This window comes from Carassius carassius, chromosome 48 (assembly GCF_963082965.1).
Source record: "Carassius carassius chromosome 48, fCarCar2.1, whole genome shotgun sequence".
NCBI lineage: Eukaryota > Metazoa > Chordata > Actinopteri > Cypriniformes > Cyprinidae > Carassius > Carassius carassius.
The window spans coordinates 23,603,458-23,675,546 of NC_081802.1; the positions used below are offsets into that span (position 1 = coordinate 23,603,458).

Consider the following 72,089-nt stretch of genomic DNA (forward strand, 5'->3'; position numbering starts at 1 on the left):
ATAGCATGGAGAAATAATCGAAAAAGGTTTCAGCGGCCATCTTGGGCATTGGCGCTGGGCTGGCAGCCAGTGACCTGACTTCTGACATCTTGCATCGTGGCGCTGGGCTGGTGACCACTTTGTGCTGTGGCGCTGTGCTGGCGTCAATCTTGCCTCGCGGCGCTGGGCTGACGGCCATCTTGTGCAGTGTCGCTGGACCTGCGGCCATCATGGGCAGTGGTGCTGGGCCGGTGGCCATTCTGCGCCGTGGCTCTGGGCTGGTGGCCATCTTGTGCTGTGGCGCTGGTCTGGCTTCCATCTTGCCTCGTGGTGCTGGGTTGGCAGCCATCCTGTGCAATGGCGCTGGCTCGGCAGACTTGTGCCTCCTCTCCCCTCTCCGTCCACAATGGTGAGACGGCGGCTCCCATCCGAACCCAGGGTCGACGGGGGGCCATAGTGGAGAGTGATGCCGGACCTCCTCTCGACCACTCACTCCTGAGCGACCTCCCCTGGTCCCACGAAACACGACCAGGCGGGTACCCTCAAAACCATTTCCTCTATCCCACTCAGTGGCTGGGGAGGAAGTATCAAAAAACATACTGTTGGATCTTAAAGATGGAGTACTTCTGTGACGATCGTGTTCAGTGAGACACAGGAGAGAGTAGATCCAATCGCAGATGTTCTTTATTAGGGGTAATCCAAATCGTTGTCAAACACAAGGTCAAAACCAAAAAGACTGTCCAAAACAAACAAACAAAGAAAAGGGACAGGAAAGGGAACTCGGAAAACGAGGGGTCTCAGAGGACGAGAAGGCGATCAAGAATCTCGGAGGACGAGAAGACTGGAAACACGAAAGGTAAGGACTCCATACTGACAACATGGAAAGACAGGTATTATAGGGAGGCTAATGACAATTAAGTGAATGCACCTGGTGCAATTAGCAGGAGAGCAATTACTGTGATGAACGGACAAGACTAGTGGAATTCTAGTGCCTATGGTGAAGTGCCTAAGGGGAAGTGAGCCCACTAGTGGACACCCAGGGAAACAGAGACTAGACTGCGTGACAGGAACACACACACGGATAAGAACATTTAAGATTTTTATTCTGGTTTGTTTATATATATATATATTTAATTAAATTAACTCTTACTTTAAATTTTATAACGGTTTTTAAGGCTGTTAAAATGTTTTAATATAATGCTATTGATGTTTTACTTGTCCTTTCATCTTCGTTTACAAACCGTCATTTTATTATTAGTCAGTTCAAAATTCGTCACTTTTTGGGCGGTATGCGCGGCGGTAATGACCATTTAGCTTGTCCTCCTACTGTATATGTATATTTATAAGTTGCTCCTTTTTCACTTCTGTTAAATGGATAGTTCACCCAAAAATGAAAATTGTCATAATTTATCCAAGATTTTCCAAATGTATTCCTTGATTCAAATTTCTCATAATCTTAATTGATTTGGTCTAAAGAGAGAAGAATTAATGATTATTTTAATTTGAAAACTACATATAAATTAGCTACCACTGTGTTAATGACTTAGCATCATTCCAGGGAGTCATAAGTGTTTTTTGTTATAACTTGATGAACCACTGAAACGATTTTGGAAACATTATTTTAAGGTAAAAAAATTTACATAGTGTTGCTTTAAGGACATTTTTATGGTGGCTTTTAATCTTGCATCAAATAGTGAACTGCATACTGTATGCAGATTTGCATTTACAAATCACCAGCAGTAAATATCGTGCTAGTACTAGTACTGAACTACAAGCAGCAAGACAGTTGCAAGCCTTTGATTAGAGTTATGTAAAGCTTTTGATGGGACAGTTAGGTCCTAGAGATGTGGTGACAACAGCTGCGCAGAGGGGGCCCAATTAGATTTTTTTGTCATGGGTCCCAGAAGTCCTGGCAGCGCCCCTGATTTCATCCATGGGTTGACTGCTTCGAAGTGAATCAACAAAGTTGCTAAAAACTGCCAGAAGATCGGCCTCCCCCTGAAGGGGAGTCACGAGGTCTCCAAGGTGATGGGTGTCTCCATGGAACCGCAAGTTAAGAGAAACACACTTTTTGGGTGTGGAAGAGGTTTTATCTGGTTTCCCGGTAACACCCCTTTTGGTTGGATTGACCAATAACAAGGCATATAGTTTCAGCGGGAAAGTGTTTCTTTGTCTCAGTGACACCTGATTTGCATATTATGAATGGTGTGATGAACTGGTTATCTGGTAACCCAAACTATGGTACAAATAGTATGAAGCATTTTAGGCTCACATAGAAGAGATATTTAGCTAAGGCAAACTGAGAGGTTTAATTAGGTACCAAGAAAGATAGAATCATAAGGTCAACTAACATGACTAATCACAACTATGCTAATATGAGCTGGGAAACATACAAACACACAGGAATATATTGTATACATTTGTAATGGCTTACATTCCAAGTTAAATGCAAGAAGGTCTGAGTGTGTGTGGGTGTGTGTGGGTGTGTGAGTGGCATGGTGAGGTCTTTTCCTCTGCATGCTTGGGCCATTGACTGATTAAGATCTCTTTGAAGCTTATGAGTCCGAGCTAGGAATGTAGAGGTGTTCCTGGTGATGCTCAGACAGGCTCTTAAAGGTGTCAGTGGCACAGTTGGATGCAGACTCATTGGCTCTAAGCTGTGATTTACATGAGGTCAGTCAGTAGATTAAAAATCTTTCTGAATATTAGAATGAATGTGTTATCAAAATTTATTTTAAAAAAATGTCAACAGGTATGAAATATGATCAGTAAGAGAAAAACATTGTTAATGAGAACAAAAACTTGACTGCAGCAGGTAAGTTGGGAAATTTATTTTTCTGAATGCACATTTGGAAGGGAAATTTATTAAAAAGGTGGTTTACTAGGATTTTTCTAGGCTTGATTGTGTTTATGGGGTGCAGTCTAACATGTTCATGCTTCATTTTTTAATGACATATTATTTTGCATATAATTTACCTTTATTCCACACAATCTGTCCCTTCTCTGACAGACGTCTCAATTTATTTCCTGTTATTATGAAGCCCCTCCCTCAGAAATATGTGATAGGCTGAGATTGGTCAGCTGGCTCAGTGCGTTGTGATTGGCTAAACCACTTTGAGCGCATCTGAACACCCTGCCTCTCTCAAACTCAGAATGTGCTCCTGTTGTATATTTTAAACAATGATGTCCTCTATATTGCTTATCAATCTGAGCCCAACTGAGATCCAGAGAATATTAATGAACAGGATTGTGCAGAACCTGTGCAAGCACAGCTTTTAATGGTATGTTTGTTTGATGTTGTCTCATACTTTTAGATACGCTGTTGTTTATAAATGCTACTGCTTCTGTTAGCTTTTAATATATAGTTTTATTCTGATTAAAGCTTTAAAGGGGTCATATGATGCGATTTCAAGGTTTCCTTTCTCTTTGGAGTGTTACAAGCTCTTGGTGCATAAAGAAGATCTGTATAGTTGCAAAGACTAAAGTCTCAAATCCAAAGAGATATTCTTTATCGAAGTTAAGACTCTGCCATGTTCCCCTAAAATTGCTCATTCTAAAACGCCCCACGTGTCTACGTCACTATGTGGGAAGATTTGCAAAACGGCGCTCAAATGTTCATGAAAAGAAAGAAGGCATAACTTCTCTCTCACCGCAGGCACCATTTCGCGGAGAAGCTGTGTGTTTCATTGTGAAAGTGAAACTACTTTGTTTGGTCTTCCAAAAGAGCACAATATCTGCTTCGTCATGCCTAGCGCTGATCCGTGCTCGTCGCTGAGGAAATACGTGGAGTCCAGCCCTGGGTCGTCACATTTGGTTGCCGCAACCCCGGCCGCTCCTTCGTCGAATCCCCCGGCCGTTAAAACACAGTATAAGTCATTATAATTAGTAATTATGTTCCCACTGGATGCAACAACTGCCTTGTTTGTAATGGGTTTATTTTTTTTGTCCTATCATGACAGTGTTCTGACTGGGACACACCATAACAGTACATGTTTAGGGGCGTAACATTTCCCTCAGATGCTTGAAACATTTGGCCAATCACAATGCACTGGATAGCTGGCCAATCAGAGCACCAAGAAGGCTTGTAAACATCTATGCATTTCAGAAGCTGGAGAAACAATAATGTATATGTGGAAAATAATGTGTTTTTTGAACCTTAAACCACATAAACGCATTTCATTACAACAAATACACAAAATAATAGTATTTTTAGCATCATATGACCCATTTAATACAGCACAATAACCATATGCATATCCATGTATAACGCTTCTCATTGCTTTGTGAAAATACGTGTATAAATGGAACAGTTTGTTGAGCTGATCTGATGATCTGAATGAGTGAGAGAAAGAGAGAGAGATGAAGAGCAGGGCGAGGCTAGGAACAGGATTGAGAACCGCTGCTTTATTTTTGTTTTTGAAACTTATGAATCCATTAGAATCATCAGGAGACAGAATAGCAATAGATATATAAACAGATTTTTAGGTGCATCCCAGTTTTCTCTTCCTCTTCTCTAAAACATGGCCTCAGCCCTTTTGTTGCCTGTTTCTGGGGGCGGGGTTTATCTGGGTTTGTGACGTTACGGACCTGGGAAGAAGTTTGCTGTAGTCCCTTACCCGATGTTGTTGTAGGCATTAAACTCCCAGTATTTTAAAAGATGATATCTCCGTATGCATTTAACTTCCTGCAACTTTGCAGATATTATTTATGCTCAAACAGCAACATTAGACACTAATATTAAAAAAGTGGAATCGCAATCAACCACCTCTTTAATGGGCACATTTCAACTTCTCTGTTTCTGCCACAGGGCCTGCATCCCAAGGTAACAAGGATATGCACAAGCTTCAGTCTGAATCCAACCCTTGTGAAGATCTGAGATGAACACCTGAGAAGAGATGATGCCAACGGTGGAAGACTTCAAATGATTCTTAATCTGGAACAACATAACTACTAAATTTTGCTTAATCGTAAAGAAGAATCCCAATTGGAAAGTTTAATCACTAAACATATTCATTGCATTTAACCCTTTAGGTGCCAAGGATTTTTGGAAAGATGCTGTATTTTGACATCAAGATTTCAAAAGCTTGTGACTAAGGGCTTAAAGATAGAGATCTACTTTAAATTAGAAAAATGTTGGGCATGACCGAAAGTTTATGTGGGGTGTAAATATATTCATCTAATTTGCAAATGATGACGCCATCGGGGCAGCTAACTTGAATTTCATCATATTAAGGAAATAATAGATATTGAATTGATGTTTGAATTTGGAAGTTTTTTTTTATTTTATTTTTATCCTCATTCCAATTGATCAGAAAAGAGAAACCCAACAATAAAACAGGAGAAAGTACTAAATTATTTACTAGTTGTTTGGTCCAGTCCTGATACATTTCTTAATTTCTCAAATAAATTAAGCCACCACTGTCATCGCTATTTCCAGCCCTATTTAGATCCAGATCACCCCTTCTGCCTCTACCACGTCAACATTTCAACACCAATGGCTGTAAGTCTCAGGTCCAGACTTTAACACTGTCTACATGCTGCTGATGGTTCATAGACTTCTATCCATCACTGATGGCCTCCACAAATCCCTGTAGAGGGAGACCGTAGATCTGGGACATGAAGTTCAATACAAAAAAGCAGTCCACTACAGTCACACTCTCTTGAACAACAACGCACAGCTCAGCGTGCTACAGAGTTATATTCAAAGACAAAGGCCTTGTGTGAGGCAAATAACATTCCTTCCAGAACCTTCTGAAGGTTTTAGAGGGAAACGGAACAGTTTGTCACATGACTTCATATGTGCACTGTACAACCCTTGCTTGAATGCCTGCTATCCTGACATGGTATAGGAGTTATGCAAATGAATAACACATTTGCATAAAGTGGGATTCAAATTCCTTGTTTTTCTGTCTTTAGGAGACGACTTTATTTATTGCACACTTTGCAGATTTAAAGATGACATATTTAAAAATGGAAAAATTGGAGCACTTCTAAAAAAATAAATAATGTGATGTCCTCAAAAAAAGACTGGAAATGACTACTGTAACCAGTAGATGGCAGCAGAGGAGCACTTATTGGCTCATTAGTTATTTCCACCACGCCCTAACATTCTTCTTTCTATTGATTTATTTTATGTATGGCTTACTATTTATTATTTATTTGCTTTTTATGCTTCATTATATTCAAGCATAAAGAATATTTCCCTTCTTGACTATAAAGTGCAACGTTCCCTCAAATGCCTGCATAACCCACAAGGTGACCTTATTCCAGTCTAACCGGAGCCGAAGCCTGACGATTTGCTGAAAGCACACACATCCTGTTTGAGCAGTACGTGAGTTCAAACTAATTAAAGGGACTTTCCATAGGCATAATAGTTCTTATACTGTTCTATCCGCCTATACTAACCCTACCCCTTACACAAAACTTAATGCATTTTTAGATATTTAAAAAATAACTACATTTGGTACGTGTTCAAGCCATTTAAAATAGAGGGACACAGGAAATGTCCTCATAAACCACCTTCACATTGTCGCGCCTGACATACCCATGTCATCATACAGGTTTGTGTCCACATAAACCAAATCAATCATTGTGACATATATAGACGTCCGTTGATGTTCTACCAGGTTAATGATATTTTCTGTAAGCTAACCAACCCCTAAACCTACCGATCATACAAACGTGCAGAACACTGGATTCACATCAACAACATTTTTTGGCTGATTTATGAGCCTTTCTAACTAGTGAGGATCAGTCAAATGTTTCACTAATGGATTGAAAATGTATTTGCAGGCACTCACACCACAGAAAACCTCCACATTTTTAGTTTCACTTAATTTGACCACATGGGAATATGGTTATCCCACAGATGGCAAAATTTATATGAGAAGCAAACTCTTACAGAAAAACATGTTGTAGTTAGAATACATACTGCATTTCTTTGAAAGCTGACACCTTTACTACTCTATAAACCTCTTTTAAATATATCAGAACCTCTCTGATGTGTTTCTATAATTGATCTGCAGGTAGAACATGAACGTTTTAACCTGCACAAGTTATGTGGTCTTCCATCTGCTCGCCACCAGAGCTCGCCTTCCTATTATATTGACGCTCACGCTACACAGACTGTTTCACATCATCCTGGACTACATTTCCCATGTTCCATTGCACTGATTACACCCTCACCTGCAGCCAGTCACACACACCTTTAATACCAGGCTCTAACCACGGTTCAGGGATGAGTATTGTTTGCGTGTATCACTGTGTCAGTGATAGCAATGTTATGGAGTCATTCCGAGTTTTGCCTAGTTCCTAGTCTTGTTCTTTGCCTTGCCTTTATCTAGCCTGTTTACCCTGGCTTTGTATTTTAGTCTCCTCGTTTTGTCTGTTTACTACCTGCCCCAGATTACCCTTTGTATTGCCTTCTCAGACTTAGTTTGTACCTCGCCTGGACTATTGTCTGTGGATTATCTGTTTGGCTTGCCCTTTGTATCGACACATGCCTGTTTACCTGACTACTCTTTGGTCTTGCCCTCAATGTACCTGTTTTCCATTGTCTGACCCTTGCCTGTGTTGACCATGTCTTTGAATAAAGCTTTTCAGATGGATCCCCATGCCTCTCATCTCGTTCCCTCCATATCAATGACAATGCACCCCAAAGACAAATAATCCCTCAGGATAACAAGAAGCATTGTTTCTGAAACATGATCTGACACTGAAATGAGTCTGAGAAACAGTGTTGAACAAATAACAGTGCTTCAGTCTCTGTAAGGCACACAAAGAAAAACAGTGCACACTTACACACACTCGTTCAAGTTACAGTAACATTATCTCTTTCTCTTTGTGACACTGTTGTAAGATACTTCTACATAGCCAAGAACAAACACATAAAATGAAACAGACATTTTTGACCTTTAATATCTTTTCTTTATGAATACAGTACAAAACAGAGTCATGTATTGTGAACGTATCCAACATTATTAAAACCCTGTTTCATCTGAGTTTACATTCCAGCAATAAACATTACACAGTCAAAATACACATTTATAAATGCATAAATTAAACTGCCACTCAAACATTACAAAAAACTCAAACGAGGTACAAAAAAACGACTTTTAGTGTTGTTGAAGATAAGAGTAGTTCAATCTACTAAAACTGATTGGGGTTTGTGTCTTATGCTTTAAACATAAACTCCTGAGTTTGTCATTTTCAACAAGCGTGAACTACTAAGCAAACTACTGAGTTCAGCTTGTCAAAGGCCCTGCTTATAAACCGAGCGGCAACCTCCCACTCTCTCTCGTGAGGCCAATAAGGAAGTGACTAAAACTGCAATTCATTGACTGGCCGCTTGAGGCCCGGCTGCAAAAGAGAGTCAATCCCATGGACTCCCCATGTTAAAATGCCCAACTTTACAGCAGAAAAAAAACATGTTTTCAGCCTGGTGCAAAAAATGATTTTGGTCTATATAGCTAATTTTGCCCTTCATGACAATTGTGAGGGGGGTGAATGTTTTTATAACTCATCCGTTTAAATTATATTAAGCCTTAAAGTTCTGCATAATTAAGGGCGTGGCCACTTGAGTGACAGGTGAATTGCAACTGCTTTCACAGCCGTTGCGCTAGGTGGGTGTGGCTTCAGCAACCAACTCCCGCCCTTTTGCCCATTTTCGATTGTCCGGGAGAGTCGCGCGGCAACGCGCTGCCAAGATTTGAGGATCAGAGTGTGACTTAAGCAGTGACCCTTTCTCTCTCTATTCTTCCATCTATCCATTAAAGAAATATTTTCCTCTTTTTAGTCATTTCTAGTCAGACCTTAGATTTTGTTCTGTCCATCAAATCTGTGATCTGATCCTCTCTACACGAAAATCTCTCTCACACATCATTAATTGCCTGTAAAATCTTAAAATTTGGTAGCTAAATAATTTACTTAACTTTCTATAATTCATATCAAATCTATAATTTTTTCCAAACTAAACTCAATGAATTAGATTAAAATCATGTTAATTTAGTCCATATTATTGCGTTGTCACTTTACTCGAGCAGGAGCAGCACTGCGAAAGACGTAACGCTAAAACACGCGCAGCACTGCTGCTAATGCGCTGCTTGTGTGTGTGTTATTAGATGCTTCTACGGCTCCTATTTGATGAATGAGGTTATGAAGGCATGCCAGCATTGCTCGGGTTTGACTCTATCGTGCTCAACAGCGCCTCCTTCTGCTTCTCCAGTAGCGCTGGCAGCTGGCTCTTCTTTTCTGCTTCGTCGTCTGCTCTCTGGTTGAGCGGCAGGTAGGGCACCAGATGCAGAGCGCCGGAGGGCGTCACACCGTTCACACACGTGTAGAAGTCCTGAGTGGGCGGCGTTGTGGGGGCGGGGCTTAGGATCATGCTGTAGTTCATGCCTGGGACAGACGTGAGCTCTGGGTGGGCAGGCCCAGGGTATGGAGGGGGCGTGTCTTCCTCACAGTAGGGGGTGGGACTGCGGCAGTAAGGTGCAGGAGTGCAGTTGGTCTGAACAGACTGTTGTCCGTCAGGGCAGGTGACGTACTGCTTGATTGGCCCAATCAACACACACGGTGTGATTGTCCTGATCAGCACATCCTCCTGTATACCGTCAGACTGGATGCTGCTGGGTGTCACAGCCGGACTCGTGTCCACGCTCACATGGGAACATGTCTCCATGCAGTACTGTGGAGACCTATAGCCGTGAAAAATTGAGAAATGCTGATCGATCTCATCAATCTTCCCCTTCTGTTGTGACAAGAAAGAGCAGAAGCTGAAGCTTCAAATTAAGTTCAAAGTAAATCATTCAACATTGTTGTGCTAGTTGTCATAACGTTGCTATGCAGTCGCTAAGCTATGTTCTGATCTGAACACTAATAATAACTCAAACAGTGTAACTCTGAGCTGGTGTGTGATGTGTGACGGTACTCTTTGACCTTCAGCAGAGCGGGTTCAAGTCCTGGGATGCGCGGTTTGGGAATCGCTGGCAGGAAGAATGATTTAATCCTGCTGGAAGAACACAACCAGTAAAAAAAATCCATGAGACAGTGATACAAAACCCACAGAACTTAGCTAAACAAGGACCTTCCATAGACTTCACTGACCTCTTGCCTCGTGGGATGTTCCCCAAAGTGAAGATGATGAAGATCATGATGGCGATGCTGGTCACAAGGATCAAGGCCAACATTTGATCTGAGAGACAGACAGAGACACACTTAGAGCAGCAGCTATCAGTCATGACAGATGGGTTGATATATGTGTAAGTGTTTGTGAGTACCGGACAGAGCTCTGCCGTTGATGGTGACGATGATGGACTCACTCCATACACTCCAGTGTTTGTTGCTGGTGGTGCGGCAGCGCACACTGAACTCATACCTTCCCACCGGCAGATCCAAAAACTCCACATGTGGCTCGCGCAAACGCTCCATTCCCTACAGACCAATAGAAGACAAGTTGTTTGTCTCCATTCCTGTTTCTTCTACAGTTATCATGAAAATAGAGACATGATAAGCAGTCTCTGTGTGTATGTACCCTCCAGTTGTCTGGCTGAGCGAGGTTTCTGTAGCGCAGCTCGTAGACCAGCATCATCAGTTGCTCATGCACCAGAGACTCAATCGGATGCAGCCAGGACACTAAAACACTGCGGCCGACTTCACCGATGCTCTCGTTCAGCATGATGTATGTCAAGTTAAAGGGTGGGTCGGTCTCCACTGGGGACAAAGAACACGAGACTCATTAACAAACATGATGATGAGCAAACCTCAGGAGAAACCTAGAACAGAAGAGTTCACAAAGACACACTAAGCTGTGAAAGCCTGAACGTTTACAACCATGTAGAGGCCTAATGTAGGGTCAGTATTTGGACAGTATGAACAGAGAGCAGTAGTTTGATGAAAACTCTCATAGTGCTTGTTATATGCTATGAAGTATCCTTCACATCAATGCCAATAAAAAAAAAACTTTATTTTACAGAATAATCAATGTATATAACCGTATATTAAACTGTATGTGTGAATGGTTGAATAAGAAAAATCGAGCTGAGTGCGAACAGTCTGCAGGTCTGAGCTGAGCTCAGTGGATGAAGCTAGAGAAGCTTTTTCAAGAGCTGATGCCAGCTTCATCATATCCTGATGTTTTAGAGCATGTGTAATATTTAGTGTAAAGCATCACCTATCTCGACCACGTCCAGGCAGTGTTTCTTAGAGGTGATGGGCCCCGTGTGCGTGTGTGCCGTCACGTTCATGCAGTACATCTCCCAGACCTGAGTGTGTTTGGCATCGAAGAAGCAGCTGTTGATGCCGCCGCTCACGTAATCAGGACACTCCTGACGAGCACGCTCACTGCGAGGAGACATGACGTCTGTTCACTATTCACAGCTACATGCTACATAACAAACACTAATCTGGTGAAAATGATGATAAATCAGAGCGAATGAATGTTACACAGATGTATTAAAGGCACAGTGTGAAATCTCACCCCATGGTGTACAGGAGCGTGTAGGTGACGTTGTCCTGATTAGCGATCGGATGCCACCAGCAGGTGAAGATCTCCATGTTGGGCGAGCGGCAGCAGTAAATATACGGCCTTTTGCCATCTGCGATGGAACAAACAAAGACTGAAGATCTCAGAGAAGACATCTATTGCAGCATAGCAGAGACAAATTACATGAAGCAACTACGGTGGAGTCAGAATGAACGCAGAATGTATAGGTTTTACTGTATGTTAGCTTGCTTATTGTGCCCAAGAGCATAATTTATTTAAGCCCATATGCCCTTATTAATAAGAAACTGTGCTTCTAACCTCAGGTCCAGAGCTGTAGTAGCTATGTAAGGTTGTGACACTGTTTGCTAATGTTCATTTAAGCAATATTTTTGGGAAACACAGAATCGTTGAACCATGATGGTAACAACGGTACTTGTGACCATAGTTGGCTAACGATGCTTTTGGGAATCGCTCCCCAGAATTAGGGCTGTCACTTTTAGTTTCGAAAATCGATTGCACTATTAATTTTAAAAGAACTAACCAATTAAAAAATATAGATGATACCAGCAATTTTACGCGCCTGTAAGACCCAGTGATGTTGAAAGCGACCTCTTATGCTGTGTTCACACCAAACGCGAATAGAGCGTCTGGCGCAAATGATTTCAATGTTAAGTCAATGTAAAGACGCGTTTACACGCGTCTGGAGGTCTCGCGGCGCGGTAGACACGAATTCGCCTCATTCGCACCTCTAGAGAGAGATTCTGAGTTATGAAAAGGACCATTGCAAGCTGACAGCGGCCGGCTTTTGTGGTGGAAAATTGGCAGTAATACCCCCACCTTGAGCAGCTGTACCTGAGTGTCCCTGGGACGTCAGTGCGATCGGAGCACGTCTTCTTTTTGAACAGTTGTTTGAAATGGATTGAATCATTATTTAAAATAATCTTGGAGATTTATGAATTGCCTAACTCATAAATGCAGCCGGGTTGAAGCCTGCAGTGATGTTTTTCTTTTGTTATGGCAGCCGTCCCCTCTGCAGATATATTTTTCGAGCATGTTGCACTCCTGTTGCTGTTTGTTATTCTGCACGAAACTTCATGCCAATAAATAAGAAATATGGCTGACTTGTGTGTTTCCAGCGCTCTCTTTACGTTCGTCCGTTATTTGATGTTAAAAAAGGAAACTCGATTTTACAATCGATTCAATGAACTCTTATGTCTTAAAAATCGAAAATGATTTTTTTCACAAAAGTGACAGCCCTACCCAGAATGGTGCCGAAACATCTCAAGTGTTGATGTAGATGTTGTCAATGATATTTCCAGCTCTTTGAGTTGATGTGGTAATTTCTTACCGCAATATCAAGCGTGAAGATAATAAAACGTTATGAAGAAGAACATCTTATTGTGCTCAATTACAGTTTTTTACAACAGCTTGGACGCATTAATACTTAAGTCACTTATTTACAACAGCAGTCTATGTGAGCTAAGCTGTGAAACATTGCTTTTGGCACAAAATACATCCCTTGAATGACTACAGCTTTGAAAGGACATCAATTAATTTGTCACACAAACAATGCCAAAATGATATGTACCTACAGCCAGTTAACATGTTTACATACTCTTTAAACAACAGTTAAACCTAAAGGGATAGTTCACCCAAAAATGAAGATAAGCCCATGATTTACTCACCCTTTAGCCATCCTAGATGTATATGACTTTCTTCTTTCAGACAAATACAATCAGAGTTAAAATAAAGTCCTGGCTCTTCCAAGCTTTATAATGGCAGTGTATGGTGGTTGAAAGTTTGAATCCCATAAAGTGCAGAAGTCCATCATAAAAAGTGTAATGGATGCCTTGTGAAGAGAAGCGATGCACTTGTGTAAGAAATGGGTCGAGCGGATGACATATTCTGGCACATCACTTTTTATAATGGATGGATACACTTTATTAGATTTCTACTGGACTACTGAACATCAACAGCCATCGTTTCAGATCACTAAGGCTTTCCAGTCTGTGTTGGCATGGACCTCACTGCTGAGAGACACTCATCTTCATAACCAGTCTACAGGATAGACGTCCCACTGCCACATCTACACCATTACCACTGTTTGCTTTAAAAACATTAGTAAGTGTCTTAATTATCATGTATTTCCAAGCTAATGGTTACTGGGGATTAATGTTTAAGCTCTTGTATGTTCAATTAATTTGGGAGCAGGAACCCCAATATGGAACCATACCGCCAAAGATAAATTGATTAATAAACTCAATTAACTTGCCAAAGTGGTCCTGTCTGAACTCTGACTGGATTCATCTGAAAGAAGTCAGCTTGAGGATGAGTAAATCATGGGCTAATTTTCATGTTTGGGTGAACTATCCCTTTAAGTTCGAAACCTAGCAAAACTGAATATGACAGCAATTTTGCTACATTTCTACATTAATACCGCAATGACATACTGTAAATTGTAAATCATATATTGAAATACCATCAGAATAGTTAGCTTAGTCACATTCAAGAATCCTGATAGATTTACACTACTATGTTCATTTGATTCACAGTTATACTGTTCTGACCTGCTGAATTAAATGTGCTAATCAGATCATACTGACTTATTTAGCTACAAGTTTAGTTGCTGACAGCAAAACATTAAACACAAAACGCTCCATTAGTGTCTTCAGTGTGAGATTATGACATGTGCGCTCATGCTAGCAGCTACACACTCCTACAAACACAGACACAGAGAGAGCGCTGTGACAGAGGAATCAACACAGCAATGAGCAGCTAAAAATCATCTGAGAAGCTCAAACCGGCGATTTGAGATCTCAGATATACTCACGGTCCGTTTTCACATTAAAAAGTCAATATAAAAACATTTAATACATGATGCAAAGACAAGCTGCATACTAAGAGTTAGTAAGATAGTAGTTATGTTTAGATATGGGGTAGGTTTAAGGGATGTAGAATATGGACATGCAGAATGAGGCATTAATATGAGCTTTACAAGAACTAATAAACAGAAAATATGCTAGTAATAGGCATACTCTCACTATTAACTAATACATTTACATTTAGAGCCATTTTATCTTGTGGTATATTCAATTTATTCCTCAAACGCCCATTACTTGGTCTTCAAAAAGTCTTCAAATTAAAATGTCTTAACTTTTCCTTCATAAAATCTGCACAAACCCTGTATTTACTTATTTACATCTCTCAACACACACACACACTCTCTCAATGTGCTATAGACATGCTTTAGCGGGTGAGTTAAGGACTCTGATCTGATGGTTTAGTGTTTACTAAGTGCTTTATTTACTTACATCAGTCTGTCATCATATGTTGACGTCACTCATGAAAGATAAACCTGAGGAAAGCTGAAAACCAGAGCGGATCAGGCCTGATGAAATATGATCAGAACTACTAGCCCTTTCTTTCACACAAAGGCACAAACAGATCGTTTTGAACAGTGTGGGGAAGGTTACTTTGGAAATTTAACAGATATACAATATAGTCAATAGTGTATTTATGTAAATAATTTAATTTGATTGCTTTTGATTTACTTTTCTAAATTAAAATTTCTAACTAATTGTGAATAAAATAAATAACTGTGAATTACCCTGAAACATTTAAAGCAGGCAGGGTTCATCTCTTGAATTAAGATTAAATTAATTCATTTAAAGCACAGCCGCCACAAAATCAGACTTTAGCGACACTTTAATTTGAGATCGTTCTGAGGTTAAATACAGATTTAAAATAAAAAGATAAGCTTTAATAGCTATGATACTGTTTTAGAAATCAATTCTTTAGATAGCTATGACGGGAAAAATAAAGCATATACATAAACCCAAATATGGAATAAAAGTGTGCTACTCTGTGTCCTAAACTCCTGAAAAACTTTAGAGCAATCAATCAGATTTATGAAAGGAATCAATCATATCTGTATGTGTGTGTGAAAATATTCAGATGTAATCCTATAACCATTAACATTTCACAAGTCACTTTAATTACACATTTTTTCTCAGTGCCTGTAGCAGATTACAGTTACATTTATATTATAATTAAATTACATAATTCAGTTACATTTAACTAGGTACTCTATATTTTTTGAAAGTTTCAAAGGCCAGTTTCACTAACAGATGTTTTTGGTGTTAAAATCGTACAGTCAGGATTTACAAACGCAATACCAGCTCTATAGTAATTACAATAACTATGTAATAACTAGGTACTAACCCTGAACCTACCCCTTAACCTAACCCTACCCCATGTAGTTACCTTGTATTACCAGAATTTTCTTAGCTAAATACACTGTAAGTACACTATAAGTACATGTTAGTACATGTACTGTAAAATAAAGTGCAACCAAAACTTCTAGCAAACCTTCAGGCCTCCAGTTCTTTTCAACGTACTCTGGCTTCTTTATTCCTTTATTTGCAACTACACTAATTTGCATTGCACTTGATATATTTCGTTGGTCGGTATGTAAATATGATGTTGGAATTGAAATCAGGAGTTTCTAATAAGCAGCAAATTAGGAGTTTATTGAGGAAAAGCTCGTAGTTAATGGTTTGTTAATAGCGTGAATTAGATTTTAAAAGAAAGAGTGACCAGATTTTTCCCTTGTGTCCCCACATAAGATGCACTTTTCTAACTCGTCTGTTTTTATATTAAACGTGATTAATAATAAAAGAGATTCGGACATAAAGCAGGTCTTGATGTTTCTCTCACTCTTAGGATGTGTTGTCCATGGATGGCAGAAGCCTCATATAAGCTCATATGTATTCATGATTCAGAGTCAAAAGATCATGATCTCGATTCAAACACACGCGATCTTATTCCTAAATGATGATAATTCTGATATATAAACATTTCAAATCACATTTGAATATTTAACAGCTTCACAAACAGTATATTTATAAGTTGTAAACATTAAATTTTTGAAACAATTGACAGCAAAATTCTGAAAGACATAGTGCAGCACCTAAAATCATCAACCTGCTATCTTGACACACAACCGCATCACAGCACAGAGACAGCACTCATTAAGATAATAAATGATGTTCGCTTAAATTGTGACTCTGGCAAAATATCGGTGCTGGTATTGCTAGATCTCAGTGCTGTGTTTGACACTGTCGATCATAACATACTACTAGAGAGACTGGGAAACTGGGTCGGGCTTTCTGGGATGATACTCAAATGGTTCAGGTCATACTTAGAAGGGAGAGGCTATTATGTGAGTCTAGGAGAGCATAAGTCTAAGTGGACGTCCATGACATGTGGTGTCCCACAAGGGTCAATTCTTGCACCGCTCTTGTTTAACCTGTATATGCTTCCACTAAGTCAAATAATGAGAAAGAACCAAATTGCCTTTCACAGCTATGCTGATGATACCCAGATTTACCTAGCCTTATCTCCAAATGACTACAGCCCAATTGACTCCCTCTGCCAATGCATTAATGAAATTAATAGTTGGATGTGCCAGAACTTTCTTCAGTTAAACAAGGAAAAAACTGAAGTCATTGCATTTGGAAACAAAGATGAAGTGTTCAAGGTGAATGCATACCTTAACTCTAGGGGTCAAACAACTAAAAATCAAGTCAGGAATCTTGGTGTGATTCTGGAGACAGACCTTAGTTTCAGTAGTCATGTCAAAGCAGTAACTAAATCAGCATACTATCATTTAAAAAACATTGCAAGAATTAGATCTTTTGTTTCCAGCCAAGACTTGGAGAAACTTGTTCATGCCTTCATCACCAGCAGGGTGGACTATTGTAATGGGCTCCTCACCGGCCTTCCCAAAAACACCATAAGACAGTTGCAGCTCATCCAGAACGCTGCTGCCAGGATTCTGACTAGAACCAGAAAATCTGAGCATATCACACCAGTCCTCAGGTCCTTACACTGGCTTCCAGTTACATTTAGGATTGATTTTAAAGTACTTTTACTCGTATATAAGTCACTAAATGACCTAGGACGAAATATATTTCAGATATGTTCACTGAATATAAACCTAACAGAGCACTCAGATCATTAGGATCGAGTCAGTTAGAAATACCAAGGGTTCACACAAAACAAGGGGAGTCCTCCTTTAGTTACTATGCCGCCCGCAGCTGGAATCAGCTTCCAGAAGAGATCAGATGTGCTAAAACACTAGTCGCATTTAAATCTAGACTTAAAACTCATCTGTTTAGCTGTGCATTTACTGAATGAGCACTGTGCAATGTCCGAACTGATTGCACTATATTTTCACTGTTTTTTTATGTAAAATCATTTTCTAACTGTTTTTTAATTCATTTTAAGTAAAAGTTTTAAAATTGCTTGTTTTATTTTTGTTATTTTTTTTCTTCATGATTATTTTACTTTCTTTTATGTAAAGCACTTTGAATTACCATTGTGTACGAAATGTGCTATATAAATAAACTTGCCTTGCCTAAATAATAATGAAAGTACTGGAATAAAAGTCCGGATATAGACTCTGATGTTGTGATAAAGAGTAGCAGACCTTTAGAACAAATGTTATGTTTCAAATAAAGAGATGTGTATGGTACATTATGCCAGTGATGTCTTCGTTTAAAAACACTGGACGAAACAATCTTCATTCTCTTATTTCAAGTGACTCTTTTCCATAATTAATTCTTTTAAAATAATAAATATTTTCAAATAGACTCATTTGTTAAAATGTAGACATCAAGTAAATTAGACAAGATTATTTTGTTTGGTTGTCTGATGTTTTGTTTTCACAATCGTCAGATCTCTATTGTAAAAATCAATTATTCAAAGCCATCTAATCAATGCTATCAGTTCTGTTTCTAATATTCAGATGTAGACTAGTGTGTAAAATGTACAATCTATCAGACGTTTTGTAGTGCATCAATAAGGATTTGGTCCAATTATTCTGTGTTATAATGCTTCTCATCCAGTGTGAAGAGTTCTGCAAACCACAGCCCAATCACCAATGACTCCTCCTCCTCCAGCACACACCTCCCTTTCGTTTGGTTTGTTCTGTGATCCGTGACGAGGTCTTCACTCACCTTCCTTGGACGACTGCAGCGCTTCAGTGACGGTCATCCAGTGAAGCTCCAGGAGCAGAAAGCACAGCATCACGCGTCTGCAACACAAAACAGCACTGCTACACTTCACTGCATGAGCTGACAGTACACACACACACAGGTGTAACAATAAATCCCACATCATGCAGAACTTCAGAGCTACACATCTTTAAAAACACTGAGATCTGTTGACAAAGGCTGATAGGAACTGGAAATACTTGAACCCTCATTATGTCACACGGACTCGAATGCACAGCTTTCAGTCACGTGACCGTCTCCAAGACCTGGAGGGTAAAACATCCACAGAAATGCAGGACAAGCCTGGCAACACCCCAGCTGCATCACCACCTTCATTTTTCTAATAACTCAGAGTCTGTTATTCCTTACTTCAACGACTGGTTTGATCTCAGAAAACCTACAACAGCCTAGAATCACTGAACCGATATATGACTATTAGTTAACTCTAAACACAAATAACACACAGTTGACATTAGAAGTGAAGCGAGTTATTACATAATGATGATGAAAGACAAACATGATGAACATTAAAGCCTCTCTCCATCACATCAGATCATGTCGACTGGAGAAACCCAGGAAATGATTCACAGTGACTGTAGCTTCCACATCGTTTCCTCGAAGCACCAATCTTTGATCTAACTGTGTTACACAAAAGCAGAGTGATGACATGCATGAGTTACAAAAGCATCTTTAATGCTGTTGTGACTGCGGCTCTGGCGTGATATGTGTTGTTGTGAGGTATGATGGGATTGCTAATGCTAGTCAGGATCTGTTTCCTCTAAGAACGCTGTTCATTGAACTCGGCCCAACACTGCGCTCGCAGTGACATTCATAACAGAACGAAAATGATTATAGTTATTATAATTATTATAGTTAATTATTAGCCGTTCATTACAAACAACATTTATTTTAAAGGGGTGCAGTCTAACATCTGTTAATGCTTTGTTTTCTGGTAGTTAAGTGACCTGAGGTTGACTTTTGACATGTGAGAACACTTCCAGTGAAAAAAACAGTGATAAAACACTGATGGTACGAAGCTTAAGAGTCTCAACAGCGGGAATCTCACAAACACACACACACACACACACACACACACACACACACACACACACACACACACACACACACACACACACAATGAATTCATTTACAAAATATATGTAGTATAATTACAATGAAGCCTGATAGTTATGATAGTTACACACTTTTTACATCACATTCTCATTGCTGTAATCTGTCTGAATAACTTCCTAAATACATAATGAATACCTTTAACACAAACACAAGAATCAATTCTAAAACACACATCAGTTAATAAAACTGTGCAGTCCAGTAAAATGTGTTCAATAGCAATATAAAAAAGCTTTGTAGAATATTCCAATAATTACTGTTTTACTTAAAGAGCAGTCTTAGTCAATATCTGTTGTCTCTCTATGATTCAGGTCTTATTGAAACAGTCTTATCTTATTCTCTTATATGTGTTATATATGTCACAAAAAACCTCCAACTGGATGACATCCTTCAGCCATATTAACACATGATATGAAAGATCTGTCATCTCAAAGATAGATGGGGTGTTTTATGTCCAAATGGGATCCATGACAGTTACAGACATGTTAATTTTAACATACTTCAGCACATTTATAATGAAAGAGCACAAGCTATCTGTCACAGAGCCAGCTATATTTGCCAGGTTTATTAAAACACTAGATTAGAAAGCAAGCCAGAGCAGGAGAAATGCAGAAAAGAAGCTGAACGGACCTGTTAGATCAGCAGGATTGAGTCCGATAGAAAGCGCTTCAGACAGAGTCCATGTTCAGTTCTCATACCTCTCGCCACTTTAACAGCTGAACGCCTCTACCTTGATGAACCCAACACTTCTCTCTCCACACTCACAAAGGTACACACCTGCTCTTGTGTTCATGAAGATGAGCTTACAGGGGAGATAATGGAGTAATCCTGATACAGCAGATCATATGACAACAACTTACAAACACACAGCGGAGAGATCTAGAAACTCAGCAGGTCCCTGGGAACGAGACTAAAACCTGTCAGACCAGATTCACTCCCACACGACACAGTGCAGGAAGCTCAAATCAATAACTGCATACTACACAAACTCACTGCACATCTGTATGTATTGGGTTTGTTTTAGTCGCATGATGATGTTCATACAATTAAAGCTTATTTATGCTGGAATGTTTGTCCTGACAGAAGCTGAATAGAGAGAAAAACAGCAACCATCACTGCAAACGCAGCAGGATTTATCTGAAAAATCTCACAGAACAGAGCCATTTTTATGTGAAATCAGACCAGTGTTCACTTGTGTGTTTATTATTAATCAACATGAATGATTAAATACACAGGAGTGCAATGTTTACACCAATGACTACAATAGGGGCATATGTACCTTAGGAGCTTGGCCACTAATAATAGCATTAATACATTTTATAGAGTGTCTATTTAAACTAAGCTCAAAAAACCCACCTTGATGGCAAAGGCTATTAACACTAACTCAGCCCACCTGTGTGTGCTCGGACCAGCTAAAGACCAGCGTAAACCAGCTAAAGACCAGCTTAAACCAGCTAAAGACCAGCTTAAACCAGCTAAAGATCAGCTTAAACCAGCTAAAGATCAGTTTAAACCAGCTAAAGACCAGCTTAAACCAGCTAAAGATCAGCTTAAACCAGCTAAAGACCAGCTAAAGACTAGCTTAAACCAGCTAAAGACCAGCTTAAACCAGCTAAAGATCAGTTTAAACCAGCTAAAGACCAGCTAAAGACCAGCTAAAGACCAGCTTAAACCAGCTAAAGACCAGCTAAAGACCAGCTAAAGACCAGCTCATGACCAGCTTAAACCAGCTAAAGACCAGCGTAAACCAGCTAAAGACCAGCTAAAGACCAACTTAAACCAGCTAAAGACCTGTTTAAACCAGCTAAAGACCAGCTAAAGACCAGCGTAAACCAGCTAAAGACCAGCTAAAGACCAACTTAAACCAGCTAAAGACCAGTTTAAACCAGCTAAAGACCAGCTTAAACCAGCTAAAGACCAGCTCATGACCAGCTTAAACCAGCTAAAGACCAGCTAAAGACCAGCTAAAGACCAGCTCATGACCAGCTTAAACCAGCTAAAGACCAGCGTAAACCAGCTAAAGACCAGCTAAAGACCAACTTAAACCAGCTAAAGACCTGTTTAAACCAGCTAAAGACCAGCTAAAGACCAGCGTAAACCAGCTAAAGACCAGCTAAAGACCAGCTTAAACCAGCTAAAGACCAGCTAAAGACCAGCGTAAACCAGCTAAAGACCAGCTAAAGACCAACTTAAACCAGCTAAAGACCAGTTTAAACCAGCTAAAGACCAGCTAAAGACCAGCTTAAACCAGCTAAAGACCAGCTTAAACCAGCTAAAGACCAGCTAAAGACCAGCGTAAACCAGCTAAAGACCAGCTAAAGACCAACTTAAACCAGCTAAAGACCAGTTTAAACCAGCTAAAGACCAGCTAAAGACTAGCTTAAACCAGCTAAAGACCAGCTCATGACCAGCTTAAACCAGCTAAAGACCAGCTTATGACCAGCTAAAGACCATCTTAAACAAGCTAAAGACCAGCTCATGACCAGCTTAAACCAGCTAAAGACCAGCTTATGACCAGCTAAAGACCATCTTAAACCAGCTAAAGACCAGCTAAAGACCAGCTAAAGACCAGCTCATGACCAGCTTAAACCAGCTAAAGACCAGCGTAAACCAGCTAAAGACCAGCTAAAGACCAACTTAAACCAGCTAAAGACCTGTTTAAACCAGCTAAAGACCAGCTAAAGACCAGCGTAAACCAGCTAAAGACCAGCTAAAGACCAGCTTAAACCAGCTAAAGACCAGCTAAAGACCAGCGTAAACCAGCTAAAGACCAGCTAAAGACCAACTTAAACCAGCTAAAGACCAGTTTAAACCAGCTAAAGACCAGCTAAAGACCAGCTTAAACCAGCTAAAGACCAGCTTAAACCAGCTAAAGACCAGCTCATGACCAGCTTAAACCAGCTAAAGACCAGCTCATGACCAGCTAAAGACCAGCTAATGACCAGCTTATGACCAGCTAAAGACCAGCTCATGACCAGCTAAAGACCAACTTAAACCAGCTAAAGACCAGCTCATGACCAGCTTAAACCAGCTAAAGACCAGCTCATGACCAGCTAAAGACCAACTTAAACCAGCTAAAGACCAGTTTAAACCAGCTAAAGACCAGCTAAAGACCAGCTTAAACCAGCTAAAGACCAGCTCATGACCAGCTTAAACCAGCTAAAGTCCAGCTCATGACCAGATAAAGACCATCTAAAACTAGCTAAAGACCAGCTTAAACCAGCTAAAGACCAGCTCATGACCAGCTAAAGACCATCTAAAACTAGCTAAAGACCATCTTAAATCAGCTTAAGACTAGCTTAAACCAGCTAAAGAACAGCTTAAACCAGCTAAAGACCAGCTCATGACCAGCTTAAACCAGCTAAAGACCAGCTCATGACCAGCTTAAACCAGCTAAAGACCAGCTAAAGACCAGCTAAAGACCAGCTCATGACCAGCTTAAACCAGCTAAAGACCAGCGTAAACCAGCTAAAGACCAGCTAAAGACCAACTTAAACCAGCTAAAGACCTGTTTAAACCAGCTAAAGACCAGCTAAAGACCAGCGTAAACCAGCTAAAGACCAGCTAAAGACCAGCTTAAACCAGCTAAAGACCAGCTAAAGACCAGCGTAAACCAGCTAAAGACCAGCTAAAGACCAACTTAAACCAGCTAAAGACCAGTTTAAACCAGCTAAAGACCAGCTAAAGACCAGCTTAAACCAGCTAAAGACCAGCTTAAACCAGCTAAAGACCAGCTAAAGACCAGCGTAAACCAGCTAAAGACCAGCTAAAGACCAACTTAAACCAGCTAAAGACCAGTTTAAACCAGCTAAAGACCAGCTAAAGACTAGCTTAAACCAGCTAAAGACCAGCTCATGACCAGCTTAAACCAGCTAAAGACCAGCTTATGACCAGCTAAAGACCATCTTAAACAAGCTAAAGACCAGCTCATGACCAGCTTAAACCAGCTAAAGACCAGCTTATGACCAGCTAAAGACCATCTTAAACCAGCTAAAGACCAGCTAAAGACCAGCTAAAGACCAGCTCATGACCAGCTTAAACCAGCTAAAGACCAGCGTAAACCAGCTAAAGACCAGCTAAAGACCAACTTAAACCAGCTAAAGACCTGTTTAAACCAGCTAAAGACCAGCTAAAGACCAGCGTAAACCAGCTAAAGACCAGCTAAAGACCAGCTTAAACCAGCTAAAGACCAGCTAAAGACCAGCGTAAACCAGCTAAAGACCAGCTAAAGACCAACTTAAACCAGCTAAAGACCAGTTTAAACCAGCTAAAGACCAGCTAAAGACCAGCTTAAACCAGCTAAAGACCAGCTTAAACCAGCTAAAGACCAGCTCATGACCAGCTTAAACCAGCTAAAGACCAGCTCATGACCAGCTAAAGACCAGCTAATGACCAGCTTATGACCAGCTAAAGACCAGCTCATGACCAGCTAAAGACCAACTTAAACCAGCTAAAGACCAGCTCATGACCAGCTTAAACCAGCTAAAGACCAGCTCATGACCAGCTAAAGACCAACTTAAACCAGCTAAAGACCAGTTTAAACCAGCTAAAGACCAGCTAAAGACCAGCTTAAACCAGCTAAAGACCAGCTCATGACCAGCTTAAACCAGCTAAAGTCCAGCTCATGACCAGATAAAGACCATCTAAAACTAGCTAAAGACCAGCTTAAACCAGCTAAAGACCAGCTCATGACCAGCTAAAGACCATCTAAAACTAGCTAAAGACCATCTTAAATCAGCTTAAGACTAGCTTAAACCAGCTAAAGAACAGCTTAAACCAGCTAAAGACCAGCTCATGACCAGCTTAAACCAGCTAAAGACCAGCTCATGACCAGCTTAAACCAGCTAAACACCATCTTAAACCAGCTAAAGACCAGCTAATGACCAGCTTATGACCAGCTAAAGACCACCTGAAACCAGCTCAAATCAGCTATAGACCAGTTCAAACCAACATACTAGCTTCAAGTCCTGCTTAACCAGCATCTGCTGTTTTGTTCAACAGGGAATTGATGGGAGGTAGAGTGATTTTCCAGCTCTGCACAGTAGAAAACTAACTGACCTTTACTGTCCCAGTGGACACATGAACAACACAGATGATGCTGTAACTGGACACACATTAATGAAGACATCAGATACACTGAGATGATGAAAAGTTCAGCGGCTCCAATGGGACAAACAAGCCTTTTCATCTCAACACCAATCAGCAGGCTGTGTCTCATTAATTTGCTCAACTGACCTCGTCACCCGCTTAACTTTGAGCAGTAAATATCTCACTCATGTTCTCCAGTGAACCCCTGATTTCGGTCAGTTGATGGAAGGTGTCATGTGTAAAGCTCTCTACAAGCTCTGAGGATGTTCAGAGATCATGTCATCTTTGGTTCTGTAGTAGAGTCAATTAATCAACAGGATCGGTTCTGGAAACAGATTGACCAAAGTCTCTTTATTCAGCTCATGTCAGCTCAGTTTAGGGGTGTGTGATCTTGACAAAGAAAGATTATTATAAAAAAACAAATTCTCGATAACGCTAATTAAATAAAAAGGTGTTTTGTGCTGGCCTGACATGGATAAATACAATACACTACAATATAGCCTATTTCGGAGCTGTATGACAAATTAAAAAAGAGGAGTTTCACAAAATGGATGTTTTTCAGCCAAGAAGAGAACAATGCTTGTACAAGCAAACAAAATGCTGTAGGCATCATTTACTCCAGCAGATCTCTAGTGCTCTGTGTCTGACAGAAGCTTCTGTTTGTGCTTGCTGCTGTGTCCATCTCTCTTAATTCATCATCTGTATATTCTGGTTCCAATAAGGAAGGCTGGGCAAAAAAAATTAAACTCATTATTTTCGGTTTCTTTGTGCAAAAAAAAAGGTATTTAGCACAGTTCAGTTCACTGTGTTTGTATAAATGCAACAACTACAAACAAACCAAAACTAAGAAGAGTGCCCTCTGGTGGCTATACGTGGGCACACCAACTATACACATGACAATGTCAAGTTTTGTGTGTGTGTGTGTGTGTGTGTCTTTTATCAGATTTACCAACTGTTATATCTTTAGTACTTTCCTTAATTTAAGTAGCCAAATCTTCTGCTAGCAATACAGTTGGAGAGTTTTTGACTGCATCAATAATTTGGCTATATTCCACAACATCACTTGCCTGTGATCAAAGATAGTGAGAGCTGATTTCGTACAGGAATTGTAAAATCAAGAGGGGTTACCCACATTCATATTGCTCCATGTGTGTGTCCACCTATGTTGCTTAGTAAGGAATGTGCTTGTAGAGGGATCACGTAAATCACATGGAAACAACATTATAATATCTGATTGGCTGGTAGGTGGCAATGTTCTGCAAATCTGTTCTTCCGAGTCCAAATACATATCTATTGTCATGATTTAAATACAGTATATATATCACTTATCTGGTGGGCATTACAGCCCTTACGGAAATTAACCATGGTTTTACTACAAATGAAACCAAAAAAACATGGTTACTATAGTTAATCTATGGTAACCACAAATTAACCATGGTTTTGCTAAATTAACCATAGTTTAACCATGGTATTTGAAGTAAATCTGTGGTTATACAAATGGTAGTCAATACGCCAAAAAACCATGGGTTACTACAGTTTTACTATAATAAAACCATGGTTATTGCTACTTTTAAAAGGGTCTTACTTTTAAATGCATCCAATTCTAAACCCCCCTGGAGTCAAGCCTGCTCTTCTGGTCTGGCCAGTTTAAAATGCTAACAAATGACCCCCTCTCATTAACAACTGTGAGGTTAGTTCTTGTGATTTCAAGGGTTGTAAAACCTGAGTCGTAGGGGGTTGGGGCCCAAAGTAGGCAAGGCAAGGCAAGTTTATTTATATAGCACATTTCATACACAATGGTAATTCAAAGTGCTTTACATAAAAGAAAGTAAAATAATAATGAAGAAAAATAATAAAACAAGCCATTTTAAAACTTTTAAAATGATTAAAAAAATTGACTTAATTAAAATGAATTTAAAAACATTTAGAAAATGATTTTACATAAAAAAAAACAGTGAAAATATAGTGCAATCAGTTCGGACATTGCACAGTGCTCATTCAATAAATGCACAGCTAAACAGATGAGTTTTAAGTCTAGATTTAAATGCGACTAGTGTTTTAGCACATCTGATCTCTTCTGGAAGCTGATTCCAGCTGCGGGCGGCATAGTAACTAAAGGAGGACTCCCCTTGTTTTGTGTGAACCCTTGGTATTTCTAACTGACTCGATCCTAATGATCTGAGTGCTCTGTTAGGTTTATATTCAGTGAACATATCTGCTATATATTTCAGTCCTAGGTCATTTAGTGACTTATATACGAGTAAAAGTACTTTAAAATCAATCCTAAATGTAACTGGAAGCCAGTGTAAGGACCTGAGGACTGGTGTGATATGCTAAGATTTTCTGGTTCTAGTCAGAATCCTGGCAGCAGTGTTCTGGATGAGCTGCAGCTGTCTAATGGTCTTTTTGGGAAGGCCGGTGAGGAGCCCATTACAATAGTCCACCCTGCTGGTGATGAAGGCATGAACAAGTTTCTCCAAGTCTTGGCTGGAAACAAAACATCTAATTCTTGCAATGTTTTTTAAATGATAGTATGCTGATTTAGTTACTGCTTTGACATGACTACTGAAACTAAGGTCTGTCTCCAGAATCACACCAAGATTCCTGACTTGATTTTTAGTTGTTTGACCCCTAGTGTCAAGGTATGCATTCACCTTGAACACTTCATCTTTGTAGGGATGCACTGAAACAGTGTGTGACACCACAACAACACAATATTTAATTTGTTGTGATTAAATAATTTAGGTGATATTACATTATTTATTCAGGTAGATTCCATTAAAAAAGCAAGCCTCCTTTTTTTATAATGTAAAAGGAGCTCATTCAAATACTGAGGTGCTAAACCATTCAGGGCTTTATAAGTAATAAGCAATATTTTAAAATCTATACGATGCTTGATAGGGAGCCAGTGCAGTGTTGACAGGACCGGGCTAATATGGTCATACTTCCTGGTTCTAGTAAGAACTCTTGCTGCTGCATTTTGGACTAGCTGTAGTTTGTTTACTAAGCGTGCAGAACAACCACCCAATAAAGCATTACAATAATCTAACCTTGAGGTCATAAATGCATGGATTAACATTTCTGAATTTGACATCGAGAGCATTGGCCGTAATTAGTTAGTTTTATTAGTTTTGTTATTTACTTTCATTAGTTTTTCAAATTGGTGTATTTCACCGGGCCGCGAAGAAATATAGAGCTGAGTATCATCAGCATAACAGTGAAAGCTAACACCATGTTTCTTGATGATATCTCTCAAGGGTAACATATAAAGCATGAAGAGTAGCGGCCCTAGTACTGAGCCTTGAGGTACTCCATACTGCACTTGTGATCGATAGGATACATCTTCATTCACTGCTACGAACTGATGGCGGTCATATAAGTACGATTTAAACCATGCTAATGCACTTCCACTGATGCCAACAAAGTGTTCAAGTCTATGCAAAAGAATGTTGTGGTCAATTGTGTCAAACGCAGCACTAAGATCCAATAAAACTAATAGAGAGATACACCCACGATCAGATGATAAGAGCAGATCATTTGTAACTCTAAGGAGAGCAGTCTCAGTACTATGATACGGTCTAAATCCTGACTGGAAATCCTCACATATACCATTTTTCTCTAAGAAGCAGTGTTAATTTCGTTGACTAAATATTTTCGTCATTATTTTCGTCACAAATATATTTTTGCGGAGAAAAATGAAATGAAAACTAAAAAAGAAGTCACTGATGGAGGCTAAAACTATGACTTAATTGATTGACATTATCGTCAACGAATAAAGGAAGAGACGAAAATAGACTGTGACGAAAATCCAATCAGCAGACGGGAGAAATGCGAGGAATGAACAAAAGAACCAATCTGCAAAACAGAACAGTCGAGACTGCATGAGAAGAGAACCAATCAGAGCCTGACTTATTGAGACATGAAGCGAAGGTATTCAGTCTTTGACAAAGCTCCTGGGAAGACGGCATTCGAAGAGATGATGTCTAAAAGAGCGACAAAATGTCCACAGCCGGGAGAAAAAGACTTGTGGGCTCACTTCACGTTTGACGACGAACAAAAAACAAAACAAAGTGTAAAGCATGCGGAGCGATCATTCGTGGCAAGAACACAACCAATTTGAAAAGACAGATGAGGCACCCGGACATACATTTGATTAATACTAATGTTTAGTATATTTCATAATGTTTTACTTGTTGACAATATCACAAATATTTCTAGATTAGTCATGTGAAATGTGACTGTTCACATCCTATCATTATACATACTCATCTAGCAATATTGTGGTATTTAAAACATACAATATTGCTAGACAAATGAATACCTTATAAAATCTTGTTACTTTTTTTATCCACCTAGCTGCCAACTTATTAAATATTTACTTGTTTCACTCTTTTATTTGCGTTTAGTGCTTTAATATTTACTGCTTGCGCAAATAAAGTGATTGCAATGAATAAATAATATAAACATAATTTATAATTTAAACTATTTTCTTTTTTTATGTCACAGCTGCAGAAGTCTCCTGATGAACGCGGAACCATGCGCAAAAAAGGCAAAAATGTCCAATCAAAACCTTGCAGAAGCACTGTTAGGTACTACAAAGTACAAAAGCAATGCCAGAGAACAGCAAGTAAAAGAGGAGGCTATAGCAAAATGGATTGGACGTTCAGGGTTACCACTGACTACAGCAGAAGATGAGGACTTTATTCTCATGATAGAAACATTTGATAAGAAGTTATTGTTTACATTACCATGACAATGTTTGTTGCTGCATAAAAGCTTTTGAATTGAAATAAAGACACAGTTGTGTTGAAATAAAGTTGAATTTGTGTTTTACATATTTTGGTTAAGTTTGTTTCCTATACCAGCGGGAAAAATTGTCTAGTAAATCTGTTATTGAATTTAGTATTATTTTAGTCGACTAAAATACCAAGCAATTTTAGTTGACTAAAATAAGACTAAAATAAAAAAAAATCAGATGACTAAAACTTGACTAAAACTAAAAAGAATTATAGTCAAAAGACTAAGACAAAAACTAAATTAAAATTTCTTGTCAAAATTAACACTGCTAAGAAGGAATATAATTGTGTGGATACCACCTTTTCTAGTATCTTGGACAGAAAAGGGAGATTCGAGATTGGTCTATAATTAACTAGTTCTTTGGGGTCAAGTTGTGGTTTTTTGATGAGAGGCTTAATAACAGCCAGTTTGAAGGTTTTGGGGACATGTCCTAATGACAATGAGGAATTAATAATAGTCAGAAGAGGATCTATGACTTCTGGAAGCACCTCTTTTAGGAGCTTAGATGGTATAGGGTCTAACATACATGTTGTTGGTTTAGATGATTTAACAAGTTTATACAATTCTTCCTCTCCTATAGTAGAGAATGAGTGGAACTGTTCCTCAGCCACCCCAGGAGGGATGAAGACCATCTCTTTTCACCAGGTCAGGTCTGCCCCAAAAGCTCGTCCAATTGTTTATGAAACCTATCTATGTTATTCTGTGGGCACCACTTAGACATCCAGCCATTGAGTTATGACAGAAGCACAAAGATTATTGCTATTATTGGGGGGCAGGTGCATTACAAATAGTAAATGCAAACGAAGACGTGAAATTTTCAAGCATACTGAAACGATGGAGTCATCACAGGACATGGAATCCATTTGCAAGCTTTTAATACGAAACATCTTGGTCGTACAGGCAGGGGTCAATGACAGCGAACACAGCAGAGAAGGACAGGCAGATCGTAGTCGGTGCACAGGAGGAATGTCAGGGTATCAAGCAGAGAAACACAGTCCAATAAACAAGCAATAATCCAGGAGGCTGGCAGCAGTAATCATAAACGGGAGACAGAACAAATAAGCAACAGGCAGACATCGGAAATAGTAAACGCTCAGAAATGCAAACTGTAGTAAGACAAGACCTCGCAATGAACACAAGAAAACTGCCAGCTTAAATACTAAAATCCAATGAGCTGCAGCTGGAGAGTAATCAGAGTGCAGGGATGGGGCTTGTGGGAAATGTAGTGCAATAGTCACTGTGTGTGTGTGTGTGTGTGTGTGTGTGTGTGTGTGTGTGTGTGTATGTGGTTGTAGGAAGAGTGGCAGGTGCAGGGTGAATGGGAAATGGAGTTAAATGTATATGTGAAGTCCAGTTTGCAGTGCCCTCTGCTGGCCATGATGGACACTCTCACTTGGGATCATGACACATGCTATGATTTCTGCTAATAATCCAACATATATTAAAAACAGTCAATTTATTTAAGCCCATGTGTCTTACTAACAAGAAACTATGCTTCTAACCACAGGTCCAGAGGTGTAGTTCTAACTATGTCAATTTGCACTGTCCAATGAACATCTCAGATTTTCTTCATCATATCTGCCCTCTTCTTCAGTCTTACAGTAACTAAAAGCAGTAACTAAATCAGCATACTATCATTTAAAAAACATTGCAAGAATTAGATCTTTTGTTTCCCGCCAAGACTTGGAGAAACTTGTTCATGCCTTCATCACCAGCAGGGTGGACTATTGTAATGGGCTCCTCACCGTTCTTCCCAAAAAGACCATTAGACAGCTGCAGCTCATCCAGAACACTGCTGCCAGGATTCTGACTAGAACCAGAAAATCTGAGCATATCACACCAGTCCTCAGGTCCTTACACTGGCTTCCAGTTACATTTAGGATTGATTTTAAAGTACTTTTACTCGTATATAAGTCACTAAATGACCTAGGACCGAAATATATTTCAGATATGTTCACTGAATATAAACCTAACAGAGCACTCAGATCATTAGGATCGAGTCAGTTAGAAATACCAAGGGTTCACACAAAACAAGGGGAGTCCTCCTTTAGTTACTATGCCGCCCGCAGCTGGAATCAGCTTCCAGAAGAGATCAGATGTGCTAAAACACTAGTCGCATTTAAATCTAGACTTAAAACTCATCTGTTTAGCTGTGCATTTATTGAATGAGCACTGTACAATGTCTGAACTGATTGCACTATATTTTCACTGTTTTTTTATTTGACCATAGACAGTAACAGAAATGGACACAGCGACCCCATTGGATTCAACGGAGACAAGTGAAGTCTATCAGAAGCACTTACTTCCTGGAGGTGGAGCGTACTGCGCAGACTCAAACTGAGCTTGATGACATAGATGTCACGTGAGCAACCTGTAAGTCTTCTAATCGCTGTGCCAAGAGAAATCTGAATCACCCCCCGAATCTTGCAGAGGTTGTTGAACAATTTTGTTCCGTTGCTTTTATGGACTCTCTAAGGGCTTCTCCCTTTACTTCATGCCTCCACGTCCCCCCGATTGCCTCATAGACAGTAAAAGATTGCCTGCGAGCTTCTCCTCCTGTCCATACAGTAATTTCTGTTTTTACAAAAACTGCTCCTACGGGAACATAACGTAAGATACAAGGTAATGGAGCCTTTTATACATTGTCGTGTATCTTTAGAAATAATGAATGGACAAATAGAGTCTTTAAACACCTCAGATGTAAAGTTATTCACTGTCAAAGTGACGGCAAAATGAATGGGAGTCAATGGAATGCTAACAGCAGGTGGGGGTCCGCTAGCCAATGGTGGCGCACAGGAGTGCTTCAATAAAATATGAAACCCTGCCCCCTGGTTTTTAGGGAGTACCAGTGTGTTTGCAGGGGCGTAACATACTCAAGTCATTTTACTTGATTACATTTCTGAAGACAAAACAGTACTTCTTACTCCTTACTCTTTTATTTCATCTTGAAAAGTACATTGTAGTTTTATTTTGTCTTCTGCACCAGTGATCAATGTTTTCACACATCAAGCACACACACGTTTATACTTCAGTTATATCTTTCATCTGGTACTTGTCTGGCTTCAAAAGTGATTTATCAGTCTTTCTGCTGATAGAGCCATTCTTTCTGTTTTGATAATTGAGTGCAAACAAAATCAGAGATGAGAATTGAAGTACTAGAAATATTTTTTTGTGGGCATTTTTGTTTTTTATCTCAAATTAAATATTACAAATTAAATTAACATTGTATGTTAAAGGGGTCATTGGATGCAAAATTAACGTTTACCTGTTGTTTGAACATGAATGTGTGTTGGTAGCGTATGTCCACAACCACCCTAAAATGATAAAGATCCACCCAGTGGTTTCTATAATCTACTAAAACCATTACGCCTTTCTCAAATCAAGTCTTTCTCAGATTGTTGATTGACAGTGGTGTCTTACTTTAGCTCCGCCCCCTGAGTGACTGTCATTATTGTAAACCAGAGTGATTGAGGTGTTTTGTTGTTGGATGTAATGAACATAGCAGTAGTCATTTACTCCTGACATCTGAACACGCAGTGGACTAGCTCTGTTTCTGAAGGGAATGTGCCCTGATCTACATAAATGTGTTTGTGTTCGCACAAATCATTCATGATCCAGCTTCACCTCCAGAGGAACTGAGTGCAAAATTCATAGAAAAAAAGAAAACTACAAATCGCCTTTCCTAACAACACACTACTTAGCAAGTTTCTTAATGAATGCACCTAAAGTTTACACCAAAACGGCTCGCTGTGACGCTGTTTGTGACAAGGTTAAAGGGTGTTAATTTACACTATCATTGAGAAATTATAATAAAGTGTGTTACAGATTTTCATTAAGACCTTGAAGAATCAAATTAACTTTTGGAAAATGGGCATCCGACTGTCAATTCATATTGTTTTAAATATTAATAATTACATGATTTGCAGATTAAATAATCCAATTAGTCGCAAATAATTATTTATCAATATTTGATGAGAAAAACTGTAAATGCCCCAAATAAACAATGAAAAGATTAATAATCCTTTGAGACAGTGACATTAAATAGACAAAACAAAGAAGTGGCATAATTATTCATTGTATGTTTGTATTGCATCACATTAAGTGACGGGTCTCTCTACGGCTGGAAGAATCAAGTCACTTAGAGTCAATGGTTGATAAAGATGGTTAATAACAATATTAACCCTAATAACAGGTGGATAAACAATATCAATATATGAAGGGATGTGGCTGAGAGAGACAAAAGCTGAACTGATTGTGCTGTCCCAAATATCTCTGAAAACAGATTGGTAAGATCCACACAAATGAAGGTAAAAAGATGATCAGTATGTAGATTTGGTCATAAGGCTGTATTAAGTGTTATATCTAATGCACTCTTTCCATGCCTCAACTTTACTCTCTGTCCGAGCCGATCTTTCATTTTCATTTATGATATTATTAAAAATGTTCTCAAACATAGTATGTTTGGGTAAAAAAGATTAACTAAACTAATGACACCTAGTGGCGTGAAGGCATAATGAAAAAGCTGATAAAGACACACAAATGCAGACACATGCTGGAGGACTCTTTCATAATGTTTGGTGGAGATGATGCAGCTCAGTACGGTTCCACCAGCAGCTGTCGGGAACACATTAAATCTCTGATACTCTGGAGGAGAAAGCTCCTGGGGATTTCCATTCAATGTCATCAGAAACCAGGTTTATCAGACAATCTACTGTACTCTTCATATTTCTGGAATATCACTGATCAGCTTTTGTTGTTCACAGCTCAGGGATACAAGATGTCATTCCAATCTGTGTGATACTGTACCACAAACAGGAAAGCATCTGATCTTTTCATGTGTCTGCACATTCTGGAAACAGTCCAAGCTCCTTGTGTCTGCTGTCACGTGTTTTCCAGTCTGCAGTTGCTGGTTGTGAAACTGAAACCAAGAGAGAAAGTGCAGATTGTTGTTTGCTCAGAGCTCAAATCAGAGACCAGGGACCGCCCCTAACTCACTCTCCACCAATCAGCACCCAGAGTCTGGAGCGGAGGGTGTGTCTAAGAGACACTGCTAGAATATCAGGAAGCTAGGACATGAACACAACTCAGACTGAAGTAAGACTGGAGGGAAGTAAATCAGGTAAGAGGCGTTCCTTCATTCAGATCATTCTAGCACTTGTGCTGCAAACAATCAATGTTCAGTGTTTCACAGTCAGCAGCAGCACATTCTTCATGTTTGGGTTTGATCCTGCAGTTGATCATGTGTGACCCTGTGTCTCTGAGATTGTGCTGGTGATTTAATTTAGCACTCAGTGTGTGTGTGAACTCTACAATCTGACTTATCTTGATAGATGTTCTGGGGGCTGTTTCAGAGAAGACCCTGAGAAAAGCAGGGATTAAAGTCCAAAACCTGGCTTGAAATAACCGAACAAATCACTCGGGACTAAAGTGGTTCATGAACGAGAGTTTGAGTTCACACAATCTCACTAATTCAATCCAGGCTGAATGAGTCAGGATAATTTGATGTGCATCTTATTCTTAGGCAGTCCTGGATCACATCGATTCACCATCACAAATAGAGAATATAATCTGTGCCGTTTAATGCATTTGAGACCTTGTGTTTTCATCAGTCTATAACTGACACGTCACAGGTGTATTTCTCATCTGACACATGTACAATCTTAATTCTACATATAAGTGTGTTTTTATGATAGCAGGAACTGTGAATCACATGTAAGCTGGTGCAGTACAGCCCTAATGACTAGCTCAAATGAGGTCATGTGTATCATATAATGCTGCGTTCCAGGAGGTTTTTGAGCCCGTAAGTCACGATTTCAAACCACGACACAACTTTATAGCGTTCCAGGCAAGTCACGCCAAACTTCCTGAGCACAAGCAACTGTAGCTAGATTATTAATTTTATTGCAATGTTATTGTAATGAATTAAACTTCCTAATCGTCGGGAAGAAGGAGGCGGGAACCGGCGGACAATCAAAATGAAACTTTAATTACAAAACAAACACAAAACAGCGCACCAGCCCCTCACGGACGACTGGTGCGCGCAAATAAAAACCAAAACACAACTAAAAGACCAGGCCTGGTCCTCTCTTGTCCTTCACTGTCGTCGCTCCAGTTTTATATCCTTCCATCTCCTCCGTGGGCCTCGAGACCGGTGGGTCGAACAGGTGTAGCTCATCTCCAATCACTCCACCGGCCTCGCTCCCATGTCCCTCGGCCCCGCCCCACTCGTCCCAGTTATATTGTCCTAAAATCGTTTTTTTAACGTGCACCACTTGCGTAAACACTGCATCCATAGGCAATATTATCCATAGAGGCTGCCATTGTTGTTTCGCAGGCTATGTGACGTCAGAGTTCGTAACTCGGAGTACATCTATCTAGTACGAGTTCACGGGTGGGAAGTCACGGGTTTGACTGCTGTTCCAGTGCACTTTCACGGGTAGAAGGTTGGAAAAACACGGGTTACGGGTAGCCTGGAATGCAGCATAAGATCTAGTCTGTTTTAATGTTTTTAAAGCTTTAAAGAGCAGTTTTACATCGTTATGTTCTACTAATAACCATAAAGTCTAGCTGACATAAAACCAGAGAGAAAGGCTGCGTAGCACATGTAGCAGCATGATAAAATGGTTTAATATATCTTTAAACAAAGTCATTAAATCTTGGGCACAATACATTAAATACAGTCGGTTGTAGCCTATGTTTTTGTTTGATTATTTAAGGTCTATTTTCTGTATGCTCGTATTTTTGAACTGATAAGGTCCAATAACAGTATGTGAGAGAGTCAGTGGTGATATGGATGTGTTCCTGTTGCTCAGTGTTGGAGGAGCTCATCTGAACCTGATAGTTAGCCTGCTCCTGATTAGGTTAGTTTCCCAGCATAAGATACCACACTCACTGAGCTTGAGCTATAGTCATTTTGACTTATGAAGCCAAATCAAGTCATATTTGGTGAACTTGTTTTATGAAACAGCCCCTGACCTTCAACAGTCCTTGTTTATGTGACATGATGGACTTGTGTAGTACCTCTCTAGTCAACCAGTATCAGCTGAACCCAGTCTGGTTCTAGTCTGTAGCTGGACACACACAATCTGACAGTGTCTCTTTCTTTTTTTTTTTTTTTTTTGTAATTTTTCAAGGAGAAATACAGAAAGCAAGCCTTCAAGATATTGCTAAATCAAAGACACTTGAAAGTTTATGCAATTACATGTATATCAAAACAGTATTAATAATAATGAAAAATAAACATATACATAAACACATAAAAACAATTATCAATACAGAATATATTCTCTCAGGCCTGGAAAGAAGTTTTTACAAGTGTCACCAATGCTTTGTTTCCTCCTCTTAACAGTAACTATATACAATAAAACATGGGGAGCTATTACTTACAGAAGATTCCAAAAATTGCCATATTCCAATAGTTAAAAAAAAAAAATTAACCTTTCAAAAGAGGTTTGGGCGTACTGGTTTAATGTAATCAATCCATTTACTCCATATTTGGAGGAAGTCTTCCCTTAATGCTCTTAAGGAGAAAGATAATTTTTCCATTACATGTATATTATGTGTTATATCAATCCACTCCTTCACCGTGGGTGACTCTGGTTTTAACCATTTTCTGGTAATTGCTTTTTTACTAGCTGCTAAGAGAATTAACAATAACTTATTATCATTTCTGTTCCACCTCTCTGAGGGGATATTACCCAAATATAAAAATTCACAGGTAAAGTCAATCTCTACCCCAAAGACAGCCGTCAGAGCTCCTTTAATCTCATGCCAGTATTGATTCAATTTCTGACACCCCCAAAAAATGTGATAATGGTTCGCTTCCATTTCCCCACATGATCTTCAGCAGCTAGTACCCTTCCCTTGATGTTTTTTCTGTGATGGTGTAGTAAAAAACCTGATAACGTTTTTCCAACAGAATTCTCTACATGTGGCTGAACTTGTGGATTGCCACTGTGCTCTACAAATTCTGCCCCAGTCTTCATTTGAAATAAAAAAAGTCTCCTTCCCTTATCCACTTGTCCCTTATATACAGAGTATTTTCAGGTAAATTTTGGAAAAAACCCTTATACAACTTTGAAATGATCTTATTACATGGCTGAGCCTTGGATACTGCTAGGAAAACCTGTATTATTCCTGACTCAGCCCTTGACAGTACTCCTGGTTTAATTTTACTTTCTAAATAATCCCTCACTTGAAGACATCTATAAAAGTCACTTTGGTTAAGCCCAAATTTTTCCTTTAGTGAATCAAAGCTTTGGATTTTACCCTTGTCGAAAAGAGTGTAATAATTTGAGATTCCTAATTTCTGACAGTGTTTCTATGTGTCTTACTCCGCCTGCTTGTGTAGTTTGTTGTGAAAGTGTGTTGTATTTGACCCAAACCGAGGAAAGGCTGCTCGTGCGGGGAGTTCGTGCACTGTGTAAAGCAGGATTATTGGAGTAATGGTTGAAGTGAATGTGTTTGGGTGTCCCAGGGGCCATGGACAAACCAGTGTGCTTGATTGACACGGCGTCCGATGGGAAGCTGTGTGTCCAGCACTCAGCGTTGCAGGTTCTGGAGCAGATCCAGCAGCCCGTGGTGGTGGTGGCCGTGGTGGGTCTCTACCGAACTGGGAAGTCCTACCTGATGAATCGACTGGCAGGGAAGCAAACAGGTCAGCAGCACTGATGTCATGCAAACGCTTGTACCCCTTCAGATAAGTGCATGCAAGTCATTGTGGGGTTTCTGGTGTGTGGTTATCAGGGTTTGCACTGGGCAGCACAATCGAGTCCAAGACGAAGGGCATCTGGATGTGGTGTGTGCCTCACCCCACTAAAGCAGGAACCACTCTGGTGCTGCTGGACACCGAGGGACTCGGAGACGTGGACAAGGTGACAAACTAAAGTACTTCTGTCATATATTATCTATATGGCTTTCTGTCTGATGGCTGGTCAGTTGTCCAGGCCTAGTGGCCTGTTTGTAGTGACCGACCCAATCCAAAGAGATATCACAGTGTACAACAATCTCATAATCACAGATGATTCAATATCAGGAACTGTGTGTCTGTTATGGGCTGTGGTCTCATGTCTTCATGTCCTGTTTGTCTCAGGGCAACTCAGTGCATGACACCAGGATCTTCTCTTTGGCTGTCCTTCTGAGCAGCACTCTAGTCCTGAACAGCCGAGGAACTATTGACAACAGGGCTATAGAGGAACTGCAGTATCCTTCTGATCAACAACAAGTTTGTTTGATATGAGAGCTTGCCAAGTATTTAGGTTAATAGTTTAGTAATATGTAAATAAGAAAGACTCCAAGTAAAGCTATCCCCAAATTATAGTTGTCTTTTGTAAATTGGCCATTAGCTGGGATTGCTCTTGTACAGATCTCCGTGGTTTACAATATTGCAGTGAATGTTCAGCAGTCCTTTGACTCACACTGAACAGATACGTCACTGAGCTAACGGAGTACATCAAGATCAAGTCACCTGATGAAGTTGTAGATGACGGAGAGTTTGTCAAGTTCTTCCCCAGTTTTATCTGGGCTGTGAGGGACTTCACTCTGCAGCTTAAAATCAATGAGAAAGATGCAACAGAGGATGAATACCTAGAGTTTGCTCTGAAGCTAAAACTAGGTAATATTTAACCCTGAATTTTTTTTTTTTTTTTTTTTTTTTTTTTAAAGAAATGGACAGTGAACAATAAACATTAACCTCAAAGGGAGAGATGCATAGTGCCAGGTTTTAGCTCAAGAGCTCATTTTCACCCTTAGTCCCTGGGCAGGCTGATGTTAAGCTACAATATATAAAACATACATGAGTAATAAGATTTACACTTGCCTGATAGTTTTATTACCAGCTTTGTCAGAACATGTGCTTTGTCATTCTGTTAGCAAACAAAACCTTTGTAGCCACTTCCAGTCAATGATTTTGGCTCTCTGTGTTTATCTCCAGTGATAGCCAAGATCATTGACCATTAACATGTTGAAAAGCTAGCAGTTTCTTTGATGTTACAGTTTTCACTGTGTATTTTGACTGAAGGACTGCTTTGTGTTTTTTTTTGAAGGTACCTCGATGCAAGTGAACAATTACAACCTTCCAAGAGAGTGCATTCGTAAATACTTCCCATCTCGGAAATGTTTCACCTTCCCATTCCCAACCAATCCAGACAATGTCTCTTATCTGGAGACACTGGACCCAGAGGAGATTTCAGAACGATTCTTGGAGGTCACGAATCGTTTCTGCCAGTTTATCTTTGACCAGAGCCAAGTGAAAAATCTGAAAGATGGACACACGGTCACCGGCAGAGGTAACTCGTAGATTCATGTATGAGTGACTAACCCAAGAGATCAAACCATTTCTATAGCGCTTCTTGCATTTCACAAGACTGGGATGACATGTTTAACAGTCATCATCATCGTAAATCCTTGAAAGTTTTTTATATTTGTAAAAAAAAAATGTATGTACATTGTTCTTTGTATTATTATCGCCTTTACATCAAATTACGAAAAAGCAGTTCAGACTAAAGCGAGGGTGTATCTAATACAGCGTCTATGGGAGGGACGGTAAATTTGACATCGTTCTCTCTTCTAACTGACGTTATCAGTCGCTCTCAATTTTTTTTCCTTTTATTGAAAGTCATGAAAACATTATTGAGTTTTTCTTTTGATATTTGAGGAAATGGGAATGCAAAAAACTTTTTTGTGGTACTCTCCCATTCACTGCGCTTCAAGTTAACCCAACTATGACGACTTCGCTGCGGAGAAACCAGGAAATGTGGAAAAGGTCCATACACGTAATGTACTTGTTTCAAAGCAGCTTTATAGAAAATAATACTGGCATGTCTGTAATGCTTTAACTTTAAGCAGTTTTAGATCTGGGCGATATGACTTATGTTAATGATATAAATGGTATGGCATGAAATGCAGTGTTGTGCTGTGTTTAGAGAGTTATATATGGTATTAAAAGTAACGTCTTGGTAGAGAAAGAATACATACTTGGTTACTAACGTAACCTCGGTTCCCTGAGATATGGGAACGAGTACTGTGTCTTGCTAAGACGCTTTAGGAAAAGACTTTTTGGAGCCTGCCAGAATGGGCAGGGCATGTGGTTATATAAACAGGTGTTCTCCACAGGATTTGTGAATGCGAAATTTGATTATTCATCAAATTCTGGCTTTACTTTTTTAGGTATAGGTACAATAATTGAGCTTTTCCACAAATCAGGTACCAACCCTAGATCTATAGAAGTTTGAAAATGTAAGTGGAGAACTCCACTAAGCTGTTGAGCACAGTGACTCAGTGTTCAACCACATATACCATCTGGGCCTGGGGCCAGCGGTGTAGCCTTCAACTGTTACAAAATATCAGATAGATTCAATTTAATATTAGTTCTTCTAATAATTTTATCTTTAAAAAGTCCCATCTTGCTAACATTATCTATAAGAAGTGCCATCTCATCACGTATAGCAGAAGTACTTACTTCAGCCATACTCTTAATTCCTTTTCAGGCAGCTTTAAGATTACCTTGCAAAAACACACCCTCAATCTTATTTTTATAATTATTTTTAGCTATTTTTACTGGCCTTTCAACTTCCCTGCTTATCTGTTTTTTCTCCTCATAAGTTCCTGAGTTAAATGGTCTCTTCTTCATATTCAGCAAACCTGAAAACTCCTTCGTAACCCAAGGTTTATTATTGGGATACAAAATTATCTTTTTGTAGGTATGACAGTATCAGCACAGAAAGTAATATACTTAGAAATGGTAAACACCTGTTCATTAAGATCACAACATGTGTTCAAAAACATATTCCAGTCTGTGCAATAGAAACAACCCTTTACAACTTCAATATTATGATCAGATGATCCAAGAGGTGGTAGTGACAGAGACCTAAAAGCTCCTAGATTCGGTCCATAACATCGATCTAAAACTTAATCAGCACAGGAAGCACATGTAACCTATCCAGGGCCGTGCACAAAGGGGTATCCCAGTGGCTAGAGCCATTGGCCTTTTATCTTCATCAGCTGCAAAAAGCCAGTTCTACATTAAATGTGAATTCAAAGCTCCAGCAAGCCAGCAGGCAAATCATCATATAGAATATTTAGCACAGTCGTTCCCAACGTTTTTCAACTCGTGGCCCACACAACCAAACAAATAACTGACCCAGTTATTGTTGGGTTAATAACTTAGCACTCAGAAGCTAGATTGTTAACTGTCTTTATTGAATGAACTTGCAATGGTCAGAAAATAACTCGAGCTTGCACCGCTCAGCAAAACTACTGTTGTTCTGTAGCATATGCAGCAAAATATCTAAGATAAATTGGCAGTTTATTCTTAAACCAATCAACGAGCTCGAATAGTGGAAGCATAGTTACAGTTTAATATTAATTTTGTTATTTAATTATATATATGAAATTGTTATTATGTTATGACTTAGACATTTTTACATATATGAACAATATTAATATTTCTTTTAATAGTAATTGGTGGCCCACCTGCAAAACCTACAGGTTGAAAACCACTGATTTAGCAGTTTGACTAAACAGAGAGTTTGTTGGCCATTAGTGACTACAGGTGAAAAGATATATCTGTAACGATGAGCCAGAAACGTTCGGATCCATATGCAGAACTTTTATTAAGAATGGTCAGACAGGCAATAATCAGTAACAGCGTCAGGTATGTCAGGGATAACCAGTATCAGTAACAGAAACGAGCAGAATGTCGGGGCAGGCAGCAGAGAATCAGAGTCGGTAAAACAATCCAAAGGTCAGGTACGGCAGGAACAAACACAAGGAAAAACGCTCGGAAACGTCAGGCTAAACAAGACTTCGCAATGTGGCTGTGTGTGAGTGCTGCTTTATATACGTGTATGTGTGTGTGTCTGTGTGTGTGTAAATGAGGTGCAGGTGTGGCAAGGAGATTAGCTAATGAATGAGGTGCGGCAAGGTAATAGTGATGCAGAGGCTCATGGGAGATGTAGTTTGGGTGTGGTGCAACAGATGAGAGGGGCTAGTGTCCAAGTGATATGGTGACATCTGGTGGTTGATGGGTGGAATGATCCTGAGTGGAGTGCCCTCTACTGAAGTTCATGGGCACTCCAGCTAATGATCGTGACAATATCTGATTATAATGTGATGAAAAGCATTTTCTGGTTCTCATCAGAGAAAGATTTGGTGCACTTGTACACTGTCCCTATCAAATAAACTACTAATAATATCTATATGATAAATTAAACTAGTAATATCACATTAAATACCAGTTTATAATTCAGAGATTTAACTTAACTACAGTGCCTTATGGTGGGGTAAATTAAAATGCTCAATTTGGCTCACTTTTACCCATAGCTGCCATTTTGGAAAAAAAATAGCTACTGTAGCTTACCAGTTCAGGCTAATATTTAATTATTCTAAATGATTGACATGGTTTTATTGCTAAATGATCTATATGTATCATGTATATTTTTAGACCTGGATAAATTTGCTTTGATGTAACAACCATTACATCTGTTATTACTTTAAGAAACCAAAAACTGTTTAAGTAATAGGTGCCTTCCACTCCTCCCGTGTTTTTCTCCTTATCACAATCTGGCAGAAATGATGGGTGGTTCCAAAATAAATGGTCACAACAGTAAAAGTGTATAGTGGCCAAGAAACAGCGGGGGGGGGTCAACTTACCCCACTCTCCACTACTTCCATTGATGATGAGGCAAAAGCATGCTCAGAGAGTGAGGGATAGCCCACTCTAATCAATACATCTACAATAAAGTCTGAAAATATTACAGAGCTGTCTTTTCTTTTAATTGTATATTTGTAACAACTGTATTACTTGTATTAACAAGCACCCATTCTCTATTGCCCCTTTTTCTTGGGCCTCCACGTCTTTCCCCAGTAGTATCTTTATCTCTGTCCAGCAAAAGGTGTCCCTAGATCCATAAAGTGCTATTAGCAACTGAGTCTTCCAACCAACTTTCAATAAATGCCATTATATGCGCGTTTCTGTATTTGTGCATAAAACTCAAATTGGCTTGTTATTTATCCAGTTTATGTTGATTTGAGCTTACATTGCCTAAAAGTATTCCAGGCAATGGAGTTAATCTTTGAGCCCTCTTTAATCTGCATCAAACTCCCCCTTGGTTCCCGCATTTCATCCTAACTCTTCTTTTTGGGCCTCGAGAATTCGCAGCAGGCTTAATTAATTCTCCAGGAATATTCCAAGTGTAATCGACAGGAACGGCATTAGAACGCAAGCCCAACAGGAACTCTCTGGTCATCACTGGCACGCTCCACCAAGACTCTACCATGAACCAAAACTGAGATTGCACTATTTCCCCAGTTGATCAGCAGCAGCAAAAGCACAATCTTTCACAATCAATTTAACAAACTCATTAATTTACAAACATTGAAGCACGCACGCAGCTCTGCCAGTCGCCACATGAGCAGCACCCAAGCAAATAGGACAGAGAGGGGAGATCCCATCTCAGCGGAATGGTATATGAGCTGCTCCCAGCGAGCGCAGGTTGAGTTGAGCCCTTTCCAGGAAGTGCTCTACCAGAGTGAAGAGACACTTTGAGGAGATGCCTCCCTGGCAATTTATGTAGAACACCACAGACATGGTGTCCGATTGGATTAGCACATGGTGCGATTGTAGCCATGATTGGCAAGAAGAACTGACTGGCTCAACAAACTGCTAGCATATCTAGGCAGTTGATGTGAAAGCCTTTTTCTGTCATTGACCAGTGGCCAAAAGTTAGTATGTCCTCGCACAGCGCCCCCAACCTGAATTGCGGGCATCTTTTGTGACAACTGTCCGTCTGCAAACCACACCTATGGTCACACTCTGTTCCTTCTAGCTGGAGTTTTTCCAGGGGGCCAGGGCTGTCACACAGGCCTGATTCACCCTGATCTACAGGCGTCCATGATGTCGCGTATGGGATGGAACCTGTGGTGCCACTGTAGTGCTGGCAATGCTGCCGTCTTGAGGCCCAGCATCCTTTGAAATGCTTTGAGAGGGTGAGTGGAACCAATCTTGAAGGAGGTCGCCAGCCTCCGTATGGCCAGAGCCCATTCCGGCATGACTTCTGCTCTCATTTGGATTATCTCATGATATTCACTGGTTGAGTAACAACAAGCTTTTGGCAAAATTGACCCTGACACCCAGGCACTCCAGGTGGCTGAGGAGAAGGGTCCTGTGTGATATTAATTCTGCCTCTAAATGGGCCAGAACAAGCCAGTCATTGAGGTAGTAGAACCGCGCCTAGCACTTCATAAAAGTGCAGGGGCCCAAAGGGAAGGACTAAGTGACTCCTTCGAATGCGAATCTCAAGAAAATCCTGTGATGGGGGCTATCTGAATGTGAAAGTATTCATCCTTCAGGTTCAGAGAAAAGAACCAGTCTCTTGAACGAATTTACACAAGGATCTGTTTCACCTTTTATCACCTCTGACGTGAGTGTCTTGCTTTCCACTAAGTTGGGGACCATGCCACTGAAGCGCAGGGGTCTTAGAGTGAATTGGAGTTAGCTCAATAGGAATTGAGCCTTACGAATTGTAAAATAGCCTTATCGGGCTGAACGGCGCATAGCTGAAATGTTGCATAGCTTGGGACGATTTTTGTACCTTTGTAAAGCGCTCGACGAATCCTTCAACCACTGGCCCAAAGAGACCCTTTGGAGAGACTAGAGCATTGAGGAAGAGGATCTTATCTTCCTAGAGGATCCGCCTCCTTGATCTGTTAACGTCAGCTACAAATGGCGCTCGAGCACCATAAGGCTGGCCATCGATCGCCTAAGTGGTGGTCTTGGTGGCATGCAGAGCCAGGTCGGTTGCACTCCTCAGGTCCCTGAGGGTCACAGAATCCAGGCCAGATTCATCAGAGGATGCAAGGATCTTGGCCTGAAAAACCTGAAGGACCGCCATTGAATGAAGCACTGAAGCCACCTGTCCAGCTGAAGTGTAGGCATGTCCAAGGAGAGCTGAAGTGGTCCTACACGGCTTGGATGGGTGAGCGGTCTTTTCTCTCCAGCTGATGGCCGTGGGCGGGTAGAGGTGCGCGGTTACTGACTACTCTAGGGGTGGTGGCTTATCGTACCCTTTTTCTTCAGCGCCATTGATGGAAGTGAGGGCAGATGAAGAAGCAGTACGGAGGCAGGCAGGGTAGGAAGTGCACCATGATCTGGTGAGCTCATCATGGACCTCCGGTAGGAATGGAGAGGAACGCTGATGAGGGGCCAGGCGGTGCGCCAGCAGGAACCATTCATCCAGACGGCTGTGGGATAGCTCCTCTGGCTGATACTACTCTAAATCCAGCTCTTCGACCACTTTGGAAAGGATACAGAGAAGCTCAGCATCCATCCTGTCTTTGGTGGCACTGGGCGTGGACTATGGCGAGGGGTCAGTCACTGAGCCAACAGCTCCTCTGCATCCGATGCTGCTAATGACATGCTGTTGTCAAGTAACTCATCCTCACTTCCCCCAAATGAGATTAGGTCGTTCACACCACATAATGCTTTATGGGGTGTGTTGGCAGTCAAACATACTGCATGGCTGGCTACTGCATTCAATATTGATAGTAACCACAGTTCAAGTACCACAAGCTTTTCAACAAATACTTTATTGGTGTATTTGTGTCATCTGTCACTTACATGCCCTCATTTCATTCCAAACCTATGTTATTTTGTGTGTAATATAGAAGAATTTAATCTGAGAACTGTCTGTAATTTTTTGTACATACAAATGGAAGTCATTAGTAACCAAAATGGTTTAACCCAAAACAAAAAATAAAATATTTGTTTTTTTAGTGAATTATGCTTTTAATGCTCTGGAATTAATGTTTTCCATCTTTGCATATTTATTCATCAACAACTTAATGACATAAAGCTTGAAAAACTCTGTTTCAAAACTAAACTAATAGAATTGCGTCCATTTATTTTTGACCTTACTTGTGTTTGACTCTTCTGCTTTCTTACAGTTCTGGGTCATCTTGTAAAAACCTACGTAGACACCATCGCCAGTGGAGCTGTGCCATGTCTGGAGAATGCTGTGATCGCAATGGCACTGATTGAGAATGAGGCTGCTTTTCAGGAGGGGCTTGAGGTGTACCAGAGTGGAATGGAGAAGCTGAAGAAGTCCTTCCCTCTGGAACTGAATGAAATCACCTGTGAACACCAATGCTTCAGTCTCATGGCAACACAGACCTTCATGAAACGCTCCTTCAGGGACAGTGATGGGAAGTTCTTGACATCTTTAGAGGTAGGTGGGAGTGGACATGCCACATTACAACACTAGATGGCTTTAAGTCACCTTATGGAAAATGACATGAGCTAAGACTCCAATAACAACATGGGTAACAGTTAACTCAAATTTCTAAAAAATGGGCAACTTTTGTTGCACAGATAAATGCACTTTGGTATTCTTGTAGAGAAATAGTCTGAGAGTCAGAAGATTCACAGTTCAAACCTGGTGTATTCTGGCTATGTGTCAAAGTGACCTTGAGCAAGACACTGAATGTTCCCAATGGTTAGGATATGATGAATAATACCATTTTGTAAGTTGCTTTTGAAAAAAGCATTGGGTAAATAACTAGATGGATAGAAATGTACAGAAAGTGTACAGAAAACTCAAATGATGAGCATTAAGGAACCTTCCTGTTTTGTTGTGCTGTTTTAGGAAGCCATCAATCATCAGTTTGACAGGTATCTCCAGGACAATGAGAAGGCCTCTGAGGCTAAATGTGAATGTCTTCTATCAGTTCTCTCTGAAGCAATGACAGAGAGGATCAATCAAGGGTTTTATGCCACAGCTGGTGGGTACAATCTCTTCTGTCAGGACCTGGAGGACATTGTGAATCAGTACAATACACTGGCCTATCAAGAAGTCAAGGTGATAAATGTTACGTTAAAGCAATAGCACTAAGCATCTTCAGATATTAATATTTTTACCAACAGGTTTACTCTTTCTGTGTTTCTTCACAGATTGCCGAGGTGTTGGAGAAATTTCTACAGCAAAAGGTTGCAGTCACCACAGCCATTCTGCAGGCTGATGATAAACTAACCGAAAACGAAAGAAGGATTTGCGGTGAGAGCTTTGTGTTTTCAACAGTAAGCCCTGCACATGAGAATATGAATAGAATCAACCCAGTAGCACAGTTAGCATTAAGGTAAATGAAAGGATGGTGCAAGGGAATTAAGAGTAAGGGGATGGATGGATGAATGCTTGTTTTGAACGCTCATCTTCTCAGTGTGTCAAACAAGAGGGATGATGCTGCTAGCATGTCTACTTCGCTGAACTTACAGCATGCATGTCTGTTTCTTGAACCACTTGTGTTTTGGCTGACCAGAGGAGAGAGAGCGGGCAGTCCTTCTGGAACAGGAGATCAAGGCCCAGGAAGAGAGGCAGCGTCAGCTGGAGGAGAAGATGGTGACTGAAGAACAGAATAATGAGGAGAGGGTGAGACAGGTCATACAGAAGATGGAAGAGGAGATGTCCTTCCAACAGCAGGAGACGCAGCGCGCCATGGACAGTAAGCTGAGGGAACAGGCTGCCCTGATGGAGAAGGGCTTTCAAGAGAAAGCCGACAAAATGGCCAGCGAGATCGAGCAGTTGAAGAGGAATAATAACGAGGTAGAGGACAGGAAGTCCAGGGAGTTTGCACAGAAGATAGCAGATCAGGAGCGAAGAAACGCACAGAACTTGGAAGTGATGAGGCAACAGCACAGACAGCAGATGGAGGCGATCAACAGCAGACCGAGACCTTCATCTCCAGGCTGTTCTATACAGTGAAATCTGCTTTTACACAATAATCTCCCTGAATGCAATATCCTTTTTGACTTTATAGTTACAAAGCTTTTTATTTGATGTCATAGCTGTTTCAACTTCTGAATGGTAATGTGTGAGCGCTGATCATCCGTTTTTCTGAATGTAATGCTGACATGGTAACCAACCTTATTCAAGGAGAACAGTGTTAGCTATATGGACTATGAATATGTATGTATAGAGATTAACATTGTAAAATAAACTGCTGGACATGCACCAAGCAACACAGAGCTAAAATGTGTTTTGAAAAGAACCAGAATAGCATTGTTTTACTGAATGGCCTTTAAATGGCAGGAGGCGTCATGCAGATCACACAACAGGCAAAGTAACTCATTTCATCAACATAGCCTAACTTTTACAGAAAATACTCACATGTAACCCCCCTTTGCAATCATTTTCACAATAAGGTGGGAATGATTCCTAAGGCACCTAGTGAACATCACATAATGATTAATAGATCATTAATTAACATAAAATACTTACAAATGCTAATAAACTTTCAATTGCGATCAAGTGCATATGATCATGCACATTATATACAAATGATTTTTAAATGATCTTATACACTGACTGACAGCTTATTTATTAGTGTGCATTTGAATGCTTGCAAATGTGATTAAACTGGTTGCTTAAACTGATTAAAATATAATCGAACACACTTTTTTCATTTACAAATATTGTATAAAGGTCAGTACATTTAAGCACTTTTAGACACTTTAATCCATGTTGACATGATTAATTAACTCATAACCACAGTCTGTTGACACATTTGCATGCACACTTCTGCTACTTAAACATATTTGCACATAGTTTAATTATTTGCTCAGCTTTTTGCTGTTTCAACATTTAAACCGTTCATTATTTTGAAATGTTGATGAACATTTACTATGAATCATTTAGTATCAAGTATTCTTTATAGTGCTCAATTTTTATGCTTTTAAGCTCTATTCCTTTTTGAATACTGTAAAGTAACTGTTCAAACATTACATGATTTTAATAAATGAACAAGTATTTTCTTTCTCTCTTGGAAATTGTTCTTTGTTGATGTGTGATGAAAGGAATATTTTCTGTTTAAGGATATTGTCTACTGAGTCAATAAAACAAGTTTTGCAACAAAATGCGGGCTTAGTTGTTGCTGTTGTTTTGATGTAGTTGTTTTCAGTCAGTCTGAAACTTTCATGTTACTGTACTGAACTAAATAAAATCATTTTTGGGTAAGACATTTTCCAAGAATTTTAAGAACACTTGACATAAATTAAATGTAACAAGACCCTTATCTGACTGAGGTAATAATGATTTGTCATAAAATTAATCACACAAATGTTATAGGCCTTTATTTCAGATGGGCTACCTGTTATTTTAATTGTATATCTAAAAGTGCTTGTTGGTACATTTTACCAGTACTTACCATAACTTTCAAAACAAAAATGAAAATGGACAATATATATATATATTTCTTTTTCTTAAATTATTGCATATTTTTCTAAGTAAAACGCAAGATTTGGTTTTCAAAAAGGCTTTTTCCAAAAGGTACATCTCGAAAAAGAGGGGTCATCATATAATCAGGATGTCATATTGGGGTCAATGAGGTCATTGTTAATTAAATTGTACAAGATGTAAACTTTTTGCTTTTAAATTTTCCACTTTGCTGACACAGATTCTGTGAAGTCATGACTTTTAGCTGTTTGCTCCTATTCCCATCTTTTTGTTGCTGTGTTCACTTTATTTATTCATTGTCTTCAATAAAGCTTATTTGGGAAAACATCTTCACCCTCAAATCTATATTTCCATTACAGCAATCAGACATTTATTTCCTATGTTTATGGATAAAAAACATTAAAAACTATAAACACAATAAAGACACACCATGTTGAAAGTTTTTGTCAATAATTGAGTTAAGTCACCTTTATTTATATAGCACTTTATACAGTACAGCTTGTGTCAAAGCAGCTTTACAGTGTCAAATGGGAAAATAGTATGCCAATAATGAAAGAAGATGATGGTAAAGAGTCAAATGTTTCTTTAAAGTCACTGATCATCACTGATGTCATCATCCGGCTCAGTTCAGTTCTCTGACAGCAACAAGTCAAGCAACGTTGTGACATCATATAACGGAGATGGAGAAGTCCAAATTGTTTTTAATCATTTTTTTTTCTTTCTGATGCAACTGTCCTAAAAAATTTCTCACAATATCCACCTCACCTTTTATTTAAGGTGTTGGAAAAATAGTGCCTTTCTAACTCATAATGAGATATTTGAAGAATTTCAATCTAGGCTTTAGTCATGACATAGAACTGGCCTTACAAGAGTTCCTAATTATGTTTTAATTGACACAGATCCTGGTAACTCAGATATTTTAGTTGTCTAAGACCTGTCCTCTGCCTTTGACACAATCGATCACACAATTCTTATCTCCAGATATTTTTTTTTATGCTGTACTGTATTAAAATGGTTTAAGTCTTTCTTAGCTAACAGAAAATTCTCAGTTACAACAGGAAATTTTACCTGTTCTACAGAAAATCTCGCTTGTGGAGTTCCTCAGGGCTCTGTCCCATCACCAGCTCTGTTTTCACTATATATGCTTATCCTGGGTTCTGTCTTTAGGAAACATGGGGCTTCTTTTTATTGCTAAGCTGATAATATGCAAATTTAACTATCTAAGGAATAATCAAACAGCTTTAAACTCTCTGTTTGCCTGTTTGTAAGTCGGCTTTTTAAAAACTTTTTTTTGAATATAGATTAAAAAGAGGTTTTTGTTTTTGGCCTCTCTGTTTCTTCGGGAATTAACATGATTGATCTTGAATATCTACAAACTTTTTTTGTCTTGTGAGGAATTTAGGCATGGAGCTTGGTAACTCTCTGAAGTTTTATTGAAACATGTTAGTTCTATGATTGGATCTAGTTTCTTTCACTTCCTTTTAATTAAGACGTTTCTATATGAGAAGACCTTGAAAGTTGCTTTGTCTTTATTGTATTATTTATTATTTGTGTTGTACAGCCTTGTTACAGTTTTAAATGTTCTTCAGAAAATAAACATCTGAATTTAATTTGCTGAAGTGGATTGGCTACATTACTGTGCATTTTAAAAGCACTTTGAGAAATGAGAAGTGAGTCAGCATCTCCTGTGCTGCATTAAAGCTGTCCTTCATTCCCTCATGAACACATCTCTCAGTGTCTATTATTACACAATGATGCAGTGGGATCCAGTCAGACAAAGAAGTGATAATGGAAACCAAACTTTCAAAATAATTTATGAAAAATGTAACAATAATATTTTAAATGATTTAAAGAAAAATGAGAATCAAACAACAAGTCAAAAGAAAAGAAACTATACTGAAAAAGATGTTCACAATATAAATATATGTACACTGTTGTTGTTCTCTTGTTGACCTGACTGCTTCTATTGTTCTCATTTGTAAGTCGCTTTGGATAAAAGCGTCTGCTAAATGATTAAATGTAAATGTAAATATAAAAAATAAAAACAATAAAAATAATAAAATGCAATAAATTTGTTAAAAAAATGCAAAAGCAAAAACAAATGTTGACAGCCAAGCATAATCAAGCAGAAGTACTATTCAAACCTAAGAAAGATTAGATAAATCAAGGGCTATTGAGGGATGTGAGCAGGGATAGATATATGGTTGAGCAAAGGTAAGACTTCGATGATTATATAAGAAGAAACCAGTTCACTTTTGGATTCAGATTTTAATTATTAGACAAACTCCTTGTGTGTGTAAACATACTTGACAATTATTTTAAAAGGCCAATAGAATCCAAACTAGTGATCAGAGCTACCGATAAATGTTGCTATCAAGATGCATTGCAGTGGGAAAAACACATAAAGAGGAATATAGTCAGTGGAATCAGGCAGATCAATAGACTTTCAAGAAAGCGTTATAAGAGTGAATTTAATTTTTAAAGGATGGCATGATGGTCAGAAAGAAAGAAAAACTGAGATACGAAAGACAAATTAGCAATAGCAAGGTGTAAGATGTGACCTTTGTAATGTGCAGATCAGTCAGTATGTTGTAACAAATCAGAAAACTCACTAGAGACAGAGCAACCTTTGACCTTAACTGAGTTTATCATTAATCAAGTCTTCCAAAAGAACTCCACGGATAATAAAAACAGTAATTAAATGAAGACATGATCCCACATTCATACAGCTCCAAAGCTTGAATACTTTATAGCCATTAAAGTTAATCAGTAAACACTAAACAGCCCAGTAGTATAACAATCATATACTTTTAGCTGATGCTTTACCCATCCACTGATTTAGCACATTCAGTTTATGAGTGAAGGAGTTCCCTGGACTCTTGTGTTGTTAGTGTCATGTGGAACTGATGGAGTCATGAGAACACATTAAAGTTTCCCAATTCTTCTCATAGTCTCTGATACTCTGGAGGAGAAAGCTCCTGGGGATTTCCATTCAATGTCATCAGAAACCAGGTTTATCAGACAATCTACTGTACTCTTCTTATTTCTGGAATATCATTGATCAGCTTTTGTTGTTCACAGCTCAGGGATACAAGATGTCATTCCAATCTGTGTGATACTGTACCACAAACAGGAAAGCATCTGATCTTTTCATGTGTCTGCACATTCTGGAAACAGTCCAAGCTCCTTGTGTCTGCTGTCACGTGTTTTCCAGTCTGCAGTTGCTGGTTGTGAAACTGAAACCAAGAGAGAAAGTGCAGATTGTTGTTTGCTCAGAGCTCAAATCAGAGACCAGGGACCGCCCCTAACTCACTCTCCACCAATCAGCACCCAGAGTCTGGAGCGGAGGGTGTGTCTAAGAGACACTGCTAGAATATCAGGAAGCTAGGACATGAACACAACTCAGACTGAAGTAAGACTGGAGGGAAGTAAATCAGGTAAGAGGCGTTCCTTCATTCAGATCATTCTAGCACTTGTGCTGCAGACAATCAATGTTCAGTGTTTCACAGTCAGCAGCAGCACATTCTTCATGTTTGGGTTTGATCCTGCAGTTGATCATGTGTGACCCTGTGTCTCTGAGATTGTGCTGGTGATTTAATTTAGCACTCAGTGTGTGTGTGAACTCTACAATCTGACTTATCTTGATAGATGTTCTGGGGGCTGTTTCAGAGAAGACCCTGAGAAAAGCAGGGATTAAAGTCCAAAACCTGGCTTGAAATAACCGAACAAATCACTCGGGACTAAAGTGGTTCATGAACGAGAGTTTGAGTTCACACAATCTCACTAATTCAATCCAGGCTGAATGAGTCAGGATAATTTGATGTGCATCTTATTCTTAGGCAGTCCTGGATCACATCGATTCACCATCACAAACAGAGAATATAATCTGTGCCGTTTAATGCATTTGAGACCTTGTGTTTTCATCAGTCTATAACTGACACGTCACAGGTGTATTTCTCATCTGACACATGTACAATCTTAATTCTACATATAAGTGTGTTTTTATGATAGCAGGAACTGTGAATCACATGTAAGCTGGTGCAGTACAGCCCTAATGACTAGCTCAAATGAGGTCATGTGTATCATATAATGCTGCGTTCCAGGAGGTTTTTGAGCCCGTAAGTCACGATTTCAAACCACGACACAACTTTATAGCGTTCCAGGCAAGTCACGCCAAACTTCCTGAGCACAAGCAACTGTAGCTAGATTATTAATTTTATTGCAATGTTATTGTAATGAATTAAACTTCCTAATCGTCGAGAAGAAGGAGGCGGGAACCGGCGGACAATCAAAATGAAACTTTAATTACAAAACAAACACAAAACAGCGCACCAGCCCCTCACGGACGACTGGTGTGCGCAAATAAAAACCAAAACACAACTAAAAGACCAGGCCTGGTCCTCTCTTGTCCTTCACTGTCGTCGCTCCAGTTTTATATCCTTCCATCTCCTCCGTGGGCCTCGAGACCGGTGGGTCGAACAGGTGTAGCTCATCTCCAATCACTCCACCGGCCTCGCTCCCATGTCCCTCGGCCCCGCCCCACTCGTCCCAGTTATATTGTCCTAAAATCGTTTTTTTAACGTGCACCACTTGCGTAAACACTGCATCCATAGGCAATATTATCCATAGAGGCTGCCATTGTTGTTTCGCAGGCTATGTGACGTCAGAGTTCGTAACTCGGAGTACATCTATCTAGTACGAGTTCACGGGTGGGAAGTCACGGGTTTGACTGCTGTTCCAGTGCACTTTCACGGGTAGAAGGTTGGAAAAACACGGGTTACGGGTAGCCTGGAATGCAGCATAAGATCTAGTCTGTTTTAATGTTTTTAAAGCTTTAAAGAGCAGTTTTACATCGTAATGTTCTACTAATAACCATAAAGTCTAGCTGACATAAAACCAGAGAGAAAGGCTGCGTAGCACATGTAGCAGCATGATAAAATGGTTTAATATATCTTTAAACAAAGTCATTAAATCTTGGGCACAATACATTAAATACAGTCGGTTGTAGCCTATGTTTTTGTTTGATTATTTAAGGTCTATTTTCTGTATGCTCGTATTTTTGAACTGATAAGGTCCAATAACAGTATGTGAGAGAGTCAGTGGTGATATGGATGTGTTCCTGTTGCTCAGTGTTGGAGGAGCTCATCTGAACCTGATAGTTAGCCTGCTCCTGATTAGGTTAGTTTCCCAGCATAAGATACCACACTCACTGAGCTTGAGCTATAGTCATTTTGACTTATGAAGCCAAATCAAGTCATATTTGGTGAACTTGTTTTATGAAACAGCCCCTGACCTTCAACAGTCCTTGTTTATGTGACATGATGGACTTGTGTAGTACCTCTCTAGTCAACCAGTATCAGCTGAACCCAGTCTGGTTCTAGTCTGTAGCTGGACACACACAATCTGACAGTGTTTCTATGTGTCTTACTCCGCCTGCTTGTGTAGTTTGTTGTGAAAGTGTGTTGTATTTGACCCAAACCGAGGAAAGGCTGCTCGTGCGGGGAGTTCGTGCACTGTGTAAAGCAGGATTATTGGAGTAATGGTTGAAGTGAATGTGTTTGGGTGTCCAGGGGCCATGGACAAACCAGTGTGCTTGATTGACACGGCGTCCGATGGGAAGCTGTGTGTCCAGCACTCAGCGTTGCAGGTTCTGGAGCAGATCCAGCAGCCCGTGGTGGTGGTGGCCGTGGTGGGTCTCTACCGAACTGGGAAGTCCTACCTGATGAATCGACTGGCAGGGAAGCAAACAGGTCAGCAGCACTGATGTCATGCAAACGCTTGTACCCCTTCAGATAAGTGCATGCAAGTCATTGTGGGGTTTCTGGTGTGTGGTTATCAGGGTTTGCACTGGGCAGCACAATCGAGTCCAAGACGAAGGGCATCTGGATGTGGTGTGTGCCTCACCCCACTAAAGCAGGAACCACTCTGGTGCTGCTGGACACCGAGGGACTCGGAGACGTGGACAAGGTGAAGTAACAAATTTACCAAATTACTCAAGAGTCCAATAACACTTTCACTTTCACTTCGCAGAGATAAAGGTGACCAGATGTTAATGTATAATGTAAAATTAATCTCTGATGTCCCTGGAGTGTGTACATGAAGTGTGAGCTCAAAATACCACACAGTGGATCCCTGCAAGGCCCGCAAATACAGGCCCTAGTTCAGAATTACCACCCGAGTCCGAAAAATACAGCCCCTAGAATTACCACCCGATTAATCACCACAATTGCCCCGCTTCTCTCTAAACAGACTATACTACAGCTTTACCTATTCAAGTAGTTCAGTTTTGTATGTAATGGCAAAGTGATTATATTTCCTTTAGTTCATTTATATTAATGTTTGGAGCATTTTTTTTTGGTCATTAAATATAAGTTTACATTAGTCATTAGCAAATACCTTTATCCAGTAGAAGACAATAGAAGCAATCAAAATCAACAAAAGAGTATATATAACCAAGGACCTACAGCCATCCTCCATGGTGGACAGCCAAGGTTTCAGGAGTTTATCAAACACGCTCGAGCCAAAGTATTATTATATTAGTATTAAATCCCATCACAGTCATACTTTAGTCAAATAGTATTACCAGCTCATAATCCCCAAAACCTGACTGTCTGAGAGTTCATTTTTGTTTTAGTTGTTCAAATTGACAAACTAAACTGAACCTTTTTGTATTACTAAGTCTGATTATTTTTTCCTGGTTCTGAAAACTGAAAACGCTATACTTGAAGGTCCAACAGTCTTTTGCACTTTAAAGTTGATAGCTAATCTACGAGGTAGTTAGATTATAGCGTAGATAATGTTAGAAAAAATAATGATGTTACCTGTTACCTCATACCTCCAAGCACCAGTTATGATACGAGGATAAAGAAAAGAGGACTGGATATGATGTGGTTAATTTCTTCTTCATCATTGTAATGTTCCGTGTTAGATTATATTTGTGAGTTTTCCTCTCTGTGCTCCCTCTCTTCCTCTCCCCTTGTGCTCTGTGTTCTCTCTCTACTCTCGGTAGTCTCGCCTCTCTCTGTCTCAGTGTATACACACAGGCGCACATAGGTGTATTACTACCTAGGGTTCAAATGGTGACAGTCGGTGGAGGCTTCTTCGACCCAGGTTACTGAGTTCAGTCTGTCCTTTTGCCAGATGTGCTCCTAATATGGTCAAAACTTCCTCCTGCTCAGATTCCCATTTTATATAGCGTACAGATGCAATCTACATCCTCTGGGCTCTAGAGGCAGCAGGAAGGAAAACCCTTTGTTTGCTAGACATTCCTATATGATGTAGTGTGCAATTCTTATTGAATAAACCACCCACTACACCACATCAGCACAGAATGACAGCAGAATGTCCAGATCTCATTCACTCCTCTGAAAGAACATCTCTCAATCAGTAAACTCAAATCAGCTCCTCAGAGAGAGAGAGAGATCCAGCTAACCTCTAGAGACTTCAGGTGCTTCCCGTCAGTGTCCCTGAAAGATCGAGTCATGAAGGTTTGTGTGGCCATGCCGCTGAGACGTTGGTGATTTACAATCTATATATGTAATCTACTGATGTATGGCCCATGTCTTCATGAATGAGGAGCTGAGTGTTTGGTGGCGAGAGATAACGGGGTTAATTAATTAACATTCTGCCACTCACACACCTATGGTTTTCCAAGACTTGTTTTCCAAGTCTTCATTTGCCTTTTTTTTTTTTTTATAAATAAATTCAAATATATCAATGAATATTTTATCATGGACTTCATACCATGATATTATTGTATTGTGGAATTTTTATGTCGTTTCACCCCTATTACATATAGTCAATCTAAAATAGTGAAATGTTTTATTTTAGTCATGCATTCAGCATGTTGTTGTCTTTAGAGAATGGACAGATGTTTTCAGTCTAGTGCTAGCTTGCTAGTTTTCTGTAAAGTGGAGGTGTGGACATCTCAATCTGCTTAAAGAAAGAGCGGTAAATGTTTTAACCTGCAGTTGTGTGAGCACCTTTCACTGAGTTGAATGTGAATGCAATTTCAAGGCTATTCCCAGTTTATTATTCTCACTTCACAAATGTGGTTCTGCATCTCAGGGGGACTCGAAGCATGACACAAACATCTTCTGTCTGGCTGTGTTACTGAGCAGCACTCTGGTCTACAACAGTCGAGGGACGATCGACAACAGGGCTGTAGAGGAGCTGCAGTATCCTTCTGAACACTTATCTAGATTTTAATCTATTTCTTTATTTATTCATTCATGTATTTGTTTAATTGCAAAAGAAAGAGATGGTTCAGATGATTACCTCCATTTCACACAGGAGAATTTGCAAATGTGCTTGCTTTGTGAATACTTTATCAAAAATATATTTATATAGTTACATGTACTCCAGTGTAAAAACATGACTGGTAGAAGTTAATTAATTTTAATTGCAATATTCTATTATGCAGTTTTCCATTATCAGAATCATACCGCCTTCAGAATGACAGCAGTTTAATAAGAGCTGTATTTCCTGTGTTGTGTCAGAAGGGCAGAGTGTGTGCAGCGCTGCTTCACTTAACTGCACACACTTCAGAAATGAGTAAGCTCTTTTATTTGGCCAGGAGCCAAATGGTCTGTGAAAATGTAGGGAAATTTCCTGATGAGATCTCCCAAGGATAACTTGTAAAGCATGAAAATCTGTGGTCCTAGTACAAAGCCTTGAGGTACTACATACTGTACTTGATGCAACTGATACAACCACAATGTAACTGATGAGAGCAGTCTCCGTACTATGATACAGTCTAAATCCTGACTGGAAGACCTCATAGAAACCATTTTTCTCAAAGAAGGAACATTTATATTTAGTCATTTAGCAGACGCTTTTATCCAAAGCAACCTACAAATGATTACAATGGAAGCAATCTTCAATTTATAACAAAAGAGCAACAATATGTAAGTGCTAATGACAAGTCTCGGTTAGCCTAACGCAGTACATGTAGCATGGTGTATGTATATATATATATATATATATATATATATATATATATATATATATATATATATATATATATATAAATTTCACACACACACAAAGATAAACAAGTAGATAGGATATAATTTTTTTAAAGCTTTTGTATTTCACTGTAATACAACAATAACAAGATATCGCGCAAAAGAAAAAGAAACACACACACATAGCTCAGATTATTAAATAAAACTGGACTATCCCATATATAACAGATTACGGAAAGAGAGAAAAAATAAATTAATAGGGCAGAAAAGTTAAATGGCTAGACAGTTACACAATTACAATATTCCTTGTAGTATAATAGGGCGAAGATGAGGTTCTCCAGATAAGGAGTCCAGACTTTATAAAACAGGCCTGTTTTTTTATGTAATACATAGGTAAGACACCCCAGGGGAATCAGCTCAAAAATTATCATATGCCAACCTTTAAGTGATGAACATTTATCACTTATCCAATTAAGTAAAATATTTTTTTTTCTGACAGCAAAGGAGAGAATATTATACAATTTCTTGTTAGCAGACGAAACTATGCATTTATTAGGTATACCCAATACCAATGAGACTGGGTCAAAATACAAACTGTATATTAAAAATCTTTTCCATTTCCTCCAACACCAAAAACCAATTCCTTTGCAGTTTGTTACATGACCACGAACAATGTGTTAAAGTACCTTCTTCAGTTTTACTAATGGAATCATGTTGGACAGTCACTTTGTGTTCATACCTAAACAAACTATGTTTCAGATATGTTTCTGAACTAACAGAGTGCATCAAGGTCAAATCACCAGACGAGGATGTTGATGATTCAAATGAGTTTGTGAAGTTCTTCCCTAGTTTCATCTGGGCAGTGAGAGACTTCACCCTGGAGCGAAAGATTGATGGCAAAGACGCAACAGAGAATGATTATCTAGAGTTTGCTCTGAAGCTGAAACATGGTAATTTAAATATGGTACAAAAGATTATTTTAAGAGCCCTCACAATCACCTTCACAATGAGCTCTTGTAATGAGTTTTTACAAACCTAATAGTTTATCAACAAATCTTTCTTACACCTATATCACTTATTATGGTTCTATTTAAGATCCATGTTTTTTTTAAGTTTGTTTAAAAGGACTTATCTAAAAAAAGACAGACATCAGTTTTTCTACTACTGAAAATGACAGCATAGGATGCAACTTTAAGCTGGAAATTTCCTAGTCAGCATATCTACTCCCTGAACCAGTGTTGTTCATCCACAACAGATTCTGCACATTTTGTATGTGTCTCTTACACTTCAGATATTTGTTCTATTAGACCCTAAAGTGCTTTACAAAGTGTACATCACAGGATCTTTTGCCAAGATTACCATTGGAAAGGAGCACATATATTCAATTTAAAGGGCATTAAAGTGTGTGAGATCTGAATTTAAATTGTATTCATTTTGCAATTAATTGTATACACCGGTGTATATTGTCACTTCTCTAGTAAGTTTTGTCTGTGTGTGAAGACACTACAGGCCGCTGCATAGTGGAAATCCTGAAGTGAAGTAAACTTCAACAGATTCCCCCTGCTCAGGGAGTAGTGAGCAATGAACACCGTGTAGGGACCATGTCAATGGGAGCACAGTTAAGCTCTTTATTAAGCTTTCTTACAATGAGTTGGTTTTCTGAATTAGGTTTGTTGAATAAGAGAGACATGCAAAACATGCAGAGCAGTGGTATTTAGTAACTCTAGGTAAGGGCTGCCCAAAACGTCTGGAAGACCACTGTCTTGCAGAATCTAGCTCCAGCTTGCCTCAACACGCCTGTCTGGAAGTTTCTAGTGTGTCTAGTAAGACCTTGATTAGATGTACGGATGTGTTTAATTGATGTTGGAGCTAATCTCTGCAGAATACTGGTCCTCCGAGAGCAGGATTGGACACCCAGACAATAGCATAAATTTATAATACATGGTGGATGCAAAGGGTTCAAAATGGAGGAAAAAAATGTCTTTACAAAACTCTAGAACTGAGAAAAGCTACAGCTTGTTCATCTCTTCTAGGAACATCAAAAAAAGTGATGGAATACAACCTTCCCAGGGAGTGCATCCAAAAATTCTTCCCCTCCAGGACGTGCTTCACGTTCCCGTTTCCAACCGCCCCAGAGAACGTGTCTCGTCTGGAGAGATTGGATCCTGCAGACCTTTCCACGGAGTTCCTGGAGGTTACAGGACGTTTCTGCAAGTTTGTCTTTGACAAGAGTGAAGTGAAGAAGCTGAAAGATGGATACACAGTCACTGGCAGAGGTGATTCAGAAGGACATTTGAAGAGCTTGCACATGTTCTTTCAGTGGAATATCTGTTGCTCAATCATTTTGTTTGACTTCTTTCCTTCTTTTTTTAAAAGTTCTGGGTCATCTAGCGAACACATACGTAGACACCATCGCCAGTGGAGCTGTGCCATGTCTGGAGAACGCTGTGATCGCCATGGCACTGATTGAGAATCAAGCTGCGGTGAAGGAGGGCCTTGAGGTGTACCAGAGTGGAATGGAGAAGCTGAAGAAGTCCTTCCCTCTGGAACTGAAAGAGGTCTCATCAGAACACCAACGTCTCAGCGGCATGGCCACACAAACCTTCATGACTCGATCTTTCAGGGACACTGACGGGAAGCACCTGAAGTCTCTAGAGGTTAGCTGGATCTCTCTCTCTCTCTGAGGAGCTGATTTGAGTTTACTGATTGAGAGATGTTCTTTCAGAGGAGTGAATGAGATCTGGACATTCTGCTGTCATTCTGTGCTGACAGTGTTATTCCAAATAAACAAGGCAAACCAAATATAAAACCCCAAGACACCAAAGAACTGAAACATTGTCTGTATGTTTTTAGGAAAAAGTGAATCAACTCTTTGATGGATACCTGTGCCAAAATGAGCAAGCTTCAAAGAAAAGATGCGAGGATCTCCTGTCATTCCTCTCAACAACAATGAATGAAAAGCTCAAACAGGGCATCTATGCTAAATCTGGTGGCTATGATCTCTTCTGCAAGGATCTGGAGGACATTGTGAAGAAATACAACATCCAGACCAATAAAGAAGTCAAGGTCTTGTCTATATTGCACAACTTAATGTCCTTTTAAAACCTTGTGCTCTGATATACCTTCTAAGGTCTGTGTGTGTGTCCACAGGCTGAAGCGGTCTTAAAGGTGTTTCTGAAGCAGAAGTCTGTGGATTCTAAAGCTATTCTGCAGGCCGACAAAAAACTGACTGAGAAGGAGAAAAAGATTAAAGGTAGGAATTCCCCATTCATAAACTCTGACCAAGTTACTTGTGACAGAAGGGATCAAAGGATTAGGTAGTAAACTTCAAATGCAATAAGTAGCAATAAATGGTATGAATGAATGAGCCTTTATTGCCAGGTATGTTTACACATACGAGGAATTTGTTTTCGTGACAGAAGCTCCGCAGTACAACAGAATGACAGCGACAGAACATAAAACACATAATAAAAGAATATAAAAATACAAAAAATACAAATAAGTAGACAAGGAATGACAATTTACAAATTGACAATTGTAGGCAGGTATATTACAAAAATGCAGTTATGTATGTACATGTATATTATGTGCAAAATTTAAGTGTATACTAAGTATGTGTGTTAGATAAATTAAGTGTATGTGTATATAAATATAAAGTGTAGTGTGTTCAGTGTGTTCAGTGTGTATCAGCTGTTCATAAGATGGATTGCCTGAGGGAAGAAACTGTTCCTGTGTCTGGTCGTTCTGGTGCTCAGTGCTCTGTAGCGTCGACCAGATGGCAACAGTTCAAAGAGGGAGTGTGCTGGATGTGAGGGGTCCAGAGTGATTTTAACAGCCCTTTTGCTCACTCTGGATAAGTACAGTTCTTGAATAGATGGGAGGGTTGTACCGTTAATTCGCTCAGCAGTCCGGACTACCCTCTGTAGTCTTCTGAGGTCAGATTTAGAAGCTGAGCTGAACCAGACAGTTACTGAAGTGCAGAGGATGGATTCGATGATGGTGGAGTAGAACTGTTTCAGCAGATCCTGTGGCAGGTTAAACTTCCTCAGCTGGCGAAGGAAGTACAACCTCTGCTGGGCCTTTTTCACAATGGAGTCAATGTGAATGTCCTGAGAGATAGTGGTGCCCAGGAACCTGAATGACTCCACTACAGTCACAGTGCTGTTCATGATGGTGAGTGGAGGGAGTGCAGGGGGGTTTCTCCTGAAGTCCACGATCATCTCCACTGTTTTGAGCGTGTTAAGCTCCAGGTTGTTGAGAGTGCACCAGACAGCCAGCTCTTTAACCTCCTGTCTGTAAGCAGACTCGTCACCGTCCTGAATGAGGCCGATGAGTGTGGTGTCATCTGCAAACTTCAGGAGCGTGACAGAGGGGTCCTTAGATGTGCAGTCATTAGTGTACAGGGAGAAGAGCAGTGGGGAGAGAACACAGCCCTGGGGAGCTCCGGTGCTGATTGTACGGGTGCTGGATGTGTATTTTCCTAGTCTCACTAGCTGCTGCCTGTCTGTCAGGAAGCTGTTGATCCACTGACAGATGGAGGTGGGCACGGAGAGCTGAGTTAGTTTGGGCAGGAGGAGGTTTGGCATGATCGTATTAAAAGCAGAGCTGAAGTCCACAAACAGGATCCTCACATAGGTCCCCGGTCTGTCTAGGTGTTGCAGAACATAATGCAGTCCAATGTTTACTGCATCATCCACAGACCTGTTTGCTCTGTAGGCAAACTGAAGAGGATCTAGCAAGGGTCCAGTGATATCCTTCAGGTGGGCCAGCACCAGTTTTTCAAATGACTTCATGACTACAGACGTTAGAGCCACAGGCCTGTAGTCATTTAGTCCTGTAATTTTTGATTTCTTTGGGATGGGGATGTTGGTGGAGCGTTTGAAGCATGAAGGGAATTCGCACAGCTGTTGAAGATCTTTGTGAAGATGGGGGCCAGCTGGTCAGCACAGGATTTCAGACAGGCTGGTGTAACACAATCTGGGCCTGGTGCTTTTTTCCTTTTCTGCTTCCGGAATACCTGGCGCACCGCATCCTCGCTGATCTGTATTGCAGGTGTGGGGGAGAGGGGGGATGCAGGAGGTGTGAATGGTGAGAGCGGTTGATTGGAGAGGTGATCAGGATGGGTTGCAGGAGCTGTTAATGGTGTGAACGGTTGTGTGGAGAGGCATTCAGGGTTGGTTGCAGGAGTTGTGAATGGTGTGAATGGTTGTGTGGGGAGGTGTTCAGGGCAGGTGATGGGTGTTCTTTCAAACCTGCAGTAAAACTCGTTCAGATCGTCTGCCAGTCGTTGATTCTCCACAGTGCTGGGGGGTGGTGTCTTGTAATTGGTGATCTTCTTTAGGCTTTTCCACACTGATGCGGAGTCGTTCGAAGTGAACTGAGTCCTTATTTTTTCAGAATAATTCCTCTTTGCCACTCTGATCTCCTTTTCCAGTGTGTATTTAGCCTGTTTATACAAGACATTGTCCCCCTTCCTGTAAGCATCTTCTTTGGCCTGACGGAGCTGTCTGAGTTTTGCAGTGAACCACGGTTTGTCATTGTTGTAATTTAGTTGAGTCTTGGTAGGAATACACATATCCTCACAGAAACTGATATATGATGTTACGGTCTCTGTGAGTTCGTCCAGATCAGTGGCAGCAGCTTCAAAAACACTCCAATCAGTGAGATCAAAACAAGATTGTAAATCCTGCTCTGCTTCATTAGTCCATCTTTTTACAGTCCTTAATACAGGTTTAGCTGATTTTAGTTTCTGCCTGTAGGTCGGTATAAGATGAACCAGAAGGTGATCAGAACGTCCCAAAGCTGCTCGTGGAACAGAGTGATATGCATCCTTTATTGTTGTGTAACAGTGATCCAATATATTACTGTCTCTGGTGGGACATGTAACATGCTGTCTGTATTTTGGCAGTTCACGGGAGAGATTGGCTTTATTAAAGTCCCCGAGAATGATTAAAACAGAGTCCGGGTGTTGTTGTTCTATCTCTGTGATGTGCTCAGCGAGTTTCTGTAAAGCCAGACTTACTTGCGCTTGCGGAGGGATGTAAACACTAACCAGAATGAGCGAGTGAAACTCCCGCGGCGAATAGAACGGCTTGCAGTTGACAAACTGCATTTCTAGATCAGGACAGCACATCTTCTTTAACACAGTTACATCTGTACACCACCGTTCATTGATGTAAAAGCATGTCCCGCCGCCACGCGATTTCCCCGTTGATTCTGCGTCGCGATCCGCTCTAAACAGCTGAAAGCCCGGCAGATGGAGCGCGCTGTCCGGTATGGCGTCATTCAGCCAGGTTTCCGTGAAACACAGAGCAGCAGAGTGTGTGAAATCCTTATTTGTCCGAGAGAGCAGAAGGAGTTCGTCTGTTTTGTTGGGTAGAGAGCGTAGATTTGCGAGATGGATGCTAGGCAACGGCGTTCGAAATCCGCGCTTCCTGAGTCTGACGAGCGCTCCCGCTCGCTTTCCCCGCCTGCGCGTCCTGAAGCGTTTGATCAGCGCCGCTGCTCCTCCGATAACAATGTTCAGTAAAACGTCTGAATAATTCAAATCAGGAATATTGCAGGAATATAACTAAAGACAGGACAAACTAACAAAAAGACAAAAACATATGCAGAGCACGTCACGGAGGCAGCCATCCTGTACCGGCGCCAAGTCAAGACGTAGAAGCAGTTTCTCGAGTCCAATCATAATTTTTCTTTCAGTGAACAGTTAATAACTGCATCATAGATTTCAGGAGGTTATTCATGCCATTATCATTATGAATCAAGAACCGTGTGATTCAGGCCAATACCTGTAACTCCTCAGGCTCGGTTTTAATGGTTCTAAGTCAGGTGTAACTAGAACCTGAATGTTACATGCAGTATTTTATTAACTCAAACAAGCGCTCCATGAATGAAAACAAAGTCTTCAGCAGAAGTGGAATGAATAATTGAAAATATTTACCTTGCAGTTAATATCTGCCTTACAGTAAAATAGACTGTTAATCTCATGGTTTGAGTCTTTTCTCTATCTGTAAAGCATCTCTTTCCTTCCTCTTGTTTTTGCGAATGACCAGAGGAAACAGAGAAAGCCATACTCCTGGAGCAGGAAATCAAAGCTAAAGAGGAGGAGCAGCGACAGTTACTAGAGAAAATGGAAGCAGAAAGACAGAGTAATGAAGAGAGGATGAGACAGATGAAGGAGAAGATGGATGAGGAGATGAGGTTTCAGAGAGAGGAGGCCGAGCGTGCCATGGACAGCAAACTGAGGGAGCAGGCCGCACTGATGGAGAAGGGCTTTAAGGAGAAGGCTGATAGGATGAGCCAGGAGATGGATGAGTTCAAGAGACAGAACGCAGAAGCTGAGAGTAATAGAGCTCGAGAGTTTGCAGAGCTGTTGGAGAACGCCAACAAGAGACACGAGGAGTCCATGGCTATGATGATGCAGCAGCACAGTGAACAGATGAAGGCTTTACAGAAGCAGATGAGTGTGCGCCCCCCGGGTGGATGTTGCATCTTGTGAAGTGCATTAGCTCTGTACCTCTACATATAACAGCATTGAAAGTATTGTCTATTTTTCCTATTTAATATTGTAAAGCGGTTTAACACCATCTGTATTGTGTAAGGACCCACTCAGATTGACAGGGAAAAGTGTAATGCATGTAGGTCTTTTACTTGCGCTTCTGCAAAGTTCAGTTAATTTATCTGTTCATTTTAATCTAGCTCCGTGTTCAATTGCACTCCAAATTCAAGTGATCATTAAATTAAGGAAATATTTCTAATTAATATATAATATATTATAATATATGATACCTTTCAATTATTCAGTCATTAATGACCCAGTGTCACTTAGTAATTGACTTGGCCAATGGTGAAACAAACCAGTTCTGGTCTGACTTGGCAAAAAGCTAAATCTTGACAAGTCCAAAAATCTTGATAATATATATTTTTTTTCTTCTAAGACAAATTAACTAGCCGAGAATTAAAAGTAATGATTATTTTGCTTGTTTAGGGAAAATATGACTTGAATTTTCTTGCTTAGAAAAAAAAAGATAATTTTAATGATTTTTTTTTTCCAATGAATTAGTAAACTTTTTAAAGTGAACATCGTCTTAACACAGTACTTCCTAAAACACAAAATTTCAAGTAATATTTCCTTCCTCGTATCCAGTGTAAATCTCCAAAATTGAATGTGTAGTTTTTTTTCTTCTTTTGTTTGTTTGTTTTTTATACATAAAATGATGGTAAAAATTTGGTAAAATGTGAATGACAATGTAAAAAATAAAATAAAACAAGATGCCTATAAACTGCATGCTCTCTGTTTAATGGCTTCACTTTCCTTAGTACATTAGTAGTCAGTGGTGCACTTCAAATCTCACACACATCTTCCAGATAATACTTGAGAGGAATGCAAGTATGGTTCTTAAAACTGAGTGCATTATATGATGTATAATCCACAATTTGATCTGCATTCACTATCTCAGTGGCTTGAGCAAGGTTTGGAACCTCAATGTCATAAGATACAAAATCACGACTGAAAACAACTGTATTATAAACCTGATATTCAAAGCAGTATAATGAAGGATCTGCAATGTGTATGTCTTTTATGAGCCTAAATACAGGAACACCTTCAGTTACATCGAGTACTTGTTGCCACTTAGCCACTTTTCTACACCCAAAAAATCTCTCATTTTATCCTGCACATTTGTCAAATTTTCCACTTCAGATGCAGGAGCCAGTAGGACATCTTTTGAAAAAATTGGGTGATTCTCACGACTGGTATTTTGACAACTCTCAAACATCTGATTGTGTCTAACCAAAGACTTGCAAACATTCTTGATATGTAACCTAGACCACTGTTTGAAGAAACCGTGTTTAGATTCAAACCTCATACACATGTGTCTCAGCATTGGACCCCAATCTTTAATCTGCTCAGGAACATGTATCAAATAGTATTGCTTTGGTGTTGTATTGTTCTTAGGAAATAACGGTTTCATGCTGCATAATAAACAACTTAAGCTTTGCTATAGTTGTAAAAGAAATAACTGGTGCAAATAAGATCTGAACAATCTCTATTAAGTCAATGATGACTTGAAAGTTTCCATCTCTTTCACAGCTGGATGGTAGGATCTTCAAGAGGACAAGCATTTGCCCAGATGATTGCTTCAGTTTGTTGTCATTTGAAGATAATATGGAGACAGTAAATAGTGCACAGACACTATTTAACTAAACAGAGATGACATAACTGAATCCAATGATGAACTGCCTTTAACTATCATTTTTTCATTATTGACACTGTTTTGCTAATGAATGTTGTTCAGTTGCTTTGACGCAATGTATTTTGTTTAAAGCGCTATATAAATAAAGGTGACTTGACTTGTATGTATGTATGTATATGTGTGTGTGTGTGTGTTAAGTGAAGTATTTTACATTTGATTATGCAATATCTGTACCTGAAAACGGTGCTATTTATGAGTTAGTGTTTATTGTGGTATTGAAATTGGAATTGTGAAATGAGATTGCAGCTTATTTACAAAGAAAACAATAGCAATTTTATTTTTATTTATGTATTTATTTTTTTATTCAGTTTTGAACCCTAGCATTGAGCTCTGCATGTGAATATATAAGCCAGTCTACTCCAAGGATTTTTAAAGGCCTTTGATTATGTTAAGAAAAATTAATTATAAATCACTACACAACGTTCTTTGTCTTAATTACTCTTTTATTTTACTGTAGATCAGTGGTCTTTATACTAGCCTACTATAAGCAGTTCCGAGGTAATTTGTGTAAATTAATATTAAAAAACACAAGTGTTATGTTTCAGCACATGAAATATTTACAGCAGAAATTGTGTACCCTAAACATAAATATTTCTATTAGAATAATAAGAAGCACATAAATTAAGACCTTTAGGTATTTAAAATAAAGCCTGATAAAATCATTTGCATTTTCTTTGTTTATTATTTTAATAGTTTTTTCTTGGTTTTGATAGTAATACATTCTAATCAGATTTTACATGCAGATTAATGTATGTCTAGACATGTAGTGTGTGTGTGTGTGTGTGTGTGTTTACATGCATAGTGGGCCGGTCTGGGCTGATTTTTTTTGTCCCAGTCCAGCCCTGGATATGCCTCAGGGCTGGAACTATGCACAGTGTTTATGTGACTCAACGAAGCTCTTAATGACAGTGCAGCAGATAACACAACAGCAAATCATTTACGAGGAAAAGGCGAATCCGTCTTACTATTTTTACCCTATTCTCTGTACGTGTCTGCCCCACTGAGAGCAATCAGAAGAAAGCAAGTGATTCAAACTTTTCGTCCAATCAAGGTGGAAGAATACTCCATCCTACATAAAAGACCCAGCTGAAAGCAAAATGCCATCAATTTCCCATGAAGCAAACCCCTGGCCACATTTAAGCGATCACTTTGACTTCAAGTGCAAGAAAGGCAACAGCTTTATTATGCAGTGTAAGCTGTGTTTGCCCACCTCGACTGGACTCACAGCTTATAAAAACTCGACATCAAACCTGCGCAAGCATGTTGAGGTAAGTTAATATTACCTGTATCTTTAGTTTACATAATTGTTGAACTGTTGCGTTGCATCAGTGCGTGCCATTTTCAGTGTTGTTTAGCACGAGGGTCGGTGATTAACAGGCAGGCCAAAGTTGTCATTGCACAATAAAGCTAGCGTTATTTCCAGTGTCACGATTTAAGTGTCATATGAAATAAATGAAAACTGTTATATTTTAGACTAGATCTGCTGATGTTGCGTTAGATTTAAACATTACTGTATAACATTATAACATTACTGTTTTGATTCGTCACTGTGGAGTTGTTCAGTTGTGCGCTCACTGAGTTCTGAATCTGCTTTTGTGAATGACTTGTTTTTCTACCTAGTTTATAACACTACATGATGTCCCATTAAAACTACCAAATTATTTTCAAAAAAAAAACTCTTACAAGCCCATTTCAAAACTATTGAACTATCCATTTTAATATGAATGAATAATAGATTAATATTACTGAATAAAATATTAGTCTATAATTGTACAATAAGTCTACAATATACATATATAAAATCTGTATTTTTTTAGTAATGTTCATATCTTAAGGTTCAGTGAGCTAGAATTATGAAATGTAAAAGACAAAATATGATGCGTTTAGAAAACCTTTTATCTATGAATGTAAATATTTCATATTCATCATGTGTAATGAACATGTCATGACTTTGTGGCAACACGGAAACGAACCCTGGAACCACCAGAAAGGCCAACCAAGCAAGCAAAAATAAGTGCGTTGTAACGGTCTAATTGTTACTTTTGTTTTATTTTGTATTTTCCTTAATTCTTAAGAGTTATCTAAGTCAAGTCAAGTGTATTACCACTAAGAGCCACTTGAGGGCACTAGATCATGGTGGCTACCAGAGATAAGCCTAAAAGCCCATGAAGAAGTCAGTCAGTTTGGTAGGAACGCGGGGGAAAACAGCGTGGGGAGATTTTTGTTTGATGGATGGCGGCAAACGCAGCGAAATAGATTATGTCAAAATATAAGAAAAATTATAATGGAAATGGACCAGAGACACTAGTTAGTGTTGATGATACGGATGTGGAAGATGATCAGATGGAGTTAGGAAAGACAGGAGAAGAGAGGAATATAGACTTAAGGGAAGATGTGGGTACAAAGAAAAGAAAGAAAAAACATCAGATAGAGGTAAGAAGTTCAGGTGAGAGTGGAAATGAACAGGAGGTGAGGAATGTTAATTTGGATGAGTTGAAAGTAATATTGAAATTTAAAGAGGGTGGTGGAATACAAAAGGTAAGTCCAATTGCATTAACGAAAGAGTTGAGGAAGGTAGTAGGAGAAATTAAGATTGCAAAAGTGTTAAGCAATGGAGATTTGATGATAGTTTGTAATAGTGAAGAGCAAAGAAAGAAAATGTTGAAAGTTAAAGTAATGTGTAAGCAGGAAGTGGTGAGTAGTAAGATTGTAGGACATAGGCAGTGGGTAAGTGGAGTAATATCTGGAGTGCCATTAGGAGTATCTATGGAAGAACTTAAAAGTAATATCAACGGAGGGAAAGTAGTGGGTGCTAGGCGATTGTTTATGAACAGAGAAGGGAATAGAGTGGAGAGCCTTTCGGTGGAGCTTAGGTTTGATGGAGTAATTTTGCCGGATAAGGTCAAGCTTGGATTTATCAGTTACTCAGTAAGGCCTTTTGTGCCCCCTCCTTTAAGATGTTATAATTGTCAAAAATACGGGCATGTGGCTATGGTGTGTAAGGCTAAGAAACGATGTGCAAGATGTGGGGGGGAGCATGATTATGGCAAATGTGAAGGAGCAGGACCAAAATGCTGTAACTGTGGAGGGGATCATAGTGTTGCGTATGGAGGATGTGAGGTGAGAAAGAGAGTAATTGAGGTACAGAATGAGAGAGCTAAGAGAAATATAACATATGCAGAAGCTGTTAAAGTGTTTGATACAAGGAATAAAGAGAAGGAAAGAGAGAGGGATGTGCAAAAAGAGAGGAGAAGTGAGGAACCATCAGAGGTGGAAGATAGGATTACAGAAGAGACAATGATTGTAAGTAAAGTTAGTTTCTTGTTGTTCATAGCTGAAGTAATTAATTGTACTGCACAAACTGAAAAGAAGACAGCTAAGATTCAAATTATAGTCAAGGCAGCAGAGAGATTTTTGGGAGTTAAGGACATAACATGGGTAATGGTTAGGGATGGGATGATTTTAATTTTACAATTGAATGCGAGAAGTCTTGTGGCTAATGGATTGGAGTTTAAAAGTGTTATTAATGAGATGGAAGTTAAACCGGATCTGATATGTATACAAGAGTCATGGCTTAAACCTAGATTTGATTTTGTTATTAAAGGATATGTGAGTGAGAGGAGAGACCGAGAGGAGGGTAATGGTGGAGGGTGTATTACTCTGATTAAGGAAGGAATGCAATATAGATCATTAGGCAAAGGTGTAGCACAAGAATATGTTGTAGTGGAGGTATGGGTGAATGGAAAAAAGTATGTAATAATAAACTTTTATAATCCTTGTAAGAAATTAGTGTTGAGTGAGTTAGAACAAATAGAGGGTCTTAATGAAGAAAGGGTAATTTGGTGTGGGGATTTTAATGCACAGAGTATGTTATGGGGAGGTTTAGTGACAGACTGTAATGGAGTGGTGCTGGAAGATGTGATAGATCGGAGGAATTTGGTATGTCTGAATGATGGGGGTAGTACAAGAGTAGATGTGGCTACAGGTAAGGAGTCTGTGCTAGATCTAACAATGGGGTCTGATTCAATTACAGGGAGTGCTGAGTGGGAAATATTGCGACAAGATACTATTGGGAGTGATCACTATCCAATAATGATATATGTTAGTGTAAATGT

At 39.6% G+C, this 72,089-nt stretch overlaps 3 protein-coding genes and 1 long non-coding RNA gene across 5 annotated transcripts; 2 read left to right on the plus strand and 2 right to left on the minus strand.

The window, feature by feature from the left end:
* Positions 1-8,690: 8,690 nt before the first annotated feature.
* On the minus strand, positions 8,691-11,330 carry LOC132131318 (growth hormone receptor-like). The gene is made up of 6 exons (XM_059543343.1): positions 11,147-11,330; positions 10,508-10,686; positions 10,254-10,407; positions 10,081-10,168; positions 9,913-9,982; positions 8,691-9,724 (listed from the first exon to the last, which is right to left on the minus strand). The coding sequence occupies exons 1-6, from the start codon at positions 11,328-11,330 to the stop codon at positions 9,131-9,133; spliced, it is 1,269 nt and encodes a 422-aa protein (XP_059399326.1). The 3' UTR covers positions 8,691-9,130.
* A 127-nt stretch (positions 11,331-11,457) lies between these two features.
* LOC132131232 (uncharacterized) lies at positions 11,458-20,445 on the minus strand. The gene is made up of 3 exons (XR_009428857.1): positions 20,275-20,445; positions 18,478-18,554; positions 11,458-11,570 (listed from the first exon to the last, which is right to left on the minus strand). It is a non-coding gene; the product is annotated as an uncharacterized LOC132131232 (long non-coding RNA).
* A 17,559-nt stretch (positions 20,446-38,004) lies between these two features.
* LOC132131698 (guanylate-binding protein 4-like) lies at positions 38,005-48,373 on the plus strand. Of its 2 annotated transcripts, XM_059543764.1 has the most exons (9): positions 38,005-38,185; positions 38,275-38,402; positions 38,621-38,730; positions 38,955-39,142; positions 39,573-39,815; positions 46,471-46,751; positions 47,169-47,381; positions 47,474-47,576; positions 47,839-48,373. In XM_059543764.1, the coding sequence occupies exons 1-9, from the start codon at positions 38,011-38,013 to the stop codon at positions 48,279-48,281; spliced, it is 1,884 nt and encodes a 627-aa protein (XP_059399747.1). In that variant the 5' UTR covers positions 38,005-38,010; the 3' UTR covers positions 48,282-48,373. The 2 variants fall into 2 exon arrangements, with proteins under 2 accessions (XP_059399747.1, XP_059399748.1); XM_059543765.1 differs by lacking the exons at positions 47,169-47,381; positions 47,474-47,576; positions 47,839-48,373 and adding an exon at positions 46,921-47,139 and having other exon boundaries at positions 38,009-38,185.
* A 6,522-nt stretch (positions 48,374-54,895) lies between these two features.
* Positions 54,896-66,233, plus strand: LOC132131614 (guanylate-binding protein 4-like). The gene is made up of 10 exons (XM_059543675.1): positions 54,896-54,929; positions 55,322-55,501; positions 55,591-55,718; positions 57,819-57,928; positions 59,477-59,667; positions 60,751-60,993; positions 61,094-61,374; positions 61,571-61,783; positions 61,868-61,970; positions 65,773-66,233. Exons 2-10 carry the CDS (start codon positions 55,327-55,329, stop codon positions 66,216-66,218), a joined length of 1,890 nt encoding a protein of 629 aa, XP_059399658.1. The 5' UTR covers positions 54,896-54,929; positions 55,322-55,326; the 3' UTR covers positions 66,219-66,233.
* The last annotated feature ends 5,856 nt before the right edge of the window (positions 66,234-72,089 follow it).

Excerpts from the sequence above, each read along its gene's own strand:
- LOC132131318 (XM_059543343.1), bottom strand. The coding sequence starts at position 11,330 with ATGTCTCCTCGCAGTGAGCGTGCTCGTCAGGAGTGTCCTGATTACGTG. Across the intron at positions 9,983-10,080 it reads AACATCCCACGAGGCAAGAG|GATTAAATCATTCTTCCTGC; the intron begins GTCAGTGAAGTC and ends TTCTTCCAGCAG. Across the intron at positions 9,725-9,912 it reads TTGAACCCGCTCTGCTGAAG|AAGGGGAAGATTGATGAGAT; the intron begins GTCAAAGAGTAC and ends TTGTCACAACAG.
- LOC132131698 (XM_059543764.1), top strand. The coding sequence starts at position 38,011 with ATGGACAAACCAGTGTGCTTGATTGACACGGCGTCCGATGGGAAGCTG. Across the intron at positions 46,752-47,168 it reads AGTTCTTGACATCTTTAGAG|GAAGCCATCAATCATCAGTT; the intron begins GTAGGTGGGAGT and ends GTGCTGTTTTAG. Across the intron at positions 47,382-47,473 it reads TGGCCTATCAAGAAGTCAAG|ATTGCCGAGGTGTTGGAGAA; the intron begins GTGATAAATGTT and ends GTTTCTTCACAG.
- LOC132131614 (XM_059543675.1), top strand. The coding sequence starts at position 55,327 with ATGGACAAACCAGTGTGCTTGATTGACACGGCGTCCGATGGGAAGCTG. Across the intron at positions 60,994-61,093 it reads ATACACAGTCACTGGCAGAG|TTCTGGGTCATCTAGCGAAC; the intron begins GTGATTCAGAAG and ends TTTTTTTAAAAG. Across the intron at positions 61,971-65,772 it reads GAAGGAGAAAAAGATTAAAG|AGGAAACAGAGAAAGCCATA; the intron begins GTAGGAATTCCC and ends GCGAATGACCAG.